The sequence below is a fragment of the Lynx canadensis genome, chromosome B3 (genome assembly GCF_007474595.2).
Source record: "Lynx canadensis isolate LIC74 chromosome B3, mLynCan4.pri.v2, whole genome shotgun sequence".
Classification (NCBI taxonomy): Eukaryota; Metazoa; Chordata; class Mammalia; order Carnivora; family Felidae; genus Lynx; species Lynx canadensis.
In genome coordinates, this window is record NC_044308.2 from 139,972,078 (window position 1) to 140,044,166 (window position 72,089).

Sequence of the window (72,089 nt, forward strand, 5' to 3'; positions counted from 1 at the left end):
GTCCTGCTGAACTTTAACCAAGGCCCCCCACCCCAAACCAAAGCGGATTCCCCATAGCAGGGGAAGCCTACTATTGTAGTAAAAGCAGGACTCACAGAGATTTGCAGTAACACTGAACAGCTGATCTCCCGCTTCCAAGGAGGGAAAGGCAGCGGTGGGGTGGAGGGGGGAGACATGTCTGGGGCTGAGGTTCAGGTCCCAAGTCACAAGCCGGGGACCACAGCGATCGGCTGAGGTCATGCTGGCCGGACTCCACGGGCAGGGAATGGACAGGAGGAGTCCCATGAGTGCGTTGGATGCAGCAAGTTCTGCTTCTCGCTGTAGTTATTGGCTGGGCATAAGCCATGGGTGGGGTAGCCTTGATTAACGGGCCAAAGAGGAAGTGGGGAGAATCTTAAAACTGCCTAAAAGTCAAATTCCACCTCAGCATTTTCCTTTCTACGTACTTGGCCATCTCGTGTTTGTTCCCTGCTGTACTTACTTTCCAATAAAAGCTCCGTCAAGGCTACAAAGCGAGTCCTTCCACATAATCCGTAAGCGATGTACAATTTGGGAAAATGCCATCGTGGGATTCACATTCCTTCGATTCGTAAGTTCTGGGCGACGGGAAGAAGACATTAAAGCACAGTGACCGCAAAACCTCACTAATTCAGGCAAATTATCTGGAGGACCTTCCGACTGAATGGTGAGAGATTGGATCTCAAAAACATTGTTTTGAAGAAATCTCGTTTTATTTCCTTCAAGGACAAGCACTAACCAGAAGGAGTCTAGCATGCAGTGAAGGAGGGGCCCTCAGAGGATGAGGTTTAATGAACAGATAAGAATGGTTTATAATTAGTCCATCGTGTGTTTGTATGGCAAAGGGTGCTTGGGAGGTGCTTGAAGATGCTTGAAAACAGTATGTGCTCTTAAGTACTTGGAGCATTTCCCCAGAAATTTGTTTAGACAACTAATCTGTTTAGTGCAGCCATTGCTTGAGCCTTTGGTCTACTTATCCCAATTTCCACATGAGAGATGGGCGCGGTAATGAGGTCTCAGTTTATAAATCAGGATGAGAAGACACAGAGGGACATGCTTCCCAGGGAGGAGCTCACACAGCTCTGCCAGAGATGCTGGGGAGTGGGGTGCTGGCCTCCCATGGACCCAGAGCCGCTCAGTGAATTGACCACCAGACCTCACGCTGGCTTGTGTCACTCACAGGCACACGTATTTAATCTTCCTCATCCAAGCACCACTATCCTCTCCAAAAACGACTGTCCTTTCTGCTTTTATCCTATGAAAAATGAATGTGGAATTAGAAGTTGGAAGAATCCATCTTGGAGGTTTGTTTTTTTTTTTTAAGTTTATTTATTTAGTTTTCAGAAAGAGAGCAAGCAGGAGAGGGGCAGAGAGAGAGGGAGACAGAGAATCCTAAGCAGGTTCCGTGCTGCCAGCGCAGAGTCAGACTCAGGACTTGAACTCACAAACTGTGAGATCTTGATGTGATATGAAATCAAGAGCCCGATGCTCGACCAATTGAACCGTCCAGGCTCCCCACACAGTCTTGTTTTAATCCCACTGCCATCTGTATGTCTCTCGGTGTACCATTACAATTTTTTTAATGTTTATTTTACTTTTGAGAGAGAGAAAGAGAGAATGTGAGTAGGGGAGGGGTGGAGAGAGAGGGAGACACAGAATCTGAAGCAGGTTCTAGGCTCCCAGCTATCAGCACAGAATCTGATGCAGGGCTCGAACTCATGAACTGCGAGATCATGACCCGAGCTGAAGTCAGAAGCTTAACTGACTGAGCCACCCAGGGACCCTCTTGGCCTATCGTTTGAATCCTCTCTTCATTTCATTATCTAAACAGGAATAGTCAACGAGATAATACATATGTTCTCTGGAAACCGTAAATCACACGCAAATGCAAGAGACTATTTACGATCTATTCGTTAACAAGCAGACCCAGTAGATGCAGCATTTCAGTGATCCCAGGTTAAAGAGTCGTGCTTTCAGTTCCAAAGTTCAAGGAGCAGTGTTTGTTTTATGGGTCAGACAGACCTGGTTTGAGTCCCAGTTTTATGTCCTGTTAATGGTGTTTTGGCCATGATGTTGAGCTTCTTGACTTGTAAATTACATACAGGTCAGGTGGAAATGGAAAATGTGCTTAAAAGAGGTATATGGTGCTTCATACAGTGCCTGGCACATAATAAGTGCTTAATAAATGCTAGTGGACATATTATAGCCCAAATAAATTCTTGAAGCCCATAAGGGGACGGGGACAAAGATGTCTACTGCAACATTATTGGCAGTGGTAAAGTGTTGGAGGCAATCTGGTGTCCATTACTGGTAAAATGGCCAGTCAATGGGGGCGCATAGACATGGCAGCAGTTAAAGTCGACAGGTCAGATGTACACATGAAGGCACATCTTGAAACATTGGAGAAAAGAGTAAAAAAGGACAGAATATGATTTAAAACACAACATATAGAGGGTTGATGGGGGGATGGGAGGGAGGGGAAAATGGGTGATGGGCACAGAGGGGGGCACCTGTGGGGATGAGCCCTGGGTGTTGTATGGAAACCACTTTGGCAATACATTTCATGTTAAAAAATAATAATAAATAAAACACATCGTATATGTAAAACACATGCATAAAAAAACAATGATACCCACGTTGCAATAACTCATTGAATTCATAATGATTATAGACGGAGAGGAATGAGAATGGAATATGAGATGGAAGAGAATCAATGAATGAACGAATGAATGGATGAATGATAAGGGGCAATGGTGTGCCATAAACACATTGTAAAGATTGACTGACATGGTCTCCCACCCTCAAAGCGCAACTAGAAACTAAAATAAATATGGTAAAGAGAGCCCAGTGCCTATTATTTTTATAACACTGGCGGAGTCCAGCTTCCAAGAAATACAAAAATAACAACAAAGCCACTCCCTGTGTCAACTTCCAGAGGCCGCTGCAGGAACTCACACATGAGCTGCTCGGAACTACAGACGCGTATTCTCGCAGTTCTGAAGGTGGGAAGTCAGAAATCAGGTGTTAGGGGCTGCGCTCCCTCTGGAGGCTCTAGGACAACATCCGGTCTTTGCGTCGTCCAGCTCCTGGTTACTCCGGGCACTTCTCCACTTGTGGCCAAGTCGCTCCAAACTCCGCCTCCTTCTCTGGCTGAAATATCCTGGGCCTTTCTCTTCTAAGCACACGTGTTAGGATTCCGGGGACGTCTAGATAATTCAGGATCATCTTCTCATCTCAAAATCTGTAAATCACATCTGCAAAGATATTTTGTTTTGAAAGAAGGTCATATTCACATATTTTGTTTTGAAAGAAGGTTCTTGGAATGAGGATTTGGGCATATATTTGGGGGGCTGTCATTTAGCTCTCTACACTCCCTAACTGGGCCTCAGAAGGTAACAAATCAAGCCCACTCTACACTGGAAGGAGATCCGATGTCTCCTTCCCATTTGGGGCACTCGTCAACAGAATGTTCAGGAAACACCCAGAGGTGCTCATTCAGCCCTCAGAGCCAGGCCAGACTCCTCCCCTCCTGCTCCCAAAGCAGGACAATCCGGGAATCCCTGTCTGTGCCCCAGTGTGCTGCCTGGATGCCCACAGGGAAACCCAGGCCCTCCCGATTCACTGAGGCCCCAGCGAAGGCCACAGCACCTGCTGTCATCCAAATGACCTGAGAAGTCCTTAAAATACTCGTATCCCCACGTTGTTCCTGGCACAATTGCTACTCTTCTCAGGGAATCTTTTCTTGATCTTTACATTCGGGCCACCCTCCACTGTATCTCATCCCAGGCCCATGCATGTCCCTCCACAGCAATTAACACACACACACACACACACACACACACACACACACACATTTAACGTGTGATCATCGGATATAAACTCCATGAGAACGAAGAGAATGTCTGCTTTGCTCAAGATTACATTAGCAGCTACTAGCACCCCGCCTGGCACAAGGTTGGATTGATGGGATTCCTGGAGGGTATCTAACCTTCCAACATTGTGACATTCAACCAGCTCAGCTCTTCCCGCACAGCAACTTCACGCGTGAGTTTCGCCCTCTACACCAGGGGTAACGGTGACTTTGCACTGCCCACTTCACATACTCTGTCATAGTAGGATCAGGCTTTGTAGCAAAGCTCTGGACTGGTCTGGGTTTGAATCTTGCCCCTCCCTTCATCTACGTTGTTCTGCTGAGCAAGTACTTGAATCCTCTCAGCTACTAAGCTTACCCCTAAACCTCTTACATTCTGGAAGAAAGGCAAATAGTAACTACATATTAAAGTCTCTGAGGTTGATTGTGAATGAAGCATTTAGCATAATTCATTACCATCGACGGTCAATATTAACTCTTTATCATCATGTACACACTGACATTTAAAAATGTATTTTACAACAACAACAACAAAAATAATGGGTACTAGTCTCTAATACTAGAGTGCTCATTAATTTAAAAACTTAAGTGACTGGACAAATTATTTTTTCCTCATCTGCAAAATGAGGTAATTTGACGAGATCAGAGGGTGTCAATCACCAGGATGATCAATTGTCTGCCCAAAATGCATCATGCCTCCATTTAAGTATTTATCTTCTTATGCCTTCTGGGGGTCTCATTACTATTTCCAAATGTCTTCTATTAATCTCATTGATCCAGTCTTGAAAGAAGGTAGATTTTGCCAAGCACTGAGACACGGACAGTTAGCAAGTTGTTGTTTCCCACGTGACGCCATCCAGAGGAATAATACAATTCACTTCTACAACAGCTATAGATCCTTCAGCCAAAATTAGGATCTCAACCCACTAAGCAACTCAGTAAGCGCACCTGCCAGTATAACCTTTCAAGCTGCAAGTGAACTTGGTGGAGAATGGCCTACATGGGATAGGAGTTCAAGATTGCTGATCAGTTAAGGGGCTGCTCAGGTTTGCGTTACGCCACAATCTCTCCATGGAAAGCCCCGAAGAGAAGATCAATAGCCTTGCATGTTAATGTGGTAATTATTGCATTCACGCTGACTCCCTGGGGTCAGTCCTACGAAGTTCCGATATTTGTATATAATACAGAAATATGGTAACTCTACAATCTGTTCGTAGGGATTTCATATTTCAAGAGCAGAGTAAATGAATGAATGAATAACTACCTTACAGCAGTTTTCGGTAATACCCACTAACGCTTACAGAATTTGTACTGAGTTCACTGGTGCATTACCACATGGGAGCTTCCGCATGGCAGTGTGGAGGGTGCAAGGCACAGGAGAGAGGAGAAGAAACCTGGCCAGGTGAAGGAGGACAGTGCACAGATGGCTAGCAGAAGACGTGGGGCATCAACCATGGCCTCCTGACTTCTTCTAGATCTGGGCTCTTTCTATTTACACATTACGATTTGCAAAGGCCAATTCAATGCATTTTACTTAATCTTTTGATCATATTATTACATATATATATATATATACACACTTATTATCTTGTATAATAAGTATATTATTATATATTATCTACTTTATTGAAAGGCAATTATTCACAATGTTTCACTATAGTTATTTTTATTTCTATAAGGTCTGTAGTAATGTCCCCACTTTTATTCCTAAATTTAGTAATTTGAGTCTTCTCTCTTTTATTTTTGGTCCTGATAGCTGAAGGTCTGTTAATCTTTCCAAAGATTATGTGTATCTTTTTAATCTCTGTTTCATTGATTTCTGCCCTAATCTTTATTTTCCTTCCTTCAATATATTTTTCATATAATTTGCTCTTTTTAAAATAGTCTCTTAATGTGAAAGTTTGATTGATACAATACATTTCTTTTTCTTTAATATAGCCATTTGTCACTATAAATTTTCCTCTAAGTAGTGCTTTAGTTGCATCCTATAAGTTTTTGCATTTTGTCTTTTTGTATTTATTCATCTCAAAGTATTTTCTAATGAACTTTGTGATTTCTCCTTTGTTTTTATTTTTTATCTGTTATTAAAAAAATTTTTAATGTTTATTTATTTCTGAGACAGAGAGAGACAGAGCATGAGTGGGAGAGGGACAGAGAGAGAGGGAGACACAGAATCCGAAGCAGGCTCCAGCCTCCAAGCTGTCAGCACAGAGCCTGACGGGAGGCTCGAACTCACAAACTGTGAGTTCATGACCTGAGCCGAAGTCAGACGGTTAACCAACTGAGCCACTCAGGCACCCCTTATTTGTTATTTAAAAAAAAAATTTAATGTTTATTTATTTTTGAGAGACAGAGAGAGAGACAGAGCTTGAGGGGGGAGGGGCAGAGAGAGAGGGAGACACAGAATCCAAAGCAGGCTCCAGGCTCTGAGCTGTCAGCACAGAGCCCGACGTGGGGCTCGAACTCACAAACCCACAAGATCATGACCTGAGCCAAAGTCGGACGCTAAACTGACTGAGTCACCCACATACCCCTGTGATTTCTCCTTTGAATGATCTGGGGGTTAATTTGTACTATACGTGCTTTCCAAATTTCCTTCTGTTAATGATTCCTAATTGCATTCCATTTTAGTCAGAGAACATTCTTTGTATTATTTCAATTTATATAAGTTTATTGAGGTTGATTTAATGGCCTAAGGTAGAGTCTATCTTGCAGAATGCTCTATGTATGCTTGAGAAGAATAGGTATGCGCTGTTGTCGAGTGTTTAGTTCTAGTCCATTTACAAGGTGGTTCAAGTCTTCTGTCCCCTGCTGACTTTCTGCTCAGTTTGATACACTATAGAAAGTAGGGTATGGAGGTCTCCAGTACATTATCAAATTATCTCTTTCTCCCTTCAAATTGTGTCGGTGTCGCTTCATGTATCAGGAGGCTCTATTTGTTCAATGAGCATATGTTTATAACAGTTATGTCTTCCTGGTCGTTTGACCCTATTTCCATTGCAGAATGTTTTCCTTTGACTCTAGTAATATATGCCTTACAGTCTCTTCGGTCTGATATTCACAGTCACTGCAGATCTCTTGGTTATTGTTTACATTGCTTATCTTTTTCAACCCTTTACCTTCACCCTATTTGTGTCTTTGCATCTTATGTATGTCTGTTACAGACTTTTGAAGAATCTTGAACTTTATTTTCCAACCCTTTTATTCAAATATTATTTTTTATACATTTTAATATTTAAAATCTCCCTATTTTTGAATAGTTTTCGAGACACAATCATTTCTCTTAGGAAGTTAATTATACTTTTATTTATAATGTGTATGGTTTTCTTCTGCTCATTGTGTTTGCTCTCTTTCTTCCATGTTTCTTTTCCTTTAAGTTTTTTTTTTCTCTGCTTTTAACATTACAGCATTTCTTAAAATGATTGGAGACCCTTGATTGTTCATTTATATCTGGGAATGTGGCCGTGAAAGATTCATTGAAACCTTTTATGTGTGAAGCAGGGTTTATCAACTCTGGGCCTTCCTAGAGGGCAATTGGGGAATTTCAAACATACTTCCGAGGATCCTTCAACTGTATCCTCTCCAACTGATTGCTTTTCCAAAGATTAATCCTCAAATTTCCTCCCTAGGGTAGAGAAGTAGGCTTTCAGTGCTCTGGGAACCGAAAGGGAAACTATCACCCGGGGTACCATAGTTCTGTGGGCAGTCTTGCACTTAGGACCTTCCCCCTTTCTTTTCGCCATGGCCCTTGATCCCTGTGTCTGGGATTCCATAATCCCATATGCCATAATCAATTTCATAATCCCAGAAGTCCAGTTGGAACCAGACTCCTCTGGTTCCAACTTTCTAAAGAATAGACTCGACTTTTCCAAGCACTGGTTGGAGAGACTGGACCGGTTAGTGGAGAAGAAGCAGATCTAGGCAGCTTGCTACTATTCACTCGGTTAGAACCTCACTCCAACTTTCAGAGCACTCCATGCTCACATTCAGAGTTCCTTACACTAGTTCCTCACATTTTTTTCCCATTTCCTTCTCTTGCAGGAAGAATGTGCTGGCTTCTTACAGTCATCTCCCTGCAGAAAGTGGGGTTATGCCCCTCTCTGCCCTATCACAACAGTGGCCAGCTTTTCATTTATCAGCCATCCTCCATATTTGAATACAGCTCATTTGCTACGATTGACTTCCTAATTCTTTTCATCCTCTGCGTTTATATTTTTTTTTTTTTTTTTAATTTTTTTAACGTTTATTTATTTTTGAGACAGAGAGAGACACAGCATGAACGGGGGAGGGGCAGAGAGAGAGGGAGACACAGAATCGGAAGCAGGCTCCAGGCTCTGAGCCATCAGCCCAGAGCCCGACGCGGGGCTTGAACTCGCGGACCGCGAGATCGTGACCTGAGCTGAAGTCGGATGCTTAACCGACTGAGCCACCCAGGCGCCCCTGCGTTTATATTTTTAATGTTATTTTTTTCTCTTATTTTATTGTTCTTTGGGGAAAAAAAGCAAAGAGGAAGTGTATGGTTTTAACCTACCATGTTTAAACAGATTTCAGGAACAAACTCTGTATGGTCAACATCTCCATTTTTTTGGTCACGGAAGGAATGAAGAAACAGGGGCACCCGGGTGACTCAGTTGGTTGCACGTCCGACTTCGGCTCAGGTCAGGATCTCACGGTTCGTGAGTTCGAGCCCCGCGTCGGGCTCTGTGCTGCCAGCTCAGAGCCTGGAGCCTGCTTCCGATTCTGTGTCTCCCTCACTCTCTGCCCCTCCCCTGCTTGTGCTCTGTCTCTTCCTCTCTCTCTCAAAAATGAGTAAATATTTTAAAAAAAGAAACAGAATTATTATGATAAGAGTCCCAGGTAGCAAACCACATAGTAGATCACAAAGAACTTCACCAGGTTTTAGAACAATAATCATTCAATATTTTTCAGTTTCTGAAGTCAAAGAAACATGCTTGTTATACTAGTTTTTCAGAAACTATTAAGTGTTTTTTTTTTTATTCACAACATCCAAGATACAGAAACAGCATAAAGGTCATTAATGGATGACTGGATAAAGAAGATGTGGTGGACACATATAATGGAATATTATTCAGTCTTAAAAATAAAGAACCCTATAGTTTGGGACAACATGTACCTGGAGGACATTCTCCTAGGTGAAATAAGCCAGGCACAGACACACAAATACTACATGATCCCACTTTTATGAGAAATCTAAAGTCGTCAAACTCATAGAACCAGCGAGTAGAGGAGTGGTTTCCAGGGCTCGGAGAAGGGAGAGATGGGGAGGGGACAGTCGAAAGAATAAAATCTCAGGTTTGCAAGATCAATGTGTTCTGAGTCTAACGTAGAGCATAAGGTCTATACTGGATGATGCTGTCTTGCATACTTAAATATTTCCTAAGAGGGTAAATGCTATATTAAGTGTTCTAGCTATACAAAGTAAGAAATAATAGCAGAAAGTAAATTAATTGTCATTTATTTATTTATTTATTTTTAAATATTTATTTAAGTGCATGAACCAAACTGAACAGGAGAGTGGCAGAGAGAGAGAGAGAGAGAGAGAGAGAGAGAGAATTGCAGGTGGGCTCCATGGTGTCAGTGCAGGGCCCAACATGGGGCTCGATCTCACGAACCACGAGATCATGACCTGAGCTGAAATCAAGAGTTGGACGCTTAACAGCCTGAGCCACCCAGGCGTCCCAAAGTAAATTCCTTTTTAAAAAGAAGGGGATGGGAGGAACTTTCTAGAGGCGATGGATACATGTATAACTTTGTTTGAAGCAGTGTTTTATGGGTATACGCTTCTCTCCAAACTCATCAAGCTGTATACATTCAATATGTACAGCTTTGTGCATGTCAATCCTATTCTGAAAAAGTGGTTAAAATAAAGAGAATAGGTGCTCGGTTTGATAAATTAAGAAACGCATCTTACCTCTCAAGTTATCTTGGGTAATTTTGTTACCGTGAGTCATCTCCATTCACCATGTGGACATGGCTGTCGAAAAAGCGGTGTAAACATATATGTATCTCTGTCTATCTATCCATCTGTCTCCATCCATCCATCTATCCATCTATCCGTGTATGTATATGCAGATATGTGTGTACATATATGTGCATATGTGTTATATATATGTGTGTGTTCATGTGTATACCTATGTATGTGTATATATACATGCATATAAGTGTATGTATGTGTGTATAAATACGTATGTTTATATTTGTATTTATATTTATGGATTTCTTTTTCTGCTTGTTTTATGGAAAGGAAATGTCAAGAACCAACCATTTCATGAAATCAGTTTTATGAAACTTTTGTTCTGCTTCCTTCAAGTTAGTCCTAAAAGGGCAGAAGATTTATGTGCAACATGGGTTTACTCAGTTACGGTCTCACCCCCCACCTTAGGGGTGCAGAGACATTTCGTACCTCACCACTCGCATGCGAGATCTTTTAGAAATGGAACCAGTGCATGTTGAGCAAGTTCGCAGGCCCTCTCTTACTGGCACGTAATGAGTAACAGGATTCCTTGACAACTCTTTAGTCTTTGGCCACTGAAGTCACTTGATGACAGAGTCCATTTCCAGAGGCTGACAGTGGAGCGAACTGCTAAGCATCTCTTTTCTGCCACAGCCTCTTTGTTCCCTTGAGACTCGCATAACAGCATGAGGGCTTCCGAGTTCCATTTCAAGTCACTGTTTAACGAATCCATTTTAGTGAACTTCTTATCCATTTTCCCATTTTATGCATTCATTCTTGCATGGCAACCCATACCATCCCTTTTTAGCTGAGCCATTTTACTGATGAGAAACTAGTATTAAAAACAAAACAGGGGTTCCTGGGTGGCTCAGTCGGTTAAGCGTCCGACTTCGGCTCAGGTCATGATCTCGTGGTTTGTGAGTTCGAGCCCCGTGTCGGGCTCTGGGATGACAGCTCAGAGCCTGGAGCCTGTTTCGGATTCTGTGTCTCCTCCTCTCTCTTCCCCTCTTGTGCTCATGCTCTGTGTCTCTCTGTCTCTCAGTAATAAATAAACGTTAAAAAAAATTAAAAAAAAAAAAAAGAACAAGGTGATCAGCTCAAAACTTACACTTGATCAGAGATGAGCTATCCCACAGCAGCATTTCAAATACCTAACCTGGTCATCTGGTAACTTTTTAGCCAGCATAGTCTTGTTCAAAGCAAGGAGTCCTCTCCCACTCTCTTCCTCTCTCTCTCATACACATCTATGATGCAAAATTTAAGTAGATAGGGATAGATATAAAGATAAAAGGAAAGAGATGTGTAGCTATAAAATAAAATTTTTAAATGCCTTCAAAATGAAAAATCCCTCTTTTTATTCTCGGCTTGGAAAAAAAATATATCTATCTGCCCTAATTTCAACAGCCGATTCTCTTTCTGGATATTAGAGGTCTATAGGTGCACTGATTTCATTAGAAGAAGGTGTTTCCATGATCCTTTAATAAAAAGATTTGGTCTAGCATAATAACTACCCAGCATTTTATTTAAGTTGCTGGGTATGGTGTTTCTCAGTAGGAACAGCAATAATGATCACGTGTTCCTACGAGGGAACTCGTTCTGACACGTCTTGTTAGCTGACAGCTACGTGGGGCACTTGCCTCCCAGCTTTGGGACTGGTTTCAAACGCAGCCTTTGTGAAAGCGAAGGAAATCCTCGTCACTCCATCCAGTGACAAGTAGTGGGAATGGGGTCAGACTGGGGATGTGTACTGTGAGGTGAAGATGGGGCTGTGATGGGGCTGTCACGAGGAGGCAGACTGAGCGTCGATTACATCCTGCCTCTGCCCCGCCTCCCCTCTCAAATAACTTTCTTTGCAACCCCTGTAGGATCCACTCCCGGCCAATGAGATGGGCCACCTGGTCCCTGGATTTGGATCCATCACCTCGTTCTCCCAGAAGAAATGGTGGAAAATTCATCCCGTGACTTCACTCTTGAAGACAGATCCCAGAGATCTTCACACTGGGGATTTTATCAAAGGGACTATTGGGGGCGCCTGGGTGTCTCAGTCTGTTGAGCGTCCGACTTTGGCTCAGGTCATGATCTCGCGGTCCGTGAGTTCGAGCCCCTCGTCGGGCTCTGTGCTGACAGCTCGGAGCCTGGAGCCTGCTTCCGATCCTGTGTCTCCCGCTCTCTCTGCCCCTCCCCCACTCTCACTTGGTCTCACTCTGTCTCTCAAAAATAAATAAATGTAAAAAAAAATTTTAAAAAAAGGGACTACCTATATACACAACCTGAATTCACGAGACTTTAAACAAATTGCAAACACTCTAAGATTGCATTTGAAATGAGGTGATCACACGAATATTTATTGGAAGATTTTAGTTAAATAAATTGTGGTATATCTATTCGGGGGACCACGATTTATTTAACTAAAATCTTCCAATAAATATTCGTGTGATCACCTTCACTCACTGTCATTGAGAGGACTGGTATGTTTACATTGACACTGAGGATTTTGATGATTAATCTTGAAGGACAAAGCTGGTTATAAACTGTCATTCAAAAATACTGGGGCTCAGTCACTTTAGCATCTGACTCTTGATTTTCATCTCAGGTCATGATCTCACAGTTTGTGAGATTAAGCCCCTAGTCGGGCTCTGTGCTGACAGTGTGGAGCCTGCTTGGGATTCTCTCTCTCTCTCTCTCTCTCTCTGTCTCTGTGTCTCTCTCTAAATAAATAAATAAATAAATAAACACACATTTAAAAATAAAAAAAAATTGGTATGATTTCATTTATATAAGCAGAGAGACCAAAAAATATGCCTGATAATATGTTCAAAACGTTAAGGGTGCACGTTTGGTTTGTGGCTTTGCGGGTGAATTCACCTTCTATTTTTCCATATATTTGCTTTTTGATATTAATATGTATTCACTTTCCAATCAGACAAAGGAAAAAACAAAAGCTACCTTTTGTATGGAAATACAAAATATGGCGTTAATTTGAGACTCAGAGGCAACAATTTTCCCAGTTAAGGTCCAACCTAAAAGGCCCCATTCTAAGAACCTTCATTTTGCTAACATCTGCTAACTGGACTAACGGCCTGTCTCTCAACGACGGGTATACAGTTGGAAAGCATTTGCGAAAACAGGAGGGGCAAAATAATGACGTGGTAACAAGTATAGGCTCCAGAGCCAGCCTCCCTGGAAAGGAATACCGGGCGACCGCATCCTGGCTGTGTGACCTTAGGCAACTTACTTATCCTCTCTGAGTGATCAGTCTCCGAATCTGCAAATGACGTATACACATGTGCCCACCTCATGGCTGTGTCAGGAAGACGAATTCAGCTAACATTTGTAAAGCATCTGCAACAGTGCCGGCTACATAACAAACATTATATGCATTTTTGATAAACAAGTACAATGCTCTGTGGTACACTCAGCTGTAGAATTTAGGTTTCAAACGGCCACAGCAAAGCCTTCTTTAAAGTGTATGATCCCGGAATCATGTGCTTTACATAGTCCTCTCTGTTCCGTCTTGTATACATGTGTGAGCAATACGGCAAAGGCAACAATGAGGCCAAGGATGCAAAACTCATCTTGAAAAATAATGAGTGCAAAGTAAGAGTGGAGGCAATTGCTTTGTTCTCTCTCTTTTTCAGACTATTCTAAGTAGGTCTGCTCAAATCAGTGTTGTAGTTCGAGTAATTTTTCTGAACAAGGGCAGAGTTATATGTGAAGTATCTGGCATGTTAATTGAAAGGTCCTTATGACTGGATGTCCATTCCAGTTAGGGGCCATCTTTTAAACTAAGATGGCTGCCAGTTAAATCAAGAATCAATTAAGCGCATTAATAAAACAACCCTGTCAACTCCCATTAGACCTGGCCCAGACCTTCTTCTTCTCTATTAAGCAAGCAATTGTTAATCACAATTTTTTATCAATATCTCAGAAACATGATCTGTAATTTGCCTCCAGTAAATGAATAATACCAATTGGTTACCGACTCTAAGTGGAAAGGACTCTCCCAAGGGAGAAGGGAAGTCCATATTCTGTCACTTCCTGTTTGTAACGGGTAAGAAGCCTTGGCGAGTTGGAAGAAGACAAATGCAAACATGGTTTTACAAGGCATAGAATACGCCCTAAGAAGTGAAAGAGAAAATGATGAGAGACATTTGAGAGGAACACTTGGTAGCGTAAGTGAAAGAAGGGTAAAAAGAGGCAGAGTCTGCATATTGTCATCTCCGTTAAGAAGTTGAGCTTGGCCAAACCAGGGTTTACTCAGGACATCCTCCCTATGGAGTGGTAGAGAATCAGGCCACTGCTACCTGGGACCTTATGGTCCTCGACAGTCAAAGATATTTGACACAGTAGTTACGTCAAGTGTGGTCGTGTGCTTTAGAAGATCCACCTGCAGAGGTCGGTGGGTATGAAGAGAGTAAACAACGAGGTTCAGCCTGGGGAGAATTAATACGACAAAGTTTCATTGTTCCATTCTCTTTTTTCTGTTTGAAGTCGACAGGGGGTGCTGGATGGGCAGAATCTTTGGTCTTAGAGGGCTGGGTCACAGTTAGAAACAGGATAGCAGGTTATTTGGTCCAACCCTCTACTCTTTTCACGAATGCCTTCTGAATCACAGTTTTCTGGCTAAAATCCTCCAGTGACCCAGAGCACCCAACTTTGAGAAGCAACCCAAGCCTGCCTGGGTGTTCCAATTCTTGCAGGATTCTTCTGTTGATTCAGAAAACATCTCTCACGCTCGTTTCCGTGGTTCTAACATCAGCCATGCCATGGGGTCTGGTCAGTTTGCTAACGTGGAAATGAGTTTGGAGTACAAAACCAGGGTGAATCTTAGTTCCACCACCAAGAATGCTATGACTCGTGGTGCCACCCTTTCTTCACTGGGGAATTCTCACTGCAAAAAATAATAACCGTATCATCTTTCATCGCCCACAGGGAAGCCATAATAGTCTTATTAGAGTGAGAGAAGGTATATGAAAAGAACTGTTTCATATTGTCAAGGCTCTTGTTACCATCCCTTTCTCTTCAATGCAGATTCAGTTGGTTCTTCTCAGGTCTCTTCTCAGGTCTCAATTTCTCTCCACTGCTCCCGAATGATGACCAACTGCCTCACTTAGTTTAGACATTTGTCTGTAAACTTTTTGTCTCAAACGAGCAGACCCCAAAGCAAACATACATCTGGTTTGCGCAGTTGTGGTTTGGATTGTCTACCAGTTTTGTCTAAGAAGTACAATGCAAGAAAATGGAATAAATGGTCCACCGCCAGAATCCATGGCCCAGTGACCCCAAACCATGATTTTATATTTTAAAAAAGGGGGGAAATCTTATCTCTGAGGAAGAGGCAAAATGGGGTGGTGGAAAGAAAATGCTCCTAAGAACCAGTGCAATGAATTAATTCTGAAAATCAGAGCTGGGAGGAGCCTTGGACATCATCTAGGAAGACCAATGGTTTCATCTCGCATAAGGGGAGAGACTTTACAACTTGCTTAAGACTTGGTGATAGGGGGTACCAGGCTACCCCTCATTAGTATAGGACTAATGCCTCCAAGATAAGGAATGAGTTTTGAACAAGGATTTTGACAATGGAAAGGAATGATTATGGTGGGGTTGCCAAATAAAAATACAGGACACCCACTTAAGTTTGAATTTCATATAAATAATAAATAAATAGCAGAAGTATGTCTGTCCCATGTGATATTTGGGAGATATTTATGCTGAAAACATATGATTGGTGAGTCAGAGGGCACGTGCGTTGTTAAATTTGACAGACATTGCTAATTTTACCCAAAGGGTTTATACCTGTTTACCCTTAATACTAGCCACGCATGAGGACATGTTAGCCAAAAATCAGAATTTTTGCCAATCTGATGGGTACAAAGTGATATCATAGTATTGTTTACATCTTTGTTCTCTAGTTATGAGTGACTTGGGAATTTTGTCATGTGTTTAAGAGCCATTACATTTCTTTTACTGAGAGCTTTTTCTTCCTACCTCTCTTTCTTCATTGTTTTAATTATGTTGTTACTCTAATTTACAAGTTTTTGGGTAACGGAAATTAGCTCTTTATCTGTAATATGTGTTGTAAATTTCTTTTTCAATTTTGTTACTTATGTTCTGAATTTCCTCTGATATTTTTGGGCATGGACGAGTATTTTATTTTATTTCCAATGTGGTCAAGTTTATTAATTTTTGTGTGTGCTTGGTTTGTGGATTTTGAGTCACGGGGTTGGGGGGGGGGAGATTTTCCAGACACCAAAGTTATAAAGGAATCCATTTCTTTTCCCCTGCAGTTTTAGAGTTTTATTTTTATACTTTTAAATCTTTCATGCATTTGGAATTTTTTTCAGTATAAGGGGTGAGGTACAGATTCAATTTGTTTTCTGGACTAGTACTCTGAAGTTCCAACAAGTTATTATTTCCTTATTCATTTGAAATTCCAACTTCGTTATATGCTAAATTTCTGAATTTATCTGGGCCATTTCTGGTCTTTCAAATCTTTTCTTTTAGTCAGTCTATCCCCTGATACACTAAAGCCATACACTGTCATTTTCTTTAAACTACAATTTTATGTCTCATGCGGCAAATCATGATACACGCTTTCCTTTTTTAAATTTTATTTATTTTGGAGAGGAGAGTGAGTGACGGAGAAGACACAAGGAGAGAGAGGGAGAGAGTGATAATCTGAAACCTGACCTGTGACTTGATCCCAGGACCCAAGAATCATGACCTGAGCCAAAATCGAGTCAGACACTCAACGTACTGAGCCACCCATGTGCCCCTTTGCTTTCCTTTTTCAAACACACTTTTTCTTGATTTTTTGCGTATGAACTTTAGCCTAGTTCCAAAAACAAAATGAACAAAATAAATTGTAGTATTTTAAATTGGAATCCTGTTATATGTATGAATAAAATAAGAGAAACTTCATACCTTTATTACATTGAGTTTTCTTTTCCAAATACAGGCACATTTTTCTATTTTTTCAGTACTTAACTGTGCTCCTAAATAGTATCTTAAAATTGCGTTCATAAAAGTTTGCATATCTCTCATTCAGTTTGTTTCTAGGCATTTTATCTTTTTTTGGTGCTGATGTGGGTAAGAGTCTTTCCATCCAATATCTTTTCTAGTTATTCATTGTATATATTGACATACGCTTATTAAGTTTTGTTTAACTTTATTTTGAGAGAGAGAGAAAGAGGGAGTGTGCATGTGCTTGAGTAGGGAAGGGGCAGACAGATGGAGAGAGAGAATCCCAAGCAGGCTCCATGATGTCATGAACATTGAAGTCATGACCTGAGCCAAAATTAAGAGTCAGATGCCTAACTGACTGAGCCTCCCAGGCGCCCCTGTTTATTAAGTTTAATACCTATTATATGACCGATTTTTTTATACAATTTATTATTTGTAGCCAATTTCTGCATTTAATTTTCTTATATTATCTAGTATCTATTACCTAGACATTAATATATCTAGCGTATTATCTAGAAAATATATTTCTTATGTTAGTCTAATATCTTAATTATATCCTTTGACAGTCGTCAAGAAAGTATTTTCTTCCCTTCCATTTTTTGTACCTTTAATTCTTACTCCAGTACAATGTTTAACAATAATGGTGTCAGTGGGCATCCTTGTCCAGATTTTAGTGATGTGGCTTTCGTGCCTCCCCAGTCAGCTGATGCTGGCTTTTGGGTGAATACGTATGTGTGTATGCTTATAATTCTATCTGTATATCTAAATTTGTATCTATATAACTATCTATACACTTACTATGTTTATGCTTACTTCTATATCTATAGCCTATATATTCGTATCTATCTATAATTATATATATCTACAATATCTCTATTCAGCATAAGCATATGGAAGAAGGATGTATCCATTACAATAATATTGAGAGTATTAAGTTTTTGTACTTCATAGAGATCCAACTGATGTGTGATGAACTACACATATTTAAAGTATACCGTTTGATAAATGTTGATATACGAGTATGCTATAAACACATTAGCCCCATAAGATAGTATACTTATCCATCACTCTTAAATGTTTACTCAAGCACCTTGGTAATCCCTCCTTGTCAAAATCCTTCCCTAGGCAGTTAGTGCTTTCTGTCATTTAGGTTTATTTGCATCTTATGGAACTTTATAGGAAAAGAATCTTACAGTATATACTCTCATTTTTGGAGAAGTGGGGGTTCTGGATTTTCTTACTCAGCATAATGACTCTGAGACTCACCCATGTTGTTGTGCTGTGCGTATCTGCAGTTTATGCCTTTTGACTGCTGAGTAGTATGACACGGTATGACTATAGCACTATTGGTTTGTCCATCCGAGTCTTGATGGACAGGTGGAAGCCCAGAAATAGACCTATAGAAATACGGTCAATAGACCTTGGACAAAGGAGCAAAGGCAAGACGATGCAACAAGGATAATCTTTGCCAAATGGCACCGGAACAACAGGACATTCACATGCTACAAAGCTGACTCTAGACACAGACCTTACATCCTTCCCTAAAATTAACTCAAAATGGATCACAGACCTACAAGTGAAACACAAAGCTATAATACTCTCAGGGGCGCCCGGCTGGCTCAGCCAGTAGAGCATGCAACTCTTGATCTCAGGGTCATGAGTTCAAGCCTCACATTGGGCATGGAGCCTACTTAAAAACAACAACAACCATAAAACTCTTAGAAGATAAGACAGGAGAAAACCTAGATGGTTTTGGGTTTTGCAGTGACTTCTCGACACAACAGCAAAGGCACGATCCATGAAAGAAATTATCTTAATGCTGGAAGTCATTAAAGCATACAAAGTTCTGCTCTGCAAAAGACAATGCCAGGAGAATGAGAATGAGCTGAGCTATAGACTAAGAATATATTAGTAAAACACATATCTAATGAAGGACTGTTACTTAAATCTCAACAGTAAGAACACAAATAACCCAGTGAAGAAATGGGCCAAAGACCTTAACAGATATTTCACCAAAGAAGTTACACAGAAGGCAAATAAGTATATGAAAATATGCAGCACACCATGCATCATCAGGGAATTTAAAATTAATACAATAAGATGCACTTACATACCTGTTAGAATGGCCCAGGTCCAGGATTCTGAGAACTCTGATTGCTGGTGAGAACGCGGAGCCACTGAAACTCTCATTGTTGGTGGGAATACAAAATGACATGGTCACTTTGGAAGACAGTTTGGCACTTTCTATAAAGACTAAACATGCTTTTCCATATGATCCAGCAATCACATTTCTTGGCATTCACCCAAAGAAATTGAACACTTACGTCCACACAAAAACTTGCACAGATGCTTATGCTTTTATCAGCTTGATCATAATTGCTAAGACCTGGGGAGTAACTAAGATGTCCTGTGGTACATGCAGACAATGGGATATTTAGCACTAAAAAGAAAGGACTATCAAATCATGAAAAGACATGGACAAAAGTTAAATGCATATTACTAAGTGAAAGAAGCTGCTCTAAAAATATAATCTATTATATTAATCCATGTATAAGACATTCCAGAAAAAGCCAGACTCTGGAAACAGTAAAAAGATCAATGGTTGCCAGAGTTTAGGAGTGGAAAGGATAAATAGGCAGAAAACTTTTAAGGCAGTGAAACTACTCTGTATGATATAATAGTGATGAGATACGTGTCATCATACATTTGTCCAAACCCATAGAATGCACATCAAAAGTGAATCCTAATGCAAACTATGGACTTTGGGTGATTACGATGTGTTCATCGGTTGTAACGAATGTTGATACCTGGTGAAGGATGTTGGTGAGGGGGAGGCTGTGCATTTGTGGAGGCAGCGTGTGTTCGTGAAATCTTTACCCTTTCTCCTCAATTTTGCTACGAACCTAAAACTTTTCTAAAACAATAAATTCTTTTTTAATGTTTATTCATTTATTTTTGAGAGAGAGAGAGAAGAGTGGGGGAGGGCAGACAGAGAGGCAGACATAGAATCCCAGAGCCTGATGTGGGGCTTAAACTCCAGAACCACAAGATAATGACCTGAGCTGAAATCAAGAGTCAGATGCGCCATCGACTGTACCCCCCGCCGGGGTCCCTAAAATAATAAATTCTTAATAAAGTAATTTATATTCATATGTTCAACCTTATTCAAGAAGGATTTATTAATTACCTACACGTGACAAGGGACTATGATAAAATAAATGCTCCACTGCAGTTACAGATGGTAACTCAAAAACAAAGGAAAAATCATCAATCCCTTCCCAGTTGGTCATCCAATTATGATTCTTTCCTGTCTGTAATGACCATTGCAGCTGACGACAGAACTAGATTATTTTTTCTGGGATGGGTGGTCCCTCTGACCACGCTGGTGTTTCAAACCCTCAGCTCATTCCCTCTACTACAGTGAGACTGAGGTGATAGGTAACATGACATAATGAAAACCAGCCAGATTAGTTGAATGCTAACTAATTGCCAGACTATGCTTCTCGGCATTAAAAATAATTAACACATTTTATCTTCACAACTACCTTATAAGGGAGGAAATGTTATTCTCCCATTTTATACATGAAGAAATTGAAGCTCAGAGCTAGTATGAGTGTTAAGAATTGTGAAGTTTCCTGGGGCGCCTGGGTGGCTCAGTCAGTTGAGTGTCCGACTTCAACTCAGGTCATGATCTCCCAGTTCGTGGGTTCCAGCCCCGCATCAGGTTCTGTGCTGACAGCTCAGAGACTGGAGCCTGCCTCAGATTCTGGGTCTCCCTCTTTCCCTGCCCCTCCCCTGCTCATGCTCTGTCCCTCTCTCTCTCAAAAATAAACATTATATTAAAAAAAAAAGAATTGTGAAGCACTGAGATTTTGTTACCTACAAATTAATGAGCTGGCTTGTCACAGTGTCATAGATGCTGGTGGAAAACATGAGATACCCTAGGTCAAAGATAAAGGACAGTTTTGAAATCACAGTTATAGTAATAGAGTATGAGCATTTCTTACACCTGCCCCCAGAGCCTCAATTCCCCCATGGTGACACACAGTGGGCCAAGTGACACCTGCACTTGCAGTGAGTTCTTACACAAGAGGACTCCCAGGCTAGGGAACCCGAATCTCTTATAATGGGCAGTAATCCTGCCAGCCCTTTCCTCTGGAGGGGGAATACCATTTCTATCTTCCAAGGCTTTCTGTTAGTCCAGAACAAAGAAAAGTCAGTACCTCGCCCATATGATGCACAGAAACACAGGAAACTCATGAAGAGTTAACTCCCAACATAATGCATTTACCCAAGGTCATGGGTGATATGGCTTGGATTCAAACCGGGGCACTCCAGAGCCGCCTTGCCTACCCACTAGACTCTGCTTCCTCCCTAAGCTATCAGAGCATCTGAAAAATGTGGGTGGTTGAGTTGGCAGGGAAGTGCTTTGGAGGTCGGGAGGTCTAACCCAAACCAGGGAAGCTCCCTAGGGCCACGGTGTCTTGGGCCACATATCTAATCTGGAGCTCATTACCTGAGGAGAAATAAGAAGGAGCAGGGGTCAGCGGGCAGCGGAGGAGTCTGGAAATGAGCTGGAATATGAAGAAATAGAAATTGAGATGTAGGAAGATGAATGCAAAGAATTGTGTCGGGGGAGGGAGAGAGGGCATGAGGGCAGAGCTGGGCAAAGGCTTTGGCTGGAGTCCCTGACCCCGTGGCTCATCCTGACCCTCCTGAATGGTGTGACCCTTGTATTATAAGGGTCAAATCCGGCGTGGCCAGTATGAATAAAGCACATGGCTGTTTAAAGGTGAAAACTTTCCTGTGGAAGTTCTCAGAGTAGAGGATCAGCGGGCTTGGGAATTGAGGTCACAACCAACCCCTTGCTGACCGTCCCCTCCCTCAGTGAAATCCCAACCACAGTGACACTTGGTGGGGGCACCGCTCAGGGGGTGGTTTCAATGGCAGGGGCTCCGTGTGTGACAAAGTTCTAATCTAGGTTAGGGCTCAATGCCGAGGGCTCTTTGGAGTAAAATCATCTCTTTATTAATGAGATCCAACCCCATCTCTCTGATAGAAATGATGGGAAAAGCTGTCCCTTTGGTGTTATTCAAATGAACGGGAGAGAACAGTGGGTGTTTTTAAAACTCTCTCCCTATCATACGAGGATGGAGCTCATTAGTGAGGGGAATGATTTTGCTGGGGAAAGGCTGTTATAATAAGAAAACATAACCTACTCAAGATGAACCAGATCCAAGTCAATTAGGCTGGGAAAAAAAAAGAGAGAGAGAGAGAGAGAGAGAGAGAGAGGAAGCAAGCTTCAAAAATACCACCTCTTTCCTTCCATTCATTTGAATAACAGCAAGGAGACATTTTAGATTTTTAATCATTTTTTTTTACTTGAATCAGTCTGGATCTCATTAATATAGGAATGATCTCACTTAAAAGACTTAGTGTTAAACTCCTGTTCAACTGAGATTAACCAAATCAAACATGATTTGACCAAAAAAAAAAAAAAAGAAAAGTCTAAAGTATTATACCTATTTCTAATACATTGCAATCTGCCTTTAAAAATAAAAAAGGGTACACATGATATTTCTTATTCTGCTTCTTTTGATGCATCTGGAATACATCTTCCTAGGTAAACTGGTATTGAAATTGCAGAGAAATGTGGTTAGCCGCATGAAGTGACTGAAAAAGAGTGGATTCAAATAATTTGCATGTGTATGAGGAAGAGGGTCTGGCAGGCAATGTCGCCTGTGCAGGAAATGTATCTTCCGAGGGGGGGGATATATTTCCCTAGGATCTTCTAGGGAGCCTCACTGTATTAATCTCTCCAGGCTGCAGTTTTCTGCATGTTGTCAGGTAAACACATTTAATTTGAAGGCTTCTCAAACTCAGCGCTATTGGCTTTGGGGACCCAAATGTGTGGGGTCCTTTGTTCTGAGGCTGTCCAGTGCATTCCGGGATGTTTAGTGGTACCATTGGCATCCAGGGCAAGATACCAGTAACCCCATCCCACCTATGTATGACAACCAGAAATGTCTCCACACATTGCCCAGTGCCCCATTGGGGCACAAAACTGTATTCTTGGCTCTGCTGTTCCTTAGGTATAAAGTCTTTGAAAAATATTCAAACCCTCCGACAGCAGATGAGAACGCTAGGGGAGATACTCCCATGGCAGAGAGTCGGAGAGAGAAAGGAGGAGACATGCCTTGGTTTCTCCCTTGCATCTGCCTCCAGTTCTCTTGCTTGGGTCCTGGGTGGCCACACCTAGACAGAAGCCAGCTGACAGGGGAGCAGGTAGAGAGGTGAGCCCTTCAGCAGAGAGAGCCAAATAGGCCCGAGTGAGGAGTGGGTCTGGCGTTAAGTTGGCTTACGACCGACACCCATGCCCAACAGCATGGATAAGTTCACTGTAGGTTAATGGCTTCTTTATACGGTGGTTCTCCTGTTTTTTCTGAGTTGGAAGCCACTTGACAGTTCAGTAAAATATATATTCAGGAACAAGCTTTGGCAGTCACCAGCATTATTTCCTACCGCCCTAAGTCATTCAGAACCAGAACCAGATACGAGAGAGCCTCCTCTTAACGCCTCTGTAGAAAGAACTTCCTGCAACGGGGAAGGAAACTTCTTGACACGAAGCTCTAGGACAGGGGGTAGCTAACTTTCTCTGTGCTGGGCCAGCTAGTAAATATCTTATACGTTGCAGGCGATACCGTGTTGGAAGGTTTGCAACCAGTACTCAGTGCTACTGTTAGAGTTCAAAAACAGCCGTAGACAATCTGTAACCAAATGGCCGGAGCTGTGTTCCGATAAAACTTTATTTACAAAAGCACTGGGCTAGACTCGATACACAGGCTGTAGCTTGCCAACCCCTACTTGTAGGGCTAACCAATTCATCCCCATCTCTCCAAGGACAGTAGCTCTCGGACTGCCCCGCATGCAAGAATTCATCAGTTTGCAGCCATTATTTGGGCGGGGGGGATCATTTCAAGCAATGAGGCGCTTTTTTTTTTTTTTTTTCTGGTCAAATGGTTCATGTTTAATGTAAGCATAAGGGTTAGGTTAATCACACTTAAAAAATATACCATTGATCAGGAGATTATTAAAACTTATTTAAAAACAAGAGGCAGTCCTAATTGCAAAGGAAGAAAATAATTTTCCACAGGGTCTGTGTTTCTTCTCTTGCAGAAAAGCACATCAGTTTCCTTGGCAGATTCACAGCCCAGCTTTCTCCCACTCTTAGTATTCGTGCACGCTCCTAATGGATTTACAATTGCAAATCAGCCCTGTACTGGAGCTGGCGATATTTTAGACTGTGTTTATTACGTCTCTGGTGTGCCTGCACACACGTGTGATGATCGCTGTTTCTTCTCCCAGAACAATTAGCAGCGGGCCGGCCTCCCATTGTTGGCATTAGTATTAGGATCTCTGAGGTGGAGAAGGAAATGGGCTCGCGTCTCACTCTCCCTTCACAGTGTCCCTTGTCTTCACAGCAAGGAAGCAGCTTTGTCTCACGGGAATACACGAGGTGCAGTTTTCAGTTGTGTCTGTCTCCGCTCAGGACGGTTAAGGAAACCTGACACGTGCCCGCACCGCTCACCAGCTGGCCTGGAAAGGTGAGAGGAGTCCACAGACACGCCCGGGGTAATGCCCGTCCTGTTCCTACTTCACACAGCCCTGGCTGGCTCCCAGCTCTGGGGGACCTTGACTTCCTGTCCTTAAGCCTTCTGGGGGGCCCCCCCCCCCTCTCAGCTTCTCCTCCAAGCCCCCAGTCTGGATGGACCCTGATGGTGCCTTCCCGAGACGGGGCAACACGGTTTGGAGCTTGCGACTGTGAGCGTCAGCCTCAGACAGATCTCAACCCTGCACTGACTCATCATGAGACCTCAGGTGAATCCCTGAGCCTCAGTGCCTCAGTTTCCTCATCAGTAAAATGGAAGTAATGATACCTCGTATGGACTGAATTGTATGCCCCTCAAAATTTTACCAGTTCGAACCCTACCCACCGGGACCTCAGACCGTAAGAGTTCTGGAGCTAGGACCCTGCAGTCGGTTATTGGGTGACAACGAGGCCACTAGGGTAAGCTGTAATTCAATATGGCTGGCGTACTTCTAAGAAGGGATTGGGACACAGCCACGCGCAGAGGGAGGACCATGAGAGCCCCCGGGGGAGAAGGCGGCCATCCGCAAGCCAAGGAGAGACACCTCAGGAGGAGCCGGCGCTGCCGACACCTTGACCTCAGCCTTCCAGCCTCCGGACCGTGAGGAAATAGGTTCCTGTTTTCTCAGCTTACAGCCCTGCTCCAAAGACCACAGCAGGCAAGGCACACACGTATGTCCCTGTTTCCCTTTCGTCTGTTCTTCGTGTGAAGACTCCACGGTTTGAGAACTTCCCGCCAAGGTGAGTCTTCGTGGGCCCAAGACCCAGCGGACGGGCAGGCCCTTTCTGACAAACGCCTCCAGAGCCAGCACACTCACTTCCGGCAGCACGCTCTTCCGGGTTGAGCGTACGCCCCGAGCAGGGTTCCTCGTTAGGCCAGAGGTGCGCTGACTTGTGTGCTTCTCTTCGACTCGCCCCCATTTACCCTTCAGGAAGTTACAAGACCAGTGAGATGGTTGACCGCAACCGATGCGTGTGCCTGAGCTTACTTTCTTGAAGCGGACGGAGGCGCCATGTTGAACTGATCGTCACGTGACGGGAGCCACAGGCCTCCAGCTCTCAACGTCCCCGCTGAGGGATGCAGCCTTCTCTGCTGAGCAGCCTACCCTTCATGCTCCCAGACGACTATTTTGGTGGTTTTTTTGCGCTTACGTACCAGACCTCACGAGGTACATCAAGATAGAAAAGATATTCTTTAATTAGGTTACTATTTTATTTATGTTGCTTTCACCCCCTGGTCATGTCTAACAGAGGTTCTATTTACAATCTTGCCAAATACCACAGAATCAATCAACAGGACCTAAATTTACTTTTCCAAAAGATGCTATTTGAAGGAGATTTACATTTGAAAGTTTGTGTTTGCTTTTCCTTGCAGGCTCCCTCCCTGATTCATTCTCTCCAGACAACCCTCAACAAGAATATCAGCTTACACAAGCTTCCCAGAGGTTCCAGGATGTTACTTTCTCTGCCCCCTCTGCACAGATTAATAGTCTTTAAAAAAAAAAAAAAAAAAAAAAAAACGAGGAGCAGTGTGCCAGGGAAAAGGATTGAACTAGAAGTCAGACGACTCATTATCGCAAGACTACAGCGACATGTCCTAAAGCTGACAATGAGAAAGCATGAAGGAGAGCCAGCGTTTCTGAAGGCCCTACTAAGTGTCATGAGCTGTGAATCCCTTCCCGGTTCTTAGCTGTCAGCACAAAACAGCCTCATGAGGGTAATATGACAGTCCGCTCTGTTGTCAAGCAAATTCCTGCAGCAGGAATTTGCTCCCATCCTATAAGTAAATAGGGAATAGTGTCTGCATGCATAATGCAGAAGGGGGGGTCTGGTTCCTATGATTCTTTCCCCCGTATATTAAATTTCACACCGTCAAGTGGATCACAGCAAAACCGGTGGGAAAAAAAGAGTCCTGCATCACTAATATCTGTTCTCCCCTCTGTTCTTGGTTTTGACTCAGTTTCTCCACCTGCCCTTCCTTGAAAGTGCTTCCTTTGTGCTCCCCCCAGCCTGGAGACATTCTGCCCTCCACCTTCCCCCACACCCTCCGCCCCCATCCATGCGGAAATCTTAACCTTCTATTACAGGTAAAGGGCTAGCGTGACGATGGCATGTTTTTACCTATTAGACTTAACACGCCTCTTGTAAGAGCATTAACACTTGCACTCATATATTTTTGGGGTCTGGTTGCAAAGTTACATACCTTTTGAGTTGTTAGCTCTTCACGCTATTTCTGCCATAAGCCATGTTATTTTTAGTGTGTGATTTTGCAGAATACAAGGTTTTTCCAGAGCACGTATATCGCACTATAGCAGGAAGCTATTTGGAAGGCTAGGAAGCTGATGCGTGTGGCAGTCAGGTAACATGCACAGAGCCTCACGGCTGGGAGGGTGATGGGCTTGATTTCAGCCAGGTACCCCTGTCTCCCCTGTACCTCTCAGGGCCAGGAGTCACCCGAAGGTGTGGTTGCTCTTTCCTGCCCTGTGTCCTCAGGTTGGAAGGCATAGGACTTGGGAAACTGTACTCAGTGCTTATGTCCTCCCGGCACTCCAAACTAAATATGGGGGAGGGGGGCGGGTGGAGAGGGTGGGAACGGGGAGGGGAAGGATATTACAAATAGTTTAAGTGAAAAATCAATAAAATAAAGATCAAGTGATATGCACATATCACACCTTCCCTCTTCCCCGAAGCTGAATTTACAAGAAACAATATAGAAAAATGTGCTCTGAGCAGAACCTGGCACATAGTAGATGCACAATAAAATGGTAACCAATATTTGGATCTAGGAGACTCTACTGATATTTAATGCCTGGAACACGAGGAAAATAAACATCATTAGTCAGAGTCCCCCACATTCTGTCTTGGCTTATCCAGTGAAAACTACCTCCCACAAGACAGATTTCTTTATTTGAAGGCTAAAAATGATCACATATAAACTTCCCCCTGAGTACTCTGACCTTGGTTCGTGGAGGCAGCAAAACAGCCCGAAGATGCATGGGTCCCCTTCAATCAAAGGCCATTTTTTGTGTGTGTGCCTTAAAGAAAATTGTTGTGTCCATAGTTTAATTGGTTTGCCTGTTTTTGCATTTCATATATAAATAGGAAAACGCTATTTTCTCTAGTAACTTGTTCCTCAGGTTTCGTGAAGTTAAGGTTACACTTCAAAGTGAATGGATGTGTCCCTCAAGGTTTGAGTCCAGTGAGAAGTGGGACCTCTGGGTGTCAGGGCTTAGCACGGGATCAGCTGGCAGGTATGGCTCTTGTTCACTGGGACCACATTCGGGCTTCACCCCTTTGCCTGCTTTTTCACTCTGGGCACGTGATGCCCCACCCCTTCTCAAAGACTCAGTTTCCCTCTCTCTACAGAGAACCTACTCTCCACCGTTGTGGCATTCTTCGCGGATTAGGGGGCCACCAGGATGTGACTGTGCATTTGCTTCTAAAGGGCCACTTGAACATGAGGGAAAACAATGGTGGCAGAAACAACCCTTGTTTACAGCGACCTGGCCGTGGCGGAGGGACTGCGTGACGTGGCTTGCGAGCATCACCCCATCAAGTCATTCACAGTTCTCCCCCATTGGATGGTTCACGCTGGAAGAGAGTGCCGTCACCTGTTTCTGTGTAGTGTTATTCTTTACAAGTGACATGGACATATGTCCGTGCAAAAAAAAAAAAAAAATTAATGTTCTCATCACAACAGACTTCCCTACATACCTGCCAACATAACAGAGATGGCAGGGGGGTCACCGCCGGGAGTGGGTGCCATCAATGGAGACACCAGTCTATCCTGACACCGCGTTCCACATGAGGAGGGACACCGTGAATCTCTCTTGCCCCAGTGACCCCTGTTCCCAGGCACGGAAAATTCACCTGAAATGTAGCCCTGGCATCCAGACAAATGCCCCAAATCAATGGCAGTAATGCAGACACGCTGTCCCCCTTCCCTAAATACACAGCGGTTCTCCTCTGACGACTGGTTCTCATCTGAAAGGCTGGAGTTAATAAATACTTTCAGAGCCACCGTGAGGGTTTGTTGGCAACGTACGTGGGACATCGCAAACCACACGCCGAGTGCCGTAGAGTGGCGGTTGTGGGCAGGGGTACCTGGGCAAGGTTGTTCTTCTCCACTGCCAACACAGCCATCCCTTCCCCCAAACCCCTGCTTTCTTTCATTCCTCGGCCTGCTTAGAATGGCCTGGACCTCAGGCAGCTCCTTCCCGCCCTCCCAGACCCCACGACTTGCCAAATGAGACCTCATCAGTGTCTCAGAATCCCCGGCCCTGTTAAACGGTGTGATAATTGCACTGTTTATTGGAAGCCCACTCTGACTAGGAATTTTATAGATTGCTTATCACTTAAATCCTCCTCAGAAATGCCGTGAAGGGGGCGCCTGGGTGGCGCAGTCGGTTAAGCGTCCGACTTCAGCCAGGTCACGATCTCGCGGTCCGTGAGTTCGAGCCCCGCGTCAGGCTCTGGGCTGATGGCTCAGAGCCTGGAGCCTGTTTCCGATTCTGTGTCTCCCTCTCTCTGCCCCTCCCCCGTTCATGCTCTGTCTCTCTCTGTCCCAAAAATAAAATAAAAAACGTTGAAAAAAAAAAATTTAAAAAAAAAAAAAAGAAATGCCGTGAAGAAGGCAATATCGTCCCCATTCTACGGATACGAACACCAAGACTCAGAGGCAAAGCCAGTGCTAGGGCTCAGGTCAAAACGATACTCTTTGGTCCTGCATTTACTGCCTATTTACAGGTACCTACTAGGTGCCAGCAACAGTTCCGGGTGTAGGGGGCTCGGCTCCCCACCCTAGCTGTGCTCATAACCTGGTGGCCTGGCCTTCGATGTCCCTGCAGCTGTCCGTTGGCCGAGCGGTGCTGAGGTTAACATGCTTTGCCTCCAACATCACCAGCCGGACGGCCAGGAACTTCTCCCAGAGGAGCTGACTTTAACAGAGGAATACCAGCCTTTGATTTAATCCAGAGGCTTATGAAATATTAGACTTGGAAGGAGACTTAGAAGTAATTTAATCCTCTGTTTTGTTTTGGTTCTCTCAAACTGTCCTGCTCTGAACCGTCGGGGTTTCTCGCAGGCCCTCGGGGATTCCGCGGGTAAGTATGGTGGCAGCAAAACCAAGTCAGGGTTGGGCCGATGAGCCACAGCGCCCTCAGACACGCTCCCACACGCACACCCTGCACTTCAAGGAGGGGGTCCTGCCCCTCTACGGTTCCTGGGTCAAGTGTTCCTGATTGTTGCCTTTGAAACCAGGCTATTATCCCCCGCCAAAAAAAAAAAGACAAAAATTTGACACCGTTTGCTCTACTGATGCTGCAGCTCGGGACCGAGTTCTAAGTGCCCTGCCCCACACCGCACAGTGTGGTCGTGGTCCAACAGCAACATTTGCACTGCAGAGCGTGACTCAAACCGATGTAAGCTTCTGGAGTGATTGCCAGCCCTCAAGTCATTCCACAAAGCACACCACCGTGGTGTGCTGGACCCAGAGGGCTGGGGTTCCTTCTGAGCTGTCTTGTTCTATCCGTCACTTGGATAGTCACAATAATACTTCGGCAGGGAGGGAGCCACAAAACAGCAGGCTCCTTCCATGGATGCACTGGAGATAGATTGCATGTGATGGCTCTCTTTTCCCTGGGAAAGGTCAAAAACACCTAAGAAGTGTAGCTATTGACCCAAAGGCTCAGTATCACTATTCCATTTCTTGTCCACTGGCTCTCCGGTCTGCAACAGCTGTTTTTCTGGGTACCGAATGAACCTTCCAAGGTTCTTGTTCTCAAGGAGCTCAGCGTCTGCTGGGGCAACCGAGCTTGTCAACAGAAGACACTGGAGAGAGTGAGGTCGACTCTTGAGGGGTGGGGAGCGGCGAGGTCTTTATGGAGAGCAAACATCGTAGGTGGGTTTTCGTGTTAGAATAAAGTGAGGAGAGTAAAACAGACAGCATAAATGTTATTGTTCTTGGTTAAATTTTACAAAATTGAGATGGCTTTGCATTTGCATATTTGATTTAGGAATTGCAAAAACACAGGGATTGAGTAGGTCACCTATCAGTCAGCTTATGGGTTCCTTCCACACGGATGACCAAAATGTTCAGCATTCACAGTTCTGGGTGTCAAGATCCTAAGTGTTTTCATGAGCTCTGAGTCTGGTGCCCCCAGAATCCCAGTTTCTCAGGAGTAGGCAGAACCTACAAGAGATAAGCATCTTCTCCAGCCTAGGTATTCCCTGGAGAAGCTGAGAATCTGTCCCAGGGAGCTGTGTCCCAAGAGGACTGAATTTATGGTCTGTTCTCACAGGAATCTAAGCACCTCATCATTCTAAGTCAGCCTTGTTTGGCTCCCTTTAAATTTAATTTTATTTTTAAGGGAATTTTATTTTTATTTTTTTTAATTTGTTAATGTTTATTTAATGTTGAGAGAGAGAGAGAGTGTGAGTGGGGGAGGAACAGAGAAAGACTGAGACACAGAGTCGGAAACATGTTCCAGGTTCTGAGCTGTCAGTAGAGCCCAATGCAGGGCTCGAACTCACAAGCTGTGAGATCATGACCTGAGCCAAGGTTGGATGTTTAACTGGCTGAGCCACCCAGGTGCCCCTAATTTCATTTTAAATAAATGTTCTAGCATGGAGAAGTGTTGATTCCCTGCTTCTGGGTTTTGCCAGAAGATGGGAGGGTGGGTAAATGGAGATTGTTGTTGAATGGCTATAAAGTTACCGTTGGCCAAACGAGTAACTTCCAGAGATTTGTTGGTCAACACAGTGCCTGTAGTTAAAGAACACATTTCTGTGCACTTAAAAGATTACTAAGGGGGTGGTTCTCATGCTACGTGTTTTTACCACAAGGAAGGGAGGAAGGAAGGAAGGAAGGAAGGAAGGAAGGAAGGAAGGAAGGGTAAAAGAGAAAATGAAAGAGAAAGAAAGAAAGAAAGAAGAAAGAAAGAAAGAAAGAAAGAGTAAAAAGGAAAATGAAAGAAAGAAAGAAAGAAAGAAAGAAGAAAATGAAAGAAAGAGTAAAAGAAAAAATGAAAGAAAGAAAGAAAAAGAGAGAAAGCAGAGAGGAAGGAAGGAAGGAGAGAAAGAGGGAGGGGTAATGAAGAAAGGAAGAATAAGAAATCTTTGGCAGGTGATGGATGTGTTTATTACCTTGATTGTGGTGATGGTGTCATGAGTGTGCACATATGTCCAAACTTATCGAAATGTGTATATTAAATATGTGCATCTTTAAGTATATTAAGTATATCTCAATAAAACTAGAAAAAGTAGGTTTGAAATTTCTAAATTAGCTATTTTGCTCCCTCAGAGCATTTGACTTTGCATTCAATAACATTTTAACAAAATCCGAACACCAGTACGGGTTCCTCATTACTTCTTAGGTTCCCACACTTCCTCTGGAGGCAGAGGATGTCCATTCCTTTAACAGGCAGGGAGGCTGGAGCTCAGAGAGGCAATGCCTTGATGAGTCTTGGTATAACATACCATAGGCCCCAAACCCGAAATCTTTGATTTGGAAATTCATGTTCATGCCACTCTGCCATTAACACACACACACACACACACACACACACACACACCACTGGAGAACTAGGAAGTAGGATACTTGGATGGAGTTTGTAGCTTCCTATAGTGGTTATACTGAAGGGTGACATACATGTAGAAGGGCAAGCACCAGAATATTGGTTAAAAATAAGCATCTACGCATTACTATACAGTCTCAAGGTATGCAGATTTTCTGTTGCAAGCAGCGATACTATGTGTAGAGAGGGGAGAGAATGACGCAGCTCTCAGATACATCAGGGGGAAAAAAAAGAACAAGGAAGATTTTCCGCAATTTTTCTTCTCTCTCTAAGGAGAGTTTACTCGTGACTCCACAATGCGGCATCTTCCAGGGAGGCATTGTCTGGCTCCAGGTAAGGTGGACCGCCATGTCCTTCTCAAGAAGTCTGATCAAGGGGCGCCTGGGTGGCGCAGTCGGTTAAGCGTCTGACTTCAGCCAGGTCACGATCTCGCGGTCCGGGAGTTCGAGCCCCGCGTCAGGCTCTGGGCTGATGGCTCAGAGCCTGGAGCCTGTTTCCGATTCTGTGTCTCCCTCTCTCTCTGCCCCTCCCCCGTTCATGCTCTGTCTCTCTCTGTCCCAAAAATAAATAAACGTTGAAAAAAAAATTTAAAAAAAAAAAAAAAGAAGAAGAAGTCTGATCAAGACGGAGGTCTAGAACAATACCACTGGCCCAATGTGAGGAACAAGGCAGTGCTGCTGAAAGTCCGTGGATGCTCAAGGCTCACATGGGGAGACACGTGGCATTCAGATTCAGCACAGACAAAAGTACCACCTGCCCAAGTCGCCCACCCTAAGAAAGACTGCATGTGTGTGTGCGTGTCTGTGTGCGTTACTGTTTGTCACTGGATCCAAGACAGACAGAGGGTCCTCTGCCAAGTTGTATTGTTCACAACAGAAGAGCTTCTCAAATCTTATTAAGTCAAGGCTTAAATACCATTTCCACCAGAAAGTCTTCACCAGCTCCCCGAGTTATGTTTACATATCTCTTAGACGTTCCTATATCACCCTGTTCTAACCCCCGTCATGGGACTTGACACAATATAACATACCCTCTTTTCTGGTCTCCATAATACTGTCTCCATGGCCCACCATGACATTGTAAGCCCAATGAGGACAAAAATCATGAGCTGTATTCAAGATGGCAACCCTAGGAGTCACCATAGTGTATGTAGTAAAGCTAAGGAACCACTAACTTTTGAATGAATAAATGAATGAACAAATGAATGAATGAATCCACCTCAGGTATACATGGTAGGATGAAATATTGGCATCATTAGGAATGGACTTGGGTAAAAGGGACGTAGTAAGAATACAATGTTTTCATTTATCATGCATTACACATGAGCCCATATTACACCATATTACACGTGAAGAAGAGTGATATGGGCAGGGCCCCTACACCTCCCATCCTTAGCATTTTGGTGCACATCAACCCTGCTCCAAGGGTCGGTACTTCTCTTTCTTTGCTGAAGGACCCCTCTAACCATCAGAGCCTACTTTGCCCGTGTGGACGTCAGGTCAGAGAAAATGGCACGCAACCAACATCCACCCAGCCTGGGTGAGTCTACACCCCAGCTCCCTCACCCTATGTGGGATAACCTGGATGGATTATACTCCCCTTGCTGCCTTGATGGTAAGCTGCTTGTGGACATACTGTTTACTGGCTCACTGCCTTATTCTTCTACAGGTATTTTCTGGGATCACCAGCCAACTAAACCGTGTTTGTGCCGTGTAAGTGTTTTCTCATATACATGGAAGAAAGGAAAATGGATAACATTGATTGTGTGCCAGCTTACTTCGTAATTTAAAGTCTCTCCTTGCTCTGAGAGTTGAAAAGCAAGTTAAAGGGAGGCACAGGGAGAGGTGCCTTTTATTTTATTTTATTTTTTAAATATAACTTATCGTCAAGTTGGCTAACATACAGTGTGCTCTTGGTTTTGGGGGTAGATTCCCATGATTCATCACTTACATACAACACCCAGTGTTCATCCCAACAAGTGCCCTTCTCGATGCCCATCACCCTTTTCCCCTCTTCCCCGCCCCCCTCCCCATCAACCCTCAGTTTCTTCTCTATACTTCAGAGTCTCTTATGGGTTCGCTTCCCTCCCTCTCTGTTTGCAACTGTTTGTTTATTTTTCCCACTTCCCTTCCCCCAGGGTCTTCTGTTAAGTTTCTCAAGTTCCACATATGAGTGAAAACATATTATAATCTGTCTTTCTCTGCCTGCCTTATTTCACTCAGCATAACACCCTCCAGTTCCATCCACGTTGCTGCAAATGGCAGGATTTCATTCTTGCTCATTGCCAAGTAGTATTCCATTGTATGTATAAACCACATCTTCTTTATCCATTCATCCGTGGAGTGGATGGGGTGAATGTGTGGAGAGGGCAATGAATTAGCAGGGAAGCTGAGGAATAAGCCAGGGCACACACAACCCGGGCCTGTACTTCTGAGGGAGCTTTTGTTCACCCTCTCCTCAGTAACGTGCACACATGCACATGCGCGTACACACAGTTAAATCAGATCTCCTCGGAGAGAGATGCCAGCTCTTCAGAGTGAGGCTAACACACAGGGACACGGAACTTTCTCGAACACGGAGGCATCGTGCTTGCACTTCAGAAGTGACGTTGCGCCACAGTTCATTACCTGGAAAAAGACAATCTCGGTCTCATCAGGGACAAGCAAGTGGCACGTAACTTCAGCTCCTCTCTGCCTGCCCCTAACTTGTAGTCGTTCTCGGGCCTCCTCTGAAAAAAAGTGGGGCTTTTGACAAGGAATAATTAGAAAAAGAGCAGAATATTTATAACTTGCTGAGTGCTTCTCTTGAGGACCAGGACAAGGGCTGACTCATTCTGCCCCTACGTCAATCACACCCATATGGTGATGTCGATCCTTGCACTATGGACTCTGAACACCAACTAGTGAAGCCACAGGATAATCTGGGGAGATGCGGACGGCACTATCAACGGAAACTTAACGAACTTCTTCATGTGAACTTGCCTGCCTCCCTCAGAAGGCATTTGAACTGAACAGAGAAAAAACATGCAGTATCTATTTACCGCTTCTGATACTAATCAGACAGAGCAGGCTTCAGCTTCCAAAAATCAAGCCATGACGAGCTCTTCCAAGAACAGCTGAAGATTGGACATGGACATTCCTCCAAGTGCACACATGACCCCTTGGCCACCTGCCTACATTTGACACCAGATCTTTCCTCGAAGAGAGTTTTCTACCACAGCAACACTGGTTTCTTTCTTCCTCAGGCACCTGCTCATAATTGGATGAGGACAAGATGAGAAGGCAGACATTTATGTAAAGTCTGCTTCATCCTCACCAACGACACTGATGTTTTTAACCTTCAAAATAGCCCAACTAGTCACAGATTACAAATCTGAGGGTTTAAAAGGTTAACTCACTGGCTTAGGCTTGGGCAACAACTCAGGCTCACTGAACACTGTCCATTTCCAAACCAACTGCTCCGAGCGGTGTCAGGCATTCTGTGATGACACAGAGAATATAACTTGGAGGACTCCACAGTGTGGCTTATTGAAATGTTCTTATTTCAGCTGTGTTTCTTGAAATGACCTATGCTAGCCTCTGTTGTTGATCAGACCAGCCAATTTATTCTCAAGGGCAATCAGAACATCTGACTGGGGCTTTGGGTGGGTCTGGATTCGAGTACCACATCTTGGTGAGACTGCCTTTGGTTGCACGTATAGAAAACCACCCACACATGTGAACGCCCAGAGGATAATGGACAAACTTACGGAATCAAGGACAAAAAGTGTAGGATGGCCATCTAAGAGACAGGAAACAGAAGTGGGGACGCGGTTGGCAGTCCAGCAGGCTCCCCTTCCCGACTTGGCTTCACTAAGCAAATGTCCTCCATCCATCTCTCTTTCTCTGCAGCTCAGCCTTCAGGCAAGTGTATGACACACGGGACAGCTGTGAAACCCCCAAGCGACATGTTTCAATCCAAGCAACCAGCCCGCAGCAAATAGTGTTTCTCAATCCCTCCCCCAATTGAGCTCTCTTTGCTTGCAATCTGTAGGCTCTGATTTCAAGGCAAGATGGTTTATAAAGCACATTAATACCATCTCCCATGCTCGAAACACATGGAAATATTACATGACACAGATACATTATCTGACAAATATTTAGCTGAGAACCGAAGCCAGAAAGGAAAGATGCAGGGAAATGAAATGAAGAAGAAACTCAGAATCCTGAACTTATGATCTAAACTGGGGAATCTGGAGGAGACCCAACTATACAAGCTAACTCACTGGACACCCCTCCAACATTGGGAATGGCCAAGAGTAGCAAGATAATAAGTATAAAGCAAAGAATTGCCCCTTCTGTAAAGTGGGACTAGACTATCTCAGCCCCCTGGCCACAAGCTTGCTGCCTACTCCAAGCCATGATTAGTACAGTAACTAATGAGAGACGGGGATCCCCAAGGTACACAGCAGTGGGTAGAGAATTCAAATAGAACAGCCCTTGGGGCGTCTGGGTGGCTCTGTCGGTTGGGCGTCCGACTTCGGTTCAGGTCATGATCTCACACTCCGTGAGTTTGAGCCCCGTGTCAGGCTCCGTGCTGACAGCTCAGAGCCTGAAGTCTGCTTCGGATTCTGTGTCTCCCTCTCTCTCTGCTCCTCCCCTGCTCATGCTCTGTCTCTGTCTCAAAAATAAATAAAAACATTAAAAATATATACAGAGAACAGCCCATGGAATACAGAAACCCCACTCAAGGGCCCCCAAATTGATTCATAGCCAGTGAATCCTACAGGGTCTAGGCAGAGGCAAATCCAAAATTTTCCAACAAGACACCTCCACACTTCAGGCTATGCCGGGGAAAAATGTCCACTGGAGATGACCTACAACATTAAGAATTACAAAATATATGACACCACAAATAATAGTCTACAAATTAAAAAATGGGGAAACGTAGTCCTATGGAACCATGTAAAGTTGTGAAGACTGAAAGGTACTTAACAATAAAAATATTTAATACATTCAAAGGTATAAAGGAACTCTGCCCCCAAAGCAAGAAATAATAAAGAAAACATGCAGGAAAAAAAAAAAAAAAAACATTAGAAAGCCCGGGTACCAAAAATACAATCTAATTGAAAAATTTATTTTTAATTTCAATAACTGAGTAAAACAGCAGACTCAACCCAGAAAAGGAGATAATTGGTAAATTGGAAGATACAGGAACGCTAAAAGTATGTCTTTCAGAAGGATTGAGGGAGAGAAAATACAAAAAATAAGTTTAAAAATGTAGGAGCTCATTTCTCTCCTTGAAGGCTTAGGCGGAAAGAAGACACAATTGTGGAAAAGCGATTTCTGAAGTGTATCTAGAAGTGAACACATGAGCCATGATTTGTTTGGAAGGGACTGAGTCAATAGAGGTGTCATTTTTGCTTCTTATAGTTTCTGTTGTTTCTGCCTGGACCTTAAGAGAAGGCTGGAGGTCCGCCCCAATCTTGTGACTCAGAAGTGACCATCAGGCCATTGAAATAGGAGCACAATGAGAGGCCAGGTCCCTGAGTATATATTGTAAGAGCTATTGCACAGGCCATGGACTGCCTGATTCTGATTTACTGCTGAGTGAGAAAAATAAAGGCTTGATTAGTTCAAGCCACTGTTTTAGTAAGATTTTTTTAAGTTTATTTCTTTTTTATTTTTTAATATGTATTTATTTATTTTGAGAACAAAAGAGAGCAAGTGGGGAGGGGCAGAGAGAGAGGGAGACACTTCGCACTGTCAATGCAGAGCCTGATATGGGGCTTGAACTCATGAAATGCAAGATAATGGCCCGAGCTGAGGTCAAGAGTCAGACATTTAATCCGCTCAGCCACCCAGGTACCCCTTGACCCACTGTTTTTAGGGACACTCTATTACTCATGGTGGACATTATTTTTATCAGATTCAGAATATAGGTTTTCAGACATTTAAAGACCACGACAATTCCAGCCAAGATCTTCATAAGAGATACCTTAGTAAGAAAATTAAGTCAGAAGGAGTGGGAAGCAAGAAATAATGATTGTTAAACATACTGGTAATACACGTTGGAAATGCTAAATCAGAATTGCCTTTAAATAATAATAATACTATCACGATTATAATATATCATACAATTTTCTAATATTGATAATTACTATAGGATATATATCATGTTGTATATGACAAAAATTAGTCTCATTGTTACTGTTAATCATTGGTGCATAAAAATGGGTTAAAACTAAAACGTTAGATAATAGCTGAGATTTGGGGGAACAAGTGGGATTCACAGTGAATTAAAAGATTTTAAGCTTTTTACTTTGTTTGTAGGATGAATAGAAGTACTGATTGGCTTTTGACTTTGTTTAAAGGCATCAGTTCAAAATGGAAGGGTTAGAAGCACCACAACAACCTGTTGGTGTTCTCCTTCCATTCCTTCTCAGCCGTGACATTACCCTACACGGGTATGCACACCTGGTTCATATGGCATGGGCCAGAGAGCACAACTGTGGAGTAAAGCCCACCCCTGAGATGGCCACGGGGGCAGGGACTTACAGAGAAGACAGTGACAGGTGCCCCCAGCAGCTCGGCAGATGGCCTTCGCTGTCTGTGACCACAGGCAGTTAATTTCACTATCATTGAAAAGTTGTGTGATTCTGCGTAAGTCATATCACATCTCTCGCTTTATTCCCCCTCCTTTATAAAGTAGGGATAACTCATACCCTCCCATGTCCCATTTGGAGGATTGGGTTTTTTTTTTTTTTAATGCAGTCACAAGTTTAAACACCCCTTATGAAGAAATGCTGTGCAGGGGCACCTGGGTGGCTCAGTCTGTTAAGTGTCAGACTTCGGCTCAGGTCACGATCTCACGGCTCGTGAGTTCGAGCCCTGCATAGGGCTCTGTGCTGACAGCTCGGAGCCTGGAGCCTGCTTCGGATTCTGTGTCTCCCTCTCTCTCTCCTGCTTCGGATTCTGTGTCTCCCTCTCTCTCTCCCCCTGTCCTGCTCGCGCTCTGTCTCTGTTTCTCTCAAAACTAAACTTAAAAAAAAATGCTGTACAAATGTTCTGTGGTATGGTTATTTTATGTTCCAGTGCTTTTCGAGAGTCTTTCTCATTCCAGAAATGACACTTCCTTCCAGAACAAAACCAACTGTTTACCTTTGCGCAGAATTTTGCCCTTTCTTCTTGAGCGTCATGTATGATACTTAAGTGGACGCTCAATGAACTTTAATGGAGTCATCCACACTTGTGATAACAGAGAGAGATGATTGGCAGGCAATTGTTGGCTTCCTCCAAAGGAAGAGAATGATCTACTTCAGGCAGTGGGAGTGAGTCACTGAGAAAAATGCAGGAAGCCCAACTTGTGGCCAAGCGAGTGTTGGGCGCGGCTGTGTTTGGCACGTTGACCCGTGGTCTTGTGTCCTACGAGGAGAGGCGCAGGGGAGCTTTCTTATCCCTCTTTATTTTTCCTGCTCACACATCCCTTACTTAAAGTGACATAGATTTTTCTCACTGTTTTTGAGAATGATTGTCTGAAAAAAAGAAAAAGAAAACTAAGCTTGTTTTACTTTTTGTAACTTAAATCCTCCCAATCCATTCTTTCTTAGCTTGGAACGCCTTCTGGAACAGAAGAGGTGCCAGGCACTAACTCCTGCTGGCACAGCCTGAGTCTGACATGACTATCTAGTCTCTGAGACCCCAGGGAGCCTTCCGGAAGGGTCCCTCCCTGTCATCCAACAACAGCAGCCTCAGCTCCCTGAACTCCTGGCTTCTGCCTTTCATGACTTTTCACCAAAAGAACTCTGTCAGTCTTTGCTCCTTGTGTGGGTTTGTTCAAGGCTCTCTCCTCCCCATTCCCATTCATCCCCACATAAAACTTTGCCAGGGTTTTGTCGCCATTTCTTCTCTGACTTGGCTGATCTTTCACAACCTGGATCAGTGACTCAGTGCTTATCTCTTAGCTTTTCTGGAGAAAATGCTCATGGTTGCCACTCAGTCTTTATAGCAACTCAAAGAGAAGAGGGCTCACATAGATTGGGCAGGTATTCTGTATTATCTTTCCTGTATGATTATTATATCTAAACCTCCGCCCCTCTTTCAGCCATATCGTTCATGTCTCAGAGGTAAAGACGAGAGTGCCCTTTAGGTGACAGGACCAGACTTCAAGGAAGTCCAACCCCAAAGTTCCCAACAAACTGTTTTTCTAATGTCTCTCTTTGTATGGGTTTTCTCTCTTCACCTGGATAGCAAGAACCTCAACCAATAGCTAAGCTCTATGACTACTCTGTGCCAGGATTGCTTATAAACACTCTGAGTGTTAACTCAACCCTTGTTAAAGAGTAGAAGATTAGCACTACTGGCCTACCTACTGTAAAAACAGAAAAATTGAAACCCAGAGAGGTTAAGTCCTGGAGGCCCCAGAGCCAAGAAGGTGAACCCAAGCAGTCTGACATCCATATCCACTTTTTTGCCATGACTCTGCATAGACCCTTATCCTCCACAGGAGGAACCATGAATCATCCCTCAGGTTCTAACAGCTGCCTTCGTTCTGTTGGATAAGAGTCAGTTTCCTCCATGTTTTCATTTGAATGTTTTTGTAAAGTTCTCAGAGATGTGGGGAGAGATCAAGAAGAATTCCACACAGATGGATGGCCCAGGAGATGTCTGAGCTACAGGTCCTAGTGTTGGGCATTCACCCTACCCCATTCCTTCTCTCGGGGTCTAGGAAAACACAGGTTTTACTTCTGAATGGCCCCAAAGCAACAGCGATCTCCAGCATTTTATAAAATCTTAGATTTTACTGAAGCAACTGGAGAAAGAAGAGAACCAAGAGGCTCTTGCCTGGCAGAGGGACTGGAAAGGGTCTGCATCAAGGCCCTAGAGGAGGTGGCCAACTCCAAGGTCTCAGGAAAGTTAAGACCAGGTGAGCTACGCAGTTGTTCTGGGAATCTCCCATTCACACACGTGTCCTTCTTATTCTACTTAGATCATCGACAAGTCCTACGTGTCTATGATCCTTCTCCCCTTGTGTACATAAAGAACCACCAGCATACCTTTGTGAACAGGGACAACTTCCAGAAAAGGAGAGTGCATGGGAGTTAAGTGGGGGTGCTGCAGGGCACGCTGGAGAGGCAGGAAGGAATGTGTGTGCGATGGTCTAAAGGAAAGGGGAACGAGCCACATCTGGAAAACTCAAAGCTGTGGGTAAGTTAAAGGTCAGAGCACCCGCATAAGGGAAATGAAGAGAAAAGGTCTGTGACTAGAAGGAGTACCAAGTGATGGAGGATATTGGATGCCATGATGCTAAGGGATTTAAAATTGAATATGAGGGTGATGGGAGCCACTGAAGATTTTCTAGCAAGGAAGTGGTAACATGATTGAGTCCACGGTTTAAATGTAGCATGTGGCATGTGCTGGAAGACAGCTAGTCTGGCCATTGGAAAGCTGCTTGGGAACACACTTGAGCAGTCAAGGCTGTAGATGAGGAGCCCTGAACCAGGCCACTGGTGGTGAAGAAGAAGATGAAGGTAGGCTTGAGAGGTGTTTTTGAGGGGACTTTGAATATGGGGATGAAAATAAGCGAGGGAATCAAGGACGATGGGTACAGACAGGTGCAGATCAGATACGAATGGGAATCTGATGAACATCAGCCTTAGGATAGAAATCTGAGAGTTGATCCTGACAATGAATGAGAGCCAACCTTTCCTGAGCTTTATTATATGCCAGGAGCTTTCTGCATGCAACTCACGCGTTTGTAACTGTGAGTTACAAACTCATAGTAATGTCACTCACAATAATGGAAGGGTTACATAACTTGCCCGAGCCTAGGGCAATAGCTTCCAGGCTGGCTAGGATTCAAACCCAGGCAGTTGGGATTTCAAAGGCATTCTCTTAACCACCACGATGTCACTGTCACCAAGCGGAGCTTTCTTGGCCCCATGATAGGTTTCAAGGGCTTGACAAGGCATACGGAGAGTGATTCCCGATAGCCTGTTAGGTCGTGACTACCATGTTCGGGAAGAAAGAAGAGAGAGCTAGAGGGATCTGCAGTCTCTTCAACAGGTAGAAATGGAGAAGAGACACCCAGTGGGATGAGGTCCTAGAGAAAGCCCAAGGATTTGGCAATAAAGAGTCTGTTCCCTCATTTGTTTACTAAATGACTTACTAATTCAGTTAAACTATTTACTGGATACCTCTTGTGGGACTAGAACTGCCATTCCAGGGCAGATAGCAGGGACTTTATTTAATAGATCAGGAAGTTGATAAAGGAAATGCCAACTGTCATTAATTTATATACATGATGCAGTGTGTGACAAACACGTGTGACACCTACATACTATATATTTATTAAAACCATTTTAAATGTGCCTGCACAAAGGGTAGTGAGAAACAACAAAACATCAAGTCCCCTTTGGGTTACAACCATCATCTACTTCTCTATGGTGTTGTAGTACAATCTGGTCTTCACCATAGGTCCCCTCTTAAGTCTGTAAGTTTGTAGAGGATACGTAGGCATATGTGTAAAATGTATGATGTATTCTTCTGTAAAGATAATTATTGAAGCCATATGGACTGAATTAATGCCAAATAAATATCTTCCAAAGTAGCCAGCTAAAGTCTAGAAATGCCTTCTAAGGCAGCGTCTAAACAAAGAGACCACTTAATTATCTCCGTCGACTATTCTCACGTGGACGCTGATGGGGAAAATGATCACATGTTTAATGGACCTCATGGGATGTTACTTCTCATACCGATTTTGTTCCTGCCTATGTTAGAAGCTATCTCTTTGGCCTTGCCCCGTGCTGTGTTTGTGGGTACTTTTCTTGTCTGCCACGCCCCTTTTAATTTACAAGCTCCCTGAGAGTTGAGAACCGCTTTGAGGAAGGGAGATAACACGGAAAAGACAAGAGGTGCCGAGGTAAATCTTGCCTTGGCCCCATGACACCAGAGTGATCTTAGGTCAATCACTTATCCTCTCAGGACCTCGATTTCCTGGTAGGTAAATAGGACCACCAGCTCCTAACCAGAGGTAGGTGGTGAGGATTAAATGAAATCATGTGGAAGAAAGGACCCAGAAGCATTTCACTCTTTAGTTTTCATTGGAATACAGTGGGATGTGAATTTCAGTACGGTGAGGATACTCAAATGGCAGGTTGACTGTAATTAGGCTAATCCACCGTAGGGACACTTGCATAGGTCTTGTAACATTTATGAACCTTTCAAACTGTTGGCAATGTGTTTATCTGTGGGCACACGTGCTTTCTTCTTCTGGGGCAAGGGATCGTTGCTTTCACCATTATCCAGTGTGTGGCTACCTGGTACAAAGGGGCAGGTGAAGGAAAGTGTGGTGGCGTCACAGTGCTGCCTCTCTCGGATTCCCCTCTAAGCCCAAACCTGCCACCCAGCTGCAGGGGCTGTGGTCTACAAACAGCATCCAGCTGTTTCCCATGTCAACTTCTTTGGGATCTCTCCCACTGCAGACCACGTGCTGCCTGAGGTCCAGTCCTTGCTAAGGACACTGCATCTTGTGACTGAGCCATGTGTGAATAAAGACCTGTCCATTTCTCCTTGATGTGAGATACTCCGATAGACAGCCCTACCCCTTCCCCACCCCCCCCCCCGCCGGAGACACAGGAGTAACCTAAGGCATTGTCGTACCTGCCTTAAAGTTCACCTTCTCTGCACCCCCTTCCCCTCACAGATGTCGATCCCCAGTAAACATCTTGCTCCCTGGATTCATGTTAGCATATGCTTATGGAGAACTCACCCTGGGAGAGAAGAGAAATAATAAGGAAAATGGAAGATTAGATGAGAATAGAGGCTGGTGCGAGAGTTCCAAGGGGGTGGTTATCAGTTTCAAATACAACAGCAAGTTCAACATAATGGCAGGAGTGGTTCGGTAGGACTGGCAATTAGTCCTTAGGGCCCACAGAAACCACAGTTTTGTGGGGCTGACATGAAAGCTTTGGGATAGATACTTGATAAGTCGTTGGGGTACGACAAGCAGGAGACAGCTAGTTAGAACCCTTCTTTTGAAGCAAGAATGCTGTGGAGGGTTGGGTGTCAGGGTCAAGGAGAGACCTGAGCACGTTGATCATCTGCAGAGATAATTTTTAAAAAATCCTTTCTTCCAAACCACGTCTTCCCCTTTGGACATGTCTGAATAACCAGGGCAAGAATAGCCTTCAAATCTCCCCCAAATTATTAAGTCAAGTAATGGGCTTTCAGAATATAGGGAGTTCAAAAGGCTGTCAGTTTGGAGCCAGACATCTGAGGAATGTGCATGCCCCCAAGAGGAGGCGTGCATCCATTAAGGCATATCAGGTGGCCCTTATCAGAGAGCTCCATCAGCCAGTCAAAGGACAGGTTATTATGTGTGCCGGGACCCTCAGAAAAAGCCCCTCCAAAGTTAACTGAGAGCAGCGGGCCCAGCCCTCCCCTCCGACCCTTGCTCAAACAAAGCACAGAACTCTGTGGTTTGGGCAGGGGAAAGAACCTTGATCCCTTTCGTGCAGCTGAGATATGCCAATATTTTCTAAGTTATGTTAGGTTGACGATCTGTGGCAAAACACAAGATACCAATGGTCTATGCAGTAAGTTGCACAAAAATAACGAGACAGACAGTGGGCCAGGCATCTGCTGAAAAGACTCCATTTCAGCTACAAAAGGCTGACACCACAAACGGACGCCATGGCAGCGTCCTTTTGGCCAACTTCCTTACCAACCTTTGCGTGTGGCCTTCAACTGCCATCTTGTTTTCCTGGTTGCACAAGCCGTAGACTATTGGAATTTGATGTTCTTCCCCAGAGGAAACATTATAACACTCTCATTAAGGATCAAACTCTTTTTTTTTTTTAATAGTTATCTATTTTTGAAGGAGAGAGAGACAGAGCATGAGCGGGGGAAGAGCAGAGAGAGAGGGAGACACAGAATCTGAAGCAGGCTCCAGGCTCTGAGCTGTCAGCACAGAGCCCTTTGTGGGGCCCGAACTCACAAACTGTGAGATCATGACCTGAGCCGAAGTCAGACACTCAACCAACTGAGCCACCCAGGAGCCCCAAGGCTCAAACTCTTTTTGTACATGCCCATCCCCCTCCAGGCCTTCCCAATTAGCCCTCCCCTGGAAATTACATGCAACGCTGGGCAAAGTCTCTCTGGGATTCAAAACAGTAAGGGTGAACTCAATGAGCTTATGATCTTTTAAGGCTTGACAAATACTAACAGTTCCAATGTGCCTGTTTTTCATGATGTAAGTTTTCTTGTTTTAGGTTCCTAGTTGAAAATTCTCCCATAACTACCGAATTTCATAGACAGAAATAAGCCAAAAGGAAAAATGAAAAGGCTCAAAGGACTATTTTATAAATAGCTCCATTAGTGAGTGAGAGACTTCAGATTCCAGCAAAATGGAAGCTTTGGAATGGGTTTTTTTTCCCAAGAGCGCCCTGCCCTGATCGCGTGGCCCTGATCACGTGGCCCTGGTCGTGTGGCCTGCACACACCAAAGCCACACAGCCCAGGGCACCTACTCAGGAATGCCACAGTGGTTGGGTTTGTAATTTATAACGTGAGGCCAACCAACAAATTCTATTACTTAAATATGTGAAACAAACCTAAGGAGAGGAGTGCTTTAATCTTTTGCTCAGAAGCGACATTTGCAGCTCCTTTCACTTACTTTTCATTACTTCACCACAGGGGAACCGTTTCCAGGAATTATTATGTTAAGCAGCATATTAAAAAATGAGTCTTGGTATTTTTTGCAATAAATAACAGTTCACATTTATTCTGAGAGCAGAAATGCTCACCAGAAGTTACTTACATTGTCTGCTTCCAGAGGTGCCAAACTAGTAGAAACACAGAAACTCATTTCCTGGGAATGCTAGTAATAACCCAAGCCCTCAACTGCTTCATGAGCACTTGCTGTATGCCTGACACTGGGCAGGGCATGGGAGACACAGGTGACTAAGGCAGAGATCTTGCCTTCTGCAAGCGCTTAGCGGGAGCTTGAAGAAGTGACACCACAGGGTAGAAAGAGCGATAGCTTTGTAAATTCAGATGTTGGCTTTGTTGATTCAGCCGTGAGAACTTGGCCAAAGTACATAACCATCCTTGGCCTCAGGTTCCTCCTAGGCAAAAGGAGAATAATGAAATGTGTTGTTTAGAGTCTTGGGAATGTGGAAATAAACACAGACCACCCAACTGAGAACAAATAGAGGCTGTTGACTTAGAGCTTGCTATAAAGGAGGCAGCTACCGTCACTTATGTTGGGCAGAGGCTCGAGGAGAGACGAGGGAAGGCGCAGTGTAAGAGGAGTTACAAGCAAAGGGTTCAGGCGTGCCCCGATGGGAGGTTGCTGGCCTGAGGGTGTTGGAGGTGACTGACGTGGGGCGGGCATCTTAGGTGAAACCGTATTTGGCTTTTTCTGGTTGATCCTGAGTTACAAGTAGGGAGCAGGAGTAGGAAAACTGACAGCCATTGGCCAAGTTCTGACCAATTGTTCTGCCCAGGTTCTGGGCCATTTGCTGTAGAAGCTGTGGTGTGGTTGCCTGGGCTGCAGAGGTTGTGGGTCAGAGTTCTGTAGTCATATATGGTTTGACCATTAGCCATTTGTATACTCAGTCTCTCAGGGAGACAGAGAGGTAGACAGACAGACACAAACACACACAGAGTGAACTCATTATACGATGATTACTGTTATGTGACTCCATCAGAGAAGAAAGAAGCAAGTGTTAAATTAGAGGTACCAAGTCCTTTAGATTCATAAAAAAGAAGTTACTAACCGCTTAAGGGTTTGAAGGATTTGGGAATTGTCTGGGCCTTGGATTTATAAGTAAGACTAAACAGACAAGGAATTAAGGACAAGATCCCTATAACCAGATGGAGGGCACGTCATGGCCAAAGGCAAAGAGGAAGGCAAGTGGGAAGAAAGCTACGGGTGGTGGCCGGTCCCCAGGTGCTCTAGGACTGACAGGGAGGAGCCAAGTTGAAGGGAAGATAGAGTCAGATTGTGGCTGGCGGTGAGCTTTGAATGCACACTTGGGTTTTGCAGATACCAGGACAGCATCGACCATAAGAAAGTGGTCCTGACATAAACCAAGAAGGACCATGTCAAGGAAGGCGTAATCATAGGGAAAAACTCATCATTTTCTTACCATCCGGCCAGTGTCAGTTGATCAGAGCCCGAGGCCTGCTGTTTAAAGGATAAGGTCTGCCTTTGTTCATGTCCCTGGGCCTTTGATACTCAGCAGACTGGCTCCGAGAGACTATAGCTGCCCCAGCTTTCTGCACTACCAGAGAACCACGGTGGGAAGGACTCTTTCCTCTTCCAAATGGGTTATAGAAGTTACAGAATCAGAGCTTTCAATCTCAAATTTTGTTGACTTATTATCTAAGCAGGATAAAGTTCAGTTGCAAAGAGCATCACGTTTTCCAGTGAGCATCAGTAGAGAGGGCATAACGGATTCCAAAGAAACTGTGCACACGTATCTAAATCGAGGAGGAGGCCAAAGGTGTACCTGGTGTATCTTAGCTCCATTGGCATTCACATTTCAACTATGAACTGCAGCAGGCTTTACATGGAAGAGGGCCTCCTAACCTTTGCTTCCCCCATGCTCTTGGTCCTGAGCCACTTGAGTTGACCCATTTGCTCTCCACATACTAAACCGTTGGGATTTCTCCAGCTTTTGACTTGGTGATTCTATCAAAACTGCAGACTGATGACTAACCCTATGATCTGACTTAACCTCACTAAATGACCTTCTGAGGATAAATTAACTCCCAAGCAGCCACCTGGAGAGTGAAAATGTTCTGGTTGGAGGATTGTATTATCTACTGTCGCTCATTAGCGGCAATATTTTTCATTTCAAGTTAATATGGTTCCATCCAGGCTTAGAGATCATTCCCATGAGCAAGTTTGTTTTTGGAAGTGTGAAGTTGTCATACCTATAAATTCGATTTCTGAGGACGACAGGATGGAACATTTTACCAAGGCAGTGAGTGTCACCTTGTGAGGACCCACCTGCCCCTCCAAGGCCTTCCCCACTGATCCTGTGCTTGTGGACTCCTTCTTTGAATGCTTCGCCTCAGATCATATCACTCAGATTTTGGATTCCATTCTGCCTCCATCAGCCTTTTAACACCTGGAAGGTATTCATTCATTCCTTTAACAAATATCTATTGAGCTGTTCCAGGTACTAGGAAACAACCCAATCTCTATGGAGTTTATATTACATGGGAGGACGGTGGTAGAGAGATAAATGATAAACACGTAAATAAACACAAACAATATCAGAGAGTGATGGGTGCTATTAAAGAAAGCTGCCATACGCCTTGGAAGCAAGGAGTACCTTTCTGAGAAGACAGTGTTCATGACATGAGAGAAACGAGTCAAGTACCAGAAGATGAGTTTGAGGACCATTCTAGCAGAGAAAACATCTGGAGGAGGGGCCACGAGGCACCAAATACCTCAAGGATGAGAAGGAAGATGCGTGCTGAAGACGTGTGAGCAAGTGGGGGCCTGGTTTCAAAGGAGTTCAGAGAGTTGGGGCTGGGGAAGAACAAAGAGGATACAGACTATATAGTGTTTGTTGTTATTCTACATGCAGAAAAGCCACTGGTGGTTTTAAAGCAGGGGAATGTTGTGATCTGAGTTACGTATGAACGAGATTATTTGGTTAATAAAAAAGATGTGCAATGCGTATGCATATATGTGTGTGTGTGTGTGTATATATTTATATTTGTGTGTGTATATGTATGTGTGTATATATATGTATACATATATATATATGCAATGAAATATCATTCAACCATAAAGAGATGATATCGTGCTATTTGCAACAACATGGATGGAGCGAGAGGGCATTATGCTAAGTGAAATAAGTCAGTCAGAGAAAGACAAATACCATATGATTTCACCAATATGCGGAATCTAAAAAACAAAACAAATACAAAAGCAGAAACAGACCTGTAAATACAGACAACTGACCCATGTTTGCCCAAGAGGAGGGGGATAAGGGAATAGGCAAAGTAGGTGAAGGAGAGTGGGGGTATAGAGGCTTCCAGTTAGGAAGTCAGTAAGTTATGGGGATGAAAGATGCATCGTAGGGAATACAGTTAATGGTATTAGAATAGTGTTGTATGGATTCAAATGGTCTCTACACTGTGATGAGCACAGCGTATACACATAATGTTTGGAGACGTTGAATCACTATGTTGTATTTGAAACTAATGTTACATTGTGTCAACTACACTTCCCTTAAAAAGAAAAAAAAGATTATTTGGTTTGTTGGGTAGAATAGGGACAGGATGACCTGATGAAGGGAGGCATTCTGGACAACTGTGTTCACAGCCCAGGAAACGAAGAGGGGCCTGAGTAGGAAACAGTAAGAAGGGTGGAGAGAAGTGGTCACGTTTATGGCACATTTGGAAGATACAGGCGGACAGTAAGTCTTACTTACTCTTCTGTGTACCCAGGACCGGGCATTGGGTCTTACATCCATTAGGTGATCAATAAGGAAAAATTTATTTGGGTCGCACTGGATGGAATTAAATTTCAGAAAGACGCCTTGATTGAGCAAGTCAAAGCCGAGCATGTCTTCAACTTATAATTTAAATATGAAGCACTTTGGATAAAAGAGAAGCGAGTCTTTTTCACTCTGCAGGAAGTTCAGATCTAAATCATATTCAAACCCCTCATATAAATATATATATCACACACTTATTGATCATAAAAAGGCTCTTTAAACAAAGCAATCCCAAAAGGAAGCTTCCAGTACTTTGTGTAACTTCCATTTCCAGCCTATTCGTTTCAACTCTGGACAGAGACCAAGTCAGGAAAGAAAACGAGAAGAAAGCCCCAGGGCTGTGTCATTGCTGGTCCTCATGCCAAGCTCCAAAAAGGAGGAAATGGTCTACACTCTCTAAATCCCTTTTGGTCCTATTTCAGAGGGAAGGGAGCCCAGAGATAAAGCCCTTGATGATGCACTGGCCCTCATCTTGACCGTGTCATCCAATGGCCAAATTATATTTGACACTATATTCAGAATGGATGACATTAGGAAGAATTCAGCTAAGGAACCTAAGAATATTTGCTTCTAGGTTTCTAGACAGAGAGAAATATGCACAAAGAATTATGATAAAAGGACAGCCACTGCTACCTGATTATTGCCTGAGTTAGACCCACAACTGTAGAGTACAGAGAACCCAGTCACTTAAATTAGGTCATATATAGCCTATTTTCTAAACTGAGCCCTGGGCCATGCACTACTACTCGATATTTATTTGACCCTTTTTACAGATGAAGAGACCAAGGAGAAAACAATTCAAATGGATCTTAGAGCTGGTGAACGACAAGTCTAGGACTCAAACTCATGTCTAAAGCCTACTCTCTTTCCACTTTGTTGTCCTACAAAAGTGTTGTTTTTGCACCCACAGTAGTGCCCAGGCACCATTCCAGTTCATTTTCCTAAGAAAGCACTGAGAGAGTGGGCTTCATTCTGAGCACCTGGAGAAGAAAGTGAAAGCTTGTCCAATAGGAGCTAAGTGGCCAGATACACTGAATTCTGTCGTCTTATCCCTAATTATTCACCCATTAGACAGGAGAGCATTTCAAATGATTTCAAGAATGGCTGGGGTAGTCTGAGAAAAAAAATCGCATTCACTCCATACTGTTTAAGAAAATAATGGCTGACCAATTTATAATTTATATTCTCATAAAAAGAAACTACTGCGACATCAACCCCAGGAATTATCCAATTTCCAGCTGCTTGAGGATAGCTCCAGGGGAGTGTTTTGACATCCATGCAACTGTCTAAAATTGATCACCACCCACCCTACCTACCACTTCCCAATCAGTTTCTTACAGCGACTTCAACCTTTCTGCAAACAGCACTGTAACCTCCAGGCCACGTGTGTTTGGACCACATAACCTGTGAAGCATTTCCAAGATTGGGTCATTTCAGTAGCACCCAGATCCTTGGAAAGAACAGGGGCAAAGTCACGGACTACTGGAATTTTCTTGAAGCTAGCCATGACTGTTGTTTTATCCTGAGGGTCCAAGAGAATATGAATGTGTGTTTAATTGACTAACTGAGTTCAAATGATGTATTTTTTTTGTAGAGATAAACTATCATGTTTTATATCATCTCATAACTTGGACTAATAAAGAAGAAGAGAGGAAGGAAGGAAGAAAGGAAGAAATAAAGGAGGGAAGGAAGGAAGGAAGGATGGAAGGGAGGGAGGGAAGGAGGGAGGAAGGAAGAAAGGAAGGAGGGAAGGAAGTAAGGATGGAAGGGAGGGAGGGAAGGAGGGAGGAAGAAAGAAAGGAAGGAGGAAAAAGGAAGGATTTGACTTTGATCTATTTCAAAGTCAAAACCCATTTAACCCACATTGAGTGAATACCTAGCTGATTGCAGACCCTGTGCCTGGTTGCCACCATGAGGAACTGTAGGTGAAGTCACCCCAGAAAATCACACGGGAGGGGCTGGTGTACTGCACCATTGTATCTGGAATGTTCTGCCTGAGATTGAGACTTGCAGCATAGCCTTGTGCTTCTGATCATGTTTCATAAATCCCCATTGTTTCATTTGCCAAACCTAAAAACTTATTGTTCTTTGCCCCCCCCATCCAATAAAATAAAACTAATATCATGGTGTCATTTGAAAATATATTTATGTTTGTTTTCCCTATAAAAAGAGATAATAATGTTATGTTCCAATAATATTAAGTTGCAATGTTATTTGCAAGATTGCAGAGCTTTTAATTTCCTGATTATTTCCACAGTGGGAGTTTCAGCTCAATTTCGACGAAGACACTTCTATCTGTTTTGGTTATTTTTTTATTACAGCTAGAAGCAACAATAATTGCCTTTAGTACAGGAAAACATCATGGAGAAGACAATTGTTGTCCCTAAAGAATAAGATCATCAGGGTGAATTTTGATATAAAAAATTTGTAAATTAATTGCACAGTCCTATAAATATTATATTTACTAAAATTGTGTGGGCTGCTGTCTTCAAAGAAGTCATCTATTTTTGGTAATTCTTTTAAAGAAATAGATTTCTTAAGAGCCACACTAACAGAAGGTAAATACGGCCATCAAAATATTAGTAATTCACAGGCATATGATGTCCACAAGGATGGAGTTAATGCTGGTGGAGAAAAAAAAAAAATCCCAGGCAACTGGATTTGAGTTTTGGTTCTCAAACTTCGTACTTATTTGATCTTTACCTAGTTATATAAATATTTCTCAATCTCAGTTTCCACCGTAAAAATGAAGGATTAAACTAAATAGTGAGGATGAAAGGACCTATTGCACAGTCTGACATGAAGTAGACACCGATCGGCAGCCGTAATGACAAGGACACTTAGGTGACCGTGCTTCGTCCCTTCCTACTACGTGCCCATCACATGATGGCTCCAACCACTATTCCAGGGACTCAGGTTGCTGATGACGATGGTGACGATGATGTTGAAGGTCTCAATCACTATGTTGCTATGTTTGCACTGTCATGTGCTGGTCAGTCCTGCTGCAGAGGTCTCAAAGTGGGCTTCTGTTACCATCTCCTAATGATGATGATGATGATGATGATGATGGTGATAACATGACCACACTTTGCATGTCCACGGCTCGCAAAGTGTTGTCTCACTAAGCACGCAGTCCCACATTCCTTTGGCTGACCTGCCTTCATCAGAGAAGTTAGAAAATGTAAAACTGACAATTTCCAGACTTCTTTATGCAAGAGTCTACTAGGTGATCAAGTGTCAGTCCTTGAAATATAACAAGATACCTACTGAGGATTTCTGTAGGACTTTCACTTAGATCTTATAGAGGCCCCCTTTCCTTGTTTTCCCAACCTGTTTTCCCAACCTATACAACATTTGTATGAGAGATGGAGATGTACTGGAAGACAGAAGCAAGTATTATTTATCTACGTGTTACTGGGATTAAGCTCTGTACCTGATGCACAGTGGATAAAAAGAAAACTGGAAAGAAGGAAGGAAGGAAGGAAGGAAGGAAGGAAGGAAGGAAGGAAGGAAAGAAGGAAGGAAAGAAGGGAGGGAGGAAGGAAGGAAAGAAGGGAGGAAAGAAAGAAAGAAAGAAAGAAAGAAAGAAAGAAAGAAAGAAAGAAAGAAAGGAAGGAGGAAGGGTGGGAGGGAGGAAGGAAGGGAGGGAGGGAGGGAGGGAGGGAGGGAGGAAAGGAGAGAGGAAAGGAAGGCAGGAAGGGGCACCAGATACAGGACAAAGATATAATCTGGAACTGACTCACCCAAAACAAACATGTTCTTGTAAATTTCTGTCATCACCATCATCATCATCATCTCCATTATCATCACCCTTAGAACCATCGTTTGTTGAACAATTACTACAATTATTCTCAACTACTGGATGATATCTCTTCAAGAGACCCTATAAAGGTTTGGTGGAGAGATGTTCTTTCCAAGCTCCATAGAGATTTCAAAAGAGTTTCATTTACACAAGCACAGGTAAAAACTGCTTTTATGAGAGCTATTACTTACGAGAATGAATCAGGCATGGTAACGATGCATGAGTAAGAAAAATTATTGGAATAAATAAATAATGCAACTTGGTATAGGGAACCAGTTTCTTCTTCTAAAGTCCTCTGTAAACAACCTACATCTACCCCAAGTTAATCACTGTTATATTTGGTATTTCTCTTTGTAGACATTTTTCTATGCACTTGCTTCCTTGTAATATGGCGTCTATGCAAATTCATGATTTTTTTACATGTGAGAGAGGGGACATGTATGACAGCTTCACCTAAAGAGTATCATAGGTGACACGGTGAGCTGCAATTTTTTTTTCTCATTTAATAATAAATATGAGAGCACTTTTCCAATCTCGGCACATGACACAATCTTATCCAATTTTATCTGATGTGTATGATTCTATTATGTGGCTATACTTTGGTTAAATAAAACATGCTCTTTTTTTTATTGGCAATAAGGTAGCTCAACATCTATACAGTTTGCCAGCATTTTTTGAAGGGATATGTTTCCCCATACCACCATCAAAGCTTGATCCTCTTAACTTTTTTGCCAATCTGAAGGTTGAAAAATGTCATGCCATTGTTATCTTAATTTAAATTTGCTTGCTGTTCATTTTATATGGAGTATCTATTTTCACATATTCATTGACCTTTTGTATTTCCTCTACTCTTCATTGGCAGCCCATGAGTTTTGTCTTTTTTATTGTATTACGTTATTTATCTGCATGTGTTCTACATATATTTAAATATAATTTCTTTATATTTTGTTACACATGTAGGCAGAATGTAGATATTTTGTCCTTGATTACCACTTGCCTTTTAACATTTTTTAATAGGCGTTTTTAAATGCTGACGTATTCAGATAGATCAATCTTTTCTTTAATAGCTTTTGATTTTGTGTCGTGTTAAAAAGACATGTCGACACTCATCTACCTTTCCTCTTCGTAGAAATGAGAATATGAGAATAACTCTTCTCGAAGGTGTTTCTGTAAAGAGCTTGATAGGCACTGATGATCCCTTTCAAAACATGGCAGATTGACCCAATATCATAGATGAAGCAGACGGTCCGGTCCTTCTCTCAATTATTCAAAATTCTGCATTTAAGATATGCTAACTTCTCTTATCTCTGCTAGTCTGCTTCTATACTCTTTGTTAAGTTTACAGTATATTTTATCTCGTAGATTGTTTTCCTACATCATTCTGAAAAAAGAAACAGTATTGTCTTTTATGTGAAAATTGCTTTGACAAATTTTACACATTTATCATAGCAAACATATTTATTTATGTTTTAAAGTTTATTTATTTTGAGAAAGAGAGAGAGAGAGTATGACAGGGGAGGGGCAGAGTTAGAAAGAATCTTAAGCAAGCTCCATGCTAAGCATGGGCTTGATCCCATGACCCTGGGATGGTGAACTGAGCTGAAATCAAGAGTCAGATGTTCAACCAACTGAGCCATTCAAGCACCCCTATCATGGCAAATTCAGAATTATCTGCTCCGTTCCTTGGAGAAAACAATCCTGTTTGGATTTGAACGAATTGCCTCAAAATGATGGATTAATTTGGGGCAAAGTTGACATTGATTCTTCCCACTTGTAAATATAGTCTTTTCTTCATTTAGTCAGATCCTTTCATGTTCCTTCTTAAAATGTTACAAATTTCTTCCAAAACTTCCAGCATAGTTCTTTTTTAAGTTTGGTACTAGACACAATTTAGATATAATGGCTACTGGGAAATATTTTGGTTATCTTCTCTAATTGATAATGATGTTTTACAGGAAAATGCAATGTTCCAATATCACATTGATTCTGGTAACCTTGCTTAACTTCTTCACTAGCGTCCATAGTTAACCAACTGATTTTTCTACGACTGTTACTCACAAATTATAGCAGTATTGTCACTTTTTCAAATAAAAGTAATTAATTTATTTCTTTTGTTAAACTTCAAAGTGTAAGATTTTGTTAGGAACTCTGCTACATCTCCATAACTAGTAGGTATTTAATAAATATTTACTGTATGGGTGGTAAAAGAACGCTATTGTTTGATTTTTTTTATCGTTAAGTATGATATGATGGAGATTTCTGGTAATTGTAATTGAGAAAGGTTTCTATTATATCTGGCATATATATATAATATATTAATAAATATATAATAATATATTTATATATTTATAATTTATAATTATATGTGTTTATATATAATATATATAAAATATATATAATATATGTAAATATATGTATAATATGTATAAAATATATATAATATATACAAATATATATTATATATAAAATATATAATATATATTCATATATAAAAAATACATGAATATATATTATATATAAAATATATAATAATTATAAGCTAATATATATTATATTATATCTGTCCGTGTTTGACACCAGGTTATAGTGATATTGTAAAATGAGTTTTGATCCCCATCTCTGACGATACAGGAGACTACAGGCAATCAAAAACTCCTCCCATTACAGAATCACATAAAAGGGAAGAATACAACGTAGCAGGCATTTCTTACATGCACAGATAAACTGCCAATAATGTCAAAACTAATGACAACACAACCAAAAGGAAACAAAAATCCAGACAGTAAGTACAGCTGACTCTAGGCTACCAATGAAATTCTCATTTTTGTAATTTGGATACATGAGATGAATGACCGTGTAGAGACAGGGGGAAAACATTGGGCTTTGCAAATAAGAGTTAATTGAGCCTCAAGTGGCAGAAAAAGTTAGCTTCCTCAAAAAATAATTGGAAATCAAGTTACCTGTGGCGACTATGAGTCAACAATGAAGCTCTGTCTGTTTCAAAGAAGGGTCAGCGAAGGGGGAAATGTCAGTTTTGAAAGTTCGCAAACACGATCCCATGTAATAGACAAACACCTTGAAGAAAGGCGGAACCTCTCTGGAGGGATTGCCCTCATCCTGGGTCAAGCAGGGCTTACAATGAATCCCGCGGGACAGTTCACAGTCCAAAACCGCAGAATTCACAAGTAACACTTGAGCGCGAGTTAAAGAAAACGCACCAACGTATTTACCACTGAGAGATTTGTATAACCGGATATTCAGAATGCAGAGAGCATAAAATAATTGCGTTTTTATATTTTACTTGGTTAAATACATTAAAAGCAAACTAAAACCACACACAAAAAAGAGGAAGGTGCTGTATTAGTCAGCTTGGGCTGCCATGACAAAATATCACACCAGTTGGCTGAAATAATAGAAACTTACTTTCTTGCAGTTCTGGGAGGCCATTATTCTGCCTACCGCACCTGCAAACAAAAAACAAACAAAAAACAAGCATCACGCGGTGACGGTTTCATTAGTAAGTTCCAAACACACTGAGGAAAAATCTTACACTCTTAGAGAATATATGTTAGAGTTGATAGCATTCAACCTTCATTCATGGCGAAAATTCTTAGAAAATCAATAGCAAAAAGAACCTTCTTCAATCCGATAAAGGGCACTAGGGAAAAATCTACAGCTGCCATGATACTGGGTGGCAGAACGTTAAACATTTTTCTCCTAAAATCATGAGCAAGGGAAAGATATGTCTGCTCTCATTGTTAAGGCAAGAAAATCCTGGAAAGGTTTAAATATTAAAAAGGAGTCAAGTAAAACCATCATTATTCACAGACAACATGATTGTGTACATAGAAAATCCTATGACATATACACAAATATTACTGGAAATATATTTGAATTTTGTAAAGTTGTGAGACACAAGGTTAATATACAATTGTATTTTATTTGTATTTTATATTTCAGTTATATTTCTATAATCTAGAAAAACTAATTGAAAAATGAAATTGAATATGTTTTCACGGTATTATAAAAATATCAAATAGGGAATATATTTAACAAAAGATGCATAATATTTCCACATTAAAAACCAAAAAAAAAATTGCTAAGAAAAATTAAAGGAGACCCAGTTAATAAGGATGTATACTGTATTTTTGAATCGGAAGATTTAATATTGCTAAGACGGTAATTGGCCCCAAATTGATTTGTGGATTCTTTATATTCCCAAATGGAACCCCAGCAGGCTATTTATTTTTTTCAAAAGTGACAGATCAATATTAATATTTACATAGAAGTGCAAAGGATCTCGAGTAGCCAAAATTATCTTTGCCAATTTCTTAGGAAAGTGACTATATACATATCCTATGAGCCACAAAATTCACTCTTGATCATTTCCCCAAAAACAAAACAAAACGCATTTTTACTTAAACTCTGATATAAGACTGTTCCTAGCAAGCTTATTCATAATATACAAAATTATAAGCAATTTAAATACTTGTCAACAATTAAATACATGGAAAAATTGTTATAAGATAATAATAATACACAGGAATATGACTCAACTAAACAAAAGAACATACTACAGGTAAATGCAATAGGAGGGATGAATCTCAAAAATATATTGAGTGAAAGAAATTGGACACAGACCATACATACTGCATCATTCCATTTATAGGAAGCCCATGAACAGGCGAAATTAATCTATCATGTTAAAAACCAGAAAGCACCTCAGGGCAGGAGGAAACTCTCTGGGACAAAGGAAATGTCATCTTCTGTGACTGTGCGTGCATTTGGAAGGGCAGGGTGGGAGGAGAATGACAGTAACAAAACGATGTCTAAGCATGTCCAACATCATCACAATGAGCACTTATGATCTGAACTTCCTATTCCATGTACAGCGTACCTCCAAAATTCACACCCGATCACATCATAATAAGATTATCGACACCAAAGACAGGAGAAAGTCTTCAAAGGGACCAGAGGAATAGGACAGATTTCCTGCACTGCACTGACAATCAGACTCTTAGTGGTACATCCAAATGGCAACATGACGTCAGGAAAGAACAAATCCCCCCTAGACATGCATCATAAAAGAAATACAAAATCAGCACATGATACTCCGCCTCGAAACAGATCCTGTAGAGTTATCAGAAAAGGGTTCTAAATTTTTATTTATGCTGTAATAAACCACTCATAAGTTCAATCGGCTTTGAAAAAATGTAATTAAGAGATTTTGTAAATAAGATCTGTGATCATTGAAATAAAATACACACAAGAAATGTCATAAAGCAGCCTGGATATGGTTAAAGATTAAATGACAAAAGTTGGAAGATTAATATGAGAAATTTCCCCAGAATGGAATGCGAAGAGATTGAAATTTGAAAGGACAACCTTGTTTCATGTGGAAGAAACCCAGAAACTTCAACATCCATACAACTGAACTGTTGTAGATGAGACATCATCTGCAGACACAATGACTGAGGATTCTCCTTGAATGAAGGAATTCATGATACTTCAAATGGAAAGACTCCACCAGTTATCAAGTGGAATTAATTAAAGCACATAAATAGCTATATTTACAAGCTTCCTATTGAACGTCTGCTCCTCAAGGGAAAATAATGGATATTTAAGACACCAGACCTCTCAGAGCCAGCCCCCCAGGAATCAATTACTTCAGAGTTTTGCACAGTATATAATAACTTCTCTGTCTTCGTCTCTCTGCTTTCGGACAACTCCTTGCAAGATTGTGAAGTTATTCTTGCAATTTCTCTTTTTAGTTTTCCAAATGCATTTCCTTATGTTTTATTTCCAGGAGTTTTTTGAAATTAGTTTGCTTACGGTTCGTTGTTATTTTAATAGAGGTCAATTTCTCTCTGTCCCTGAAGAGTTCACAGTGTATAATGAATGGCAACAATAGTTAGCCCCAAAGATTGGGAAAATGGGCAATAAAGACCCTGTATCATTTCATAATGGAATCAGCTTCTCAGACCGTGTCGTGCACGATGTTCCTCGCTATCCACGAGCGGCATTCGAAATTATGAAAATTCTTTCTTCTCCACAGGTCGCCAACCCTTGTCTCCAGAATCCTAGATTCTCTCCAGAAAAAAATATAAGAAGATTTCTGGATCCATTGCTTGAAGGCTTTGGACAAACTGTAAAAAGCGTGTGATATTTAGTCCAGCAACTGGCAAAAACGAAAAACTAAACACCCCAACATTTGTGTCGTCAAAACAACAGGTTGAGTGACGGAGTTTCGCACTCTTCAATCACAGCACGGGATCTGGTAAACAACCCAAGAGACCTGAAAGCCCTTCACACATTAGGAAGCACTAGAAGGTTTTGCGGTCGTCCAGACCACATTTCGTTTTTAAGTTCCACACGATTCTGGCAATGCCATAGTAAAGATTTGCCTCACGTTTTAGCCTCAGCTGTCCTCATCCGTAAAATGAATACAATCAGACCTATTTTACACAATTTGGGGGGAGGATTAGCAGAAATGGATAGCCATGATCAGGATCATCAGATAATAACAGCCAATAGTTTGTGAAAACTTAAAATGTGCCAGGCTTCCTGTTAGGTGTGTTTCCCGCGGTTAATCCTCACACGGGTCTGCAGACGAGTGGCCATCCACATCCCAGATTGACAGATGAGGAGATCAACCACAGAGAGTCTAGGGCCCCACACACTTCCAGGGGTAGGACGCATCCCACGTAGCTCGTATAAAACCGCACACGCTCGCCAGCATGTGGGAGATCAAACCAAACGAAGCCCAAAAACAGAAAGTTTATGGAAATTTGGCTTTCAGACCAAGTACTTGTACTTATTAGAAGCTTGAAACAGTTTTTTAAAGGGCCCCTTCCATTTGTAGAGACGATCAGTGGGTCAGCCACCATTCCCGGTCATCGGTCCAGTGTTCAGGGAGCTTCCTCCTCTCAGGTCCCAGGTCCCTCCTCTGGGGCTGGCACAAATATAAACCAGCTGTTCTTCCTTGCGATCAGCCATGCTTTCCGTTCTTGTCCGATCTCTAACCGTGTGACGGCTGGCCGACCCCTCATGGCTGGAAGTCCGTGCGTGCGGAAGTCATAATCTTGTCTCCTGAAATAAATCATGTGATGGTTTAGTAATGCCCATTTTTTTAACACTCATTTTTAGATTGCAAAGGTAAGCTGCACATTTCTCTCTCTCTCTCTCTCACTGTCTCTCTCTCTCTCTCTTTTTTTTTCTTAAAGATGGTTGGAGATGCCAAAACAGGGAAATGTGTTGACTTGATGATGGACACTTTTATTTTTAAGATCTAAAAATGAATTCTTGTGCTTCTCATTGCCAAGTTTGGGATTCTGTTCCACAGTAGCTCTGACTGCTGAGACTTTCCCAATGCCTGTGGAAAAATGCTATGGGCCTCCTTGGACCTGTGGCCTGCATGATTTGGGGGGCAAGCTGCACCCTGAGATAGATGTGAGCCCAGGAACTCTGAGGGTGTCAGAAGCCCACTGAAGGAGAGTTTGGTTGGGCAGTGACCAGCCTATCACTAACACAGGAATACATAATGACTGCTTTTTTTTAACATTTATTTATTTATGAGAGGGAGAGAGAGAGAGAGAGCAAGCGAGCATGAGCGGGGGGAGGGGCAGAGAGAGAGGGAGACACAGAATCTGAAGCAGGCTCCATGCTCCGAGCTGTCAGCACAGAGCCCGATGCAGGGCTTGAACTCGTGAACCGTGAGATCATACCTTGAGCCAAAGTCGAATGCCCAACCAACAGAGCCACCCAGGGTCCCCCTATAATGACTGCTTTTGAAGAGGAAAGGAAAATGAAGTTTGGGAACCTAACCCGTGTTGAAAACGCACTCCAGTCACACTTTTTAATGCAAATCATTGCCACCTTGTCTCTTCTCCCAGATTTCTTTGCACGTAGCTTCATTTTGGTCATGACCTTGTATCATGTTTGTTTTATTCTGTTTGGCCAACCGGCTGTTGTTACAGTTGCTTTTTTTCTTGTTGGTCCATTTCCTAATCAGTCGGTCTCCCCCACCAGGCTGTGACCTCTTTCAAAAAGAAATGGAATTGAATTATTTCAGCTCCTCGAGCAACTATCTGAAGGCCTGACACATTCTATTTCAGTAAAGTATTTGTTAAATTACCCAGGTTCAGAAGAGGGTGGCACGTTAAGTCACAAACAGGCCTTCCGGGCTGTGTTCAGGGCCCTCTTCCGAGAGAAAGACGAAGGGGAAACATCTTTGGAGGACTTTACACCTTGTATCTCTTCAGCAAAGTTTCACCTCTTTCGTTTCCATTGAGCCATTCTTCCATCATACGTGTCGTCTGCTCAGAGGCGTAGAAGCAAGTAACCAGGACCAGCAGGAATTAAAGGCCCCGGCATCTTCTAGAACTGGCCCGGCCTTTGGTGAGCTTTGAAACCCTGGGGATACCACGTCACCTCCTTGAAGCCCCGATTTCCTCACGTTTACAGTGGGAATCCTGGTCAAGGCCATGCCTGCCCTATGGACATACTGCAATTATCTGATGAGTCAGTGTAAGAAAAGTATATGGTGATGAGGGTGACGGCGGATGTCCAGAGAACTCGCTCCTCGGACGAACTGACTCCCTGTTTTGCTCAGACAACCGTGATCACGTGTTTCCTTTGTAAATATTTGTGTTCCCCTACTTCACCAAATAGAGAAAAGTCAGCTTTAAAAAAAAAAAATGTGTAAGGTGACAGCACGTAAAACACCCAGCCATGGCAAGAGTGCAAAGGCAGTAGATGGCTGACTAAAAGCTTGGCCAACTTTGCTCGAAAGGTCTTAATCAACTCCTCATTAGAAGTTCAACTATAGACGTTACAATGCCCGCGTTCAACAAGGGGACCATATGCAGGGGGTGAGAGTCCGTACAAGACTTTCGGGTATTAAGACACCAAGTCAAAGGCAAGAACCATTGAATCCGGGGTTTCTAACGTTAAAACCGGCCTCTATGACATCACCTCCCCGTGGACCGCTTTCATTCATTCACATATTTATTCACTCCGTAGGTCGTGTGATTCAAACCTGCCTGGGGTCCTCCTGGCCCGAGGGGTTCTGTTTCGGGGTGACCATGTTTCTCTTCGTAAAAGGCAGGACGTGTTTTCATTTGAGAAAACTGCCTTCAAGCCTTACGAGTGCAGGGCAGAAGAATTCCCCTCCGTACTGTCGAGAATTAAGTCTCTATCTGGAGAAAAGCCCATCTCCTCGGTTCAAAGAAAAACAGATTCGGAAAGAGGGAGCACTCCGTGCAGCACCGGCAGCATCTTGAACATCAGATATCCCAGAAACCGAAATGCTGATCTGTGAGTAAAGAAATCAGAACCATATGGCTTTTCCCCCCTTAATAGACATATGGGCTTTACAAAATAGGGAGAAACATATTTGGCAGAACGCTTCTCAAATTTTACTCAAACCACAGAACTTTAAAAATATCTTAACATGTCTAATGAACCCAGAATGTGTCCTTGCTCACCCAAATTAATCTAACACCATTCGAGTAAACATTTATACCTACTATGTGCCAGGCATATAAACACACGCGCGCACACGCACGCTGAGAGGAGGCAGGGAGGCAAGGAAATACATAAGGCGCTATAAAGGCATTGAGACATGCTCGCGGGAAATGTCAAGGGAGTTCAGAGGGGAGGGCAGCGAACTGTGCCCCCAGGAGCGAGTGCTGCCATCAGAAGCCTGCCAGGACGAGGCCGGGTTTGCGCCAGGCCTTTGCAGATCAGATAAGGAGGAGCCTTCCAGACCAGAAAAGGGAAGAGAGAAGTTTGCAGGCCAAGCGAGCAGCAGCAAGAAGGAAGGCATCAGGCCCACCGAGGATCCAAGCTTTCCTCGGGAGCCTTCAGTGCAGGGAGCCAGTGCTGGGGCCGGAGGTGAGGCTGACAAGCTGGGCGGGTCAAAACCACCCAGGGAACTTGGACTCAAGCCTTTAAACGGTGGAAAGCATGGCACATACCTTGCAAGTGGCCCCTCGGTCCTCACCTCCCAGCCAAAGTTGAGTAAAGAGGAGACAACCATTCCCTGTGTCTCTTTCTGGAATATTTACACGTATCACAGCCTATGCATGTGTGTACGTGCGTCTGTTTGTATTGCACGCATTGCACTATAAATCTGTTGATATCTAACCTGGTTTCAGGGGAGGCTTAAGCAGGGGAACGACACAGTCACCGCCGTAAAACGTCAAGGACCTCAAAGGGCGCTAAATGAACACCAGGCGGGAGCTTGGGGAGAGCGGGGGCGTCCGGTCCCATGGAGCCCCACGTCTGGATGCTTCTAAAATCTTCCTCAGACCCGGAGTTGTATGAAATGTGTCTCTTACTCGTTTTTTTTTTTTTCCTGCTGTGCTATTTACTTCCATTCATAGAGTAGCTTCAGTTCAATAAATGATGTGTTTGCCATCAGAACAATTTGATTCTCATCCTAATTATAGCAACAAGCCGCTTCCCCTCAGCATATTATGGGTGTTTCATTATTTTAAATTGTTATCTCCCATATTAATTACAGAAACAGTTGATCTTTTCTGATAAGCAGGCAGCTGCAAATTCCCTTTTTATGTCTCATTGTAATAGGTGAAGCATCAGGTAAAAATTAAATCAAACTCTAATACAAGTCATGATGGAAGTGCGTGTAGGTTGCAATGCGCCGTCCCCGCCGGGCCGGGACTTGCTGTTTTCCAGAAGCTTGGAGCTGCCTGGCTCAGCCCGCAGGCAGGACACACCCTCCAGTTCCCTCGGTGCTGCTGACCAAGGTCTTGTAAAATGAGTAAATCAGCTCCTGAAACAGGGAAGGTCAGAGAGAGGGGTAACACCCTGCCCTGACCCATAATTAGGGCTGTCACTCACCGGAAGGAGGGGGCAGGGTGGTGGGACACAAGTGTTCTGGGAAAGCCTCTCCCTGCAAGGAGAGAGGCCAAAGGCTCAAGTGACTCACCTCCAATGTTCCCGATTACCATCAGGAGTGGGGACAGGTGGGGCCATCCCAGCTCAGAGCCCAGAAGCCTGAATATGCCCAGACAGGCCACCAGCCCTCCCTTTCCTGGTGCGGTCGGGTCACATGTCAAGGCCACCCTCAGGGGCAAAGACAACAAGATTCTGAAGGAGTGGCCTCCATTTGGTGTGACCACCCAGAGATGAGCTGGGCCAGCTCCAGCCCCAGCACCTTCACGGTTGCCCCCCGACAGGCCCACGAGTGGCTGAGCCATTTACATGTGGTGGTTCATTTCCTCATTCCTGTAGGTTGGTCAGAGGTGTGGAAGGAGGCGTTTAAAATAAACGAGGCAACAATAACAACAAAACTCAAAATGCGACGGACTGAAGGCAAGGCAAAGAGTGAAGCAAAATCATGGCGAGAGAAGACGGAGAGGAGATTCTTAACAGAAGCACAGCAGGAATGAGTTCACAACAGTGTATGCCAGATGGGCCTTTATAGGTGTTATGGCGGAATCGGAAATTTAGTTCTGAGCTTCCCAGAAGCCAAAGCAAAGAAGGAAACACGGCTATACGACCGGTAGTATCCAGAGAAGATAAGTCACTCAGGAGAACTCAAGCCTAAGGTAAATCTCTCCAGGATGTCCTCATGAAAAGAACACTGCACTTGGGGCTGACAGTATCCCCACCCGTAATTCCATAGTGAGCCTGGTTTTCAGTATCCCTATCCCAAGCGGAGGTCATAACACCAAAGTCTACTTCCATTAAAGGCCTTGTACAAGCTACAAAAAGCCAGAGTCACCGTCGGTTTGATCTCGAACGTGGGTGCATCTCAAAATACGTCTGCAGACTCCTGGAGATGTTTCTGTTGCACAGAACCACAAGAACACGCGAGAGACATTAGTGGCAAAACTGAAATTTCGCATGTCTGGGAAGCAAGGAGAGAAACCTTTGGGGACTTCAAGGTCAGTGTATAAGAAGGGAAGTGATGCAAATAATCCCCTTCCTGCATAATATTGGCAAAGCACAGTGTGGAATGGCCTACTTGCTCTGTCCAATGGAACCTTCTGGGTTGATGGAAGTGTTCTCTACCTGCACTTCTCAGGCTGGCTGCCACCACGAGTGGGTGTTGAGTACTTGAAACGTGGCCAGTGCAATAAGGAAACTCAACTTCTAATTTTATTTCATTTTAACCAATTTTTGAGACAGAGAGAGACAGAGCATGAGTGGGGGAGGGGCAGAGGGAGAGGGAGACACAGAATCCGAAGCAGGTTCCAGGCTCCGAGCTGTCAGCCCAGAGCCTGAGGCGGGGCTCGAACTCACAGACGGTGAGATCTTGACCTGAGCTGAAGTCGGTCACTTAACCCACTGAGCCACCCAGGCGCCCTGCATCTCAACTAATTTAAGGTTAAGTTTAGCGATCCCCACGTGGCTGGTGGCCGCCATATTGAAGGCACAGGTCCATTCACTTTCGCTGTCCCACTGTGGCTCTTCACCCTCACAAAATATGGTGGGAACATGGTGGATTCCTCAAATGCCCTGACCCATCGTCATTTGAAACAATAGCTTTTATCTCTTCCTAAAGGTGAAACAACACTTAAAGGCAATAGTTTGCAATATGCTCAGTGTTAAATGCAATACAGATACTAAATAGGTCTAAACACCCCGGAGTAGGGATAAGGGGACAGGCCAGGTGCCTCTCAAGAGAAAGCCGACCTCAAGCTTCCTGCCTTGCCCCTCCTGTTTGCTGAATATCTGAGAGTGTGGATGCTTAAAAACTCTGCCCCAAGCGTTGTTGCACCACCCCTCTATTTTTAAGCCACACAAGGGCCGCTGATCGCCCATAGGATAAAATAAAAGCTCTCCATGGGGCGCCTGGGTGGCTCAGTCGGTTGAGCGGCCGACTTCGGCTCAGGTCATGATCTCGCGGTCCGTGAGTTCAAGCCCCGCGTCGGGCTCTGTGCTGACAGCTCAGAGCCTGGAGCCTGTTTCGGATTCTGTGTCTCCCTCTCTCTGACCCTCCCCCGTTCATGCTCTGTCTCTCTCTGTCTCAAAAATAAATAAACGTTAAAAAAAAAAATTAAAAAAAAAAAAATAAAAAAAAAAAAATAAAAGCTCTCCAATGGGACATTCAAGTTCCCTCTTACTCTGCCTTCGGCTCGGGAACTTGAGTGTTCTCTCCTGCCTCAGCTCCAGGCCACCTGCCTCCCCGAGGTTCCCAGACATCACCGGCTGCCTTCGCCCATCCCGGATGTCTGTTCTCTCTGGGCCTTTCTTCACCAACAGCTCTTTGTCCAGACCACTGTCTCTGTTCGGTCCTGAGTCACTTGGGCTGAGCCAGCCCTGCTGGGTCCACTCCCTGGTCTCTGCACACGTTCCACTCATGTGCAAGGATCGATTTCCCTGACCACCTTCCCATGACATGAGGTGCTGCCGGGGGTTGGAGCCCAGCCCTTACAAAAAACTGTTGCTCGCATGTATTAAGTTCTCACTCGGCTTCCAGCACTTGTTTGGAAATGCCCTCATTTCATCCTCAACGATGCATCCCGGTAGCCGCTGTGGCCACCTCTATTTTTTCCCCCGGTGAGGAAACCGCAGTAGAGGCAGGTTAAGCGATGTGCCTGGAGTAACACGGTTTCTAAGCGGCAGAGCAGTGCGGTCTGACTTCACGCAGATCGAATTCACGGGCCAAGTCTTGACGTTCCTCTGCTCCCGGGATCAAGCCGAATGCCTGGCACCCAAGAGATCAACAAATAATGGTGGGTTGGACTCTATAAGCAAAGGGGTAAGAAGCTGAGGGACCCCCTGGCCAGGCCCCCGGGGTGCTGGGCGACCCCCTCCCTACACCTCTGCTCAGTCTCTCCTTAACGTGGACCCTCGGCCCGGCAGGGTCAGGCTCATTGTCCAACACCTCAATCTCCAATGCCATGCCCCGGACCCTGGACCTGTTCCCACCTTCCCACTTCCCTCTGGCTCTGCACGAGTCCAGTGATGTCCTGCTTCCCCAGTGATGTCTCCTGAGTCCTCCATACCTTATGATCCCTCACCTGCCCTTTGAGCCCCAGTTCCAAGGGGGTGCACTGGTCATCACCATGGACTACTCCGACAGGACCTTGTCTGCACGTGATTCACCGAGTGCTCCCCCAAGTCCTAGGGGGGCGGCCAATGTGGTCATCTTCATGTTGCCAAAGGAAAGTGAATCTCAGAAAGGTGTCTGCCGTGCAGCTAAAGCTTGACAAGGTAGCGATTCCAGTCTGTGCTTCTGTTTCTAGACTGAGATGTATGTAAGAGACACAGGGCTTGGCTGGCTGGTGTTAATCAATTAGGCCACGTTGGACTTCCCTGTCGTTTTCCAGCTGTGCTTTTCTCTGCACATTTTTCTTTATGTTGGTTGTCGTTCTTGCAATATTTTATTTCGTAACAAACTTACATCATGTACCTCTTTGTCGGTGGGTGTATCGTTCATGGAAGAAGGGTCTTTCCTTTTCTACCATATGTTCTCCTCTACTTTTTCTGAAACGCTTTCCTAGTACGTGGTATGTTCCACTTTCCCCTTAGCTCTGCTATGGGTGCAGTGGCCGTGCACAGGTTGAGTAGACCAGTCATCAGAGTTGGGGACAGAGCAGGAGGTGGTGAGGACTGTGGCAAACTCAAGAGGGCACGCTCCATCCAAAGGGCATATCTGAGGGGCATCTGAGGGTGGTTCAGCCGGTTCAGCACCCAACTCTTGATTTCGGCTCCCATCACAATCTCACAGTTTATCAGTTCAAGCCCCGTGTGTAGGGCTCTGTGCTGACAGCACGGAGCCTGTTTGAGATTCTCTGTCCGTCTCTCTCTCTTACCCTCCCCTGCTTATGCTCTCTCCCAGAATAAATAAATATTTAAAAGGAAGGAAGGAAGGAAGGAAGGAAGGAAGGAAGGAAGGAAGGAGAAGAAGAAGAAGAAGAAGAAGAAGAAGAAGAAGAAGAAGAAGAAAGAAAGAGAAAACTTGCCCAAAGGCTTAGCCTGCTTGAGATTCTCTGTCCGTCTCTCTCTCTTCCCCTCCCCTGCTCACGCTCTCAATCTTAGAATAAATAAATATTTAAAAGAAAGGAAGGAAGGAAGGAAGGAAGGAAGGAAGGAAAGAAAGAAAGAAAACTTGCCCAAAGGCTTAAGGTACCTTGAAAATTACTAGCTTGTAAATTACTTTGCAACATAAGTATCGCCTCCAACACCCTGCCTCACTTGAATGATCCACCTCACCCACTTTATCAGTTACCACCCATTCTGCTAATTTCCTACCTCCAACTCAACCCTAAAGCCCTTGAGGGCAGGGAGGGCAGGGGCGCCTGGTACAGCTTTCACAGCCCACAGTGTGGTGCTTCTCACTAAACCGAGCTGTGGGCATTTTTCTTGATGCACTCTGGTTAATTGGTGTCACTCCCTCCGCAGGGACTACGGGAGCAGAGAAGGACCCATTTCCTAATTGTCTGCCAGACGCACCTCTTTGTACAGATTCCTGGAGACGCACATCATCAGATCTGATCTCAGAGCTTCGCAACAAGGCAGGCCCAGTCCCCATTTTAAAGATAAGAACGTCGAGGGGCGGCAAAGCAGAGTCATCCATGTGTCACACGTCAGCATACCCCCCGCGTCTGCTGAAGTCTCTAAAACACTTTTCTCCCACTACCTCGTGCCCACACAAAAGCCAACATGTTCCCAAGGATTCTGCTTGAAAAGATGTGCTCCAGTTAAGCGACCTTTGGAAGAGCAAACGTCGAAAGCATGAGTCAAGCGCAGCCGCCGTGATGGGAGTTTGCGGCCGCCCGAAGCCGGCAGACTCCTCATTGACAGAGGGGCCACGCTCATCGCGTTGCGCACAAGTGAAAATTCTCCCCTTAACAGGCGGAAAGGCAAATCAAACCCTTTTGGGAGGATTCCAATTCAGAGACTCGTTAAAGCGAATTTCTCTCCACCAGCCAGGGCATGTCGAAGAGACAGCGGAGAAGCGACAAGTGCCAACCTGGCTGGTCAATTGAGGTTTGTCCCTCAAGAGCGTATGAATTGGGGTCACGGCAGGTCGAAAGGGAGTGCTCTGCAGCCCAGAAACTTCCCCTTGGCATCAACAGCCGCTGCCTTCCAGAGCCCCACCTCACAGCCCTCCAAAGGAAGCTGCCTTTAAAGTAGGACTTGCACCAGAACACGAGCTAGGAATCTTAAGTCCTGCTCCCGATAGTGCTGTGTGGCACTGAGCACATTACTTAACCTCTCTGGGCCTCTTCATCTTTATAATAAAACCTGCACATGGCAGGGGGGCAACGGGCATGCGTCTAAAGACACTTCCGGTTCCAGATGATCTCATGGCTCCAGATCTCATTGAATTCTTCCCAGACTCAAGCTCTGGTGGTGGCCTTAGTGGCTTCCTCTGGATGCCGGTCTTTTTGGCACGTTGTTCCTCCTGGACACCTAGATATAGAAACCAGGGTCCCATTCCAAGCGCTTTATAGCTATTAACTCATTTCATCTCCACAGTTCTATTACAGGGAAATTGTATTACAGGGAAACTGAGGCATAGAGACATCAAGCCTCTTGTCCAAGGTTCACACAAGGATGTGCCCAAAGATTCTAGCAAGCTACAGCCTGGGATTTGAACACTGGTCGGTGTGGCTTCGGAAAATTACTCTTTACTACCAGATCAGTGGTCCCCAAGCTTATCTACACCTGAGAACCACCTAAGGGGAAGCTTGGAAAATTTCCAAAGCGTAAGCCGTACCCCGGACCAATGAATTCATCATGTCTGGGGGTGGCATGGAGGCATCAGCGTTTGGGGAAACTCCCCAGGTAATCCCGAAGTGCAGACAAGTTTGGGGACGCCGTACCATCTGATAGCCTCCCGCCATCGTGGTGTGTGGGAGATGAGATCATGTAGCAGGCGAGAGGCATGAGCTTGGTCCTGGCTGTGTCATCACTTGCTAGACGTGTGAGCCTTCACAAGGCACCGGGCTGTCCCGAGCCTCTGTCTCCCACCCTGACCCAGCCCGGCTGCTGTCTGTTCTGTCCTTAGCTCAGTGATCTTGAGTGAGTCACCTGATGTTTCTGAGGCTTACTTTTCCCATCTTGAAAATGTCTTTCTAATACCTATCCAGCAGGGTTCTTACAAAGGCAAAGGAAACAAAGTGCCTGGAGACATAGTAACTGCTCAAAACAAAACAAACTACAATGTATCTGACAACGGGGCTTAACCCCAGCAGTGTCAGATATACACACACACACACACACACACACACACACGGGTGCACACAGGTCAGACCACACTCACACACCCCGAGTTCAGCCGGCACGGACACACACATTCACACACAACAATGGCAGGAAGGTAAGTCTAATGCAACTCCCGTATTAAAAAAAAATAAATCTCTGAAAGCTTATTTTTCATTTGCATTTTGCAAAGAAATCATCAGAATCCGCCCCCCTCCCCCATCACCTTTGTCCCTGGCTACCCGTTTGTCTTGAAGTTCAAAGAAGAGATGAACTCAGCTGCAAGTGCTTTCCTGGATGGACTGATGGATGATGACGGTGGTGGTGGTGGTGAGGGCTCTTTCGTAAATTTGAAACATAAAAGTGTTTTCATTCTCTGGCCGTGGTGACAACCTTGTGAGAGTTGGAAATGAGAGTCTCGTTCCTCACTGAAATCGTCTTCCTCAATCACAGGCGGTCTTCACACTTGTGGGCTGTTATTGTAGGGTTGCTAATGAATGTTGATCTTCGGGGAGGGCTCCCAGTAGCGCGTTCTTTTAAATACAGCGGTGATGTCCTAAGTCACAGGAAGGTTTCAAGTAAGAGGATAACATACGTCTTCCTTGGGTGGTACTCTTCATCACGATTGTCTTTTTTGCCAACAGAGTTAATGGAATGATCCTCATTCAGTTTACTAGTTGATTAACGTCAGATACCAGAAAATTTTCATCCAGTATTACGATGGCTCCTTGCTCCCTCTCCATTGGTCCCTTCGTGCTGAGGAGTAATTCTTCTAAGAACCCCTTGAACACATCCCCAACTCCCAAACCTTGATCCTGCTAAGTGATCATCTATCTCCGTCTCTCAAGCTCCTTTTGTCTTGACTGTTTCAATGACCGTCCAGTCCATCCAACCCACCGCCGCCAGAATATCGTTTCAAGCACGGATCCGGTATTGTCCTCTTGATTTAAAACCTCTTCTGGCTTGCCGCATATATAAGGAAAAGCACTGAGCAGAGATCCCTGAGGGATCTGACTCTCCTTCAAGCCCTCACCAGCTCCTCGAACTCCGGGCGATGAGAGTTTTCAGTGTTGTCTGAGAACGGCATGCTCTTTTGCTCTCCGGTGGCTTTGCTGCTGCAGTTTGTTTGCCTACACTGAGAAAGGAGGAGTGTATATCAATCTGGAGCAGCTATGATATGTGTGGTCTTGGTAGGTACTCTACATACATCATCCCTCGCCTACCAAAAGGACCCTGTGTCCTTCAAAAGGAAATGCTAAGTGGCCCTGCTCAGTGCTGCTTTCCTGGAGTCTTAAGGAGTCGTCCTCTCTCTTCCCTGCCCACCATGCATTGAGCTGTATTGTAACACTGTGTCTTTTTTTTTAATGTTTATTCATTTTTGAGAGAAAGAGAGAAAGAGAGGGGGTGGGGGGTGGGGGTGAGAGAGCGCAAGCAGGGGAGGGGCAGAGAGAAAGGGAGACACAAAATTCGAAGCGGACCCCAGGCTCTGAATTGTCAGTGCAGAGCCTGGCACGGGGCTTGAACCCGTGAACTGTAAGATCACGACTGAGCTGAAG